Genomic DNA, 72,089 nt, shown 5'->3' with positions numbered 1-72,089 from the left:
CACTGTGTGTGTCATCTGCCAGGGTTACATGGTGCAGCTGACTGCATTTCCTGCCCACACATGTTTCCTGTGGAAGCTATGATCAGTCAGGGATGCAGGGAGACATGAGTGGCATAGGGAGCAAGAGGATTGGGTGCTGGGATGGCAGCTCCAAAATAACTCCTCTGATAGTCAGTGGAGAGAAATCAACGTATCCAGAACATGGTTTCTCTTGTCCTTGTGCACATGTAAAAAGAAGATAAGGCAAAACATCTTTTAAGTACCTGTTTCTCTCTTAACTACAAAGGGAGCCCCATTGCTTAACTGAGAGAAGAGATGTGAAAAGCCCTGAAATCAGGTGGTATCAATCCCACCACAGCTTTAGAAACCAGGGCAATTTCACACAAGCGCTTGATATATGGCACTTATATGTAGACACAATTGTGTGGAGACATGAACATGTGTAACATTATACCAGTGTGCATGAGGAACTGTCATCCTCAAGACGGTATAAACATACCCTTAATAGCTTTACCATCATATAGCCATATAGCCACTTAGTACTTAAAACTGTGTAAAACACCAGAATGACCTTAAAGAGTCATCAGGAAAATGCCTAGAAGTAATTTGGGACCAGAGTGACCCCAGAGCTGCCAAGCCCCAAATTGGAAGAGTGTGGGACACGAGGCCTCATCTAGAAGTCATGCATGTGCCACAATTTTTTTTCTTTTTTAGTACAAACTGCCCTTGATTAGTCATCGACCTGGTTTAGAAGTCGCACCACTACCACTCAAGCTGTGAGTGGAGTACATATTTAAATATAATAGAGTCTGTGATCATTTTAAAACTGGCCTAGATCTAGGCCCACAGGGACCTATAACTAATTTGATCGAAGCTGTAGCTTCTAAATAGATCCACCTGAGACCTCTCCAGAGTTCAGCTATGGTGTTCACTGTTCCAGCACAAACTCTCAGCTCAGCTCCCCTGACTTCTTCACAGCCCTTCTCAGCAAACTGAGGCCAACTTGGGGGGCAGCAGAACTCAGTTTCCTGATGGGTATCCTTCCCACTGGAAATTATGAAGCAGAGGGAGGAGGGGAATTATGGTTTCAACTCCCCAAACCACTGGAGGGATGCATTTTTGCACAGTTTTGAGTCAAAACCATATGCAGCTCCACAGTTTTGGCTGTGGTTTGCCTTGGGTTTTTTTGAGCTAACTGCAATAGTGACTGATCCAAAAGGTAGGAGTAAGTAAAGTCACCGCATGTTTTAAACCTTCCGTACTGGAATGGTTTTGCAGTATGCAAGTCCCGCTTTTAATGTCAGAAGCACTTCCCACCTTAGATTTTCACTTCTTCAGCATTGACTAAGCACCTCTGCAAACTCAGGACTAAATATCTGCCTTTAATCCACAACCACAACACTGTAAAGCAAGTAGGTTTGTGTGTCTGTAGTGATTTTGGTTGCATTATTTGCAATAGCTGGTACTCCTGTACCTTCCAGACCAGAACATCACAGGGTCTGGCTCTACTGAGTGAACAAAACTTCGGCTGATTGTGGGTGGCACTTCAATGCTACTGAAGCAAAAGCATCAGCCTTCAGACGGCACCATAGCTGAGATTGCCTTGCCCATCTCTGATGTCTGCTGAAGTGGAAGTCAGCCATTGCCCCAGGCTCTTTATTCAAATTTAATTTTTTTCAAATTTCATCTGTTCCCTCTCCAAAAAAAAGGTTTAATGGGAGCTTTGCGTGAGAGTGCTGCTGTGTTTGCCTCCAAAATCTCTTTCCCACTCCTGTACCATAGTACAAATACCACAAATCCATGAACAAAAGAGACAGTAAAGCAAGTGTTAGTGGTACTGAGTTCTAGGATCATTTTATTCACAAAATCACAGAATGGTTGGAAGGGACCTCTGGAGATCACTTAGTCCAGCACCCCTGCTAAAGCAGGTTCACCTAGAATAGGTTGGCATGGGATCATGTCCAGGCAGGTTTGAATATCTCCAGAGGAGACTCCACAATGTCTCTGGGCAGCCTGTTACCCAGGTTTTCTGTCACCCTTGCAGTAAAGAAGTTTTTCCTCATATTCAGATGGAACTTCCTGTGTTTCAGGTTGTGCCTGTTGCCCTTATCCTGCCACTGGGCAGAACTAGAGAGAATCTTGCCCCATTCTCTTGACACCTGCTCTTAAGATATTTGTATGCATTATAAGATGCCCTCCCAGCCATGTCTTCTCCAGGCTAAACAGGCCCAGCTCCCTCAGCCATTCCTTGTAAGAGAGATGCTCCAGCTCTCTCGTCTTCTTCACAGCCCTCCACTGGACCTGGTCCAGTAGTTCCTTGTATTTCTTGAATTGGAGAGTTCAGAACTCGACACAGCACTCCAGATGTGGCCTCACCAGGGCTGAGTAGAGGGATCACCTCCCTTGACCTGCTGGCCACACTCTTCCTATCACCCCAGGATATCACCCCAGTGGCCACAAGGGCACACACACTTCTGGCTCACGGACACTTCATTGTCCACCAGGACCCACAGGTCCTTCCCTGCAGAGCTGCTTCCAGCAGGTCAGCCCCCATTCCGTGCTGGTGCATGGAGTTATTCCTTCCCATTTATTCCTCCTCGGGTGCAGGACTCTGCACTTGCCTTTACTGAACTTCTCTCCAGCCTGTCCAGGTGTCACTGAACAGCAGCACAACACTCTGGGGCATCAGCCACTCCTCCCACTATTGAACCACCAGCAAACTCGCTGAGGGTACACTCTGTCCCTTCGTCCTTCACTGTGAGTCAGGTGAACAGACTGGGCCCAGTGCTGAGCCCTGGGAACACCGTGAGCTGCAGCCTCCAACCGGGCTCTGCATCTGCTCACAACGCGCTGAGCTCTGCTGTGCAGCCAGCGCCCAATCACCTCCCTCTGCTCATCCAACACACGCTTCCTGAGCTCGCCTGTGAGGACGTTATGGCAGACAGTGCCAAAAGCCTTGGTGAAGTCGAGGCAGACAACATCCACTGCTCTCCCCTCATCTACCCAGCCAGTTGGGCCATCACAGCAATCTGGCTGGTCAAGCATAATTTACCCTTGGTGAGTCCATGCTGGCTACTCCTGATCACCTTCTTTTCTTCCACATTCTTAGAGATGACATCCAGAATGAACTGTTCCATCACCTTTCATGGGATTGAGGTGAGGCTGACTGGCCTGTAGTTCCCTGGCTCCTCCTTCTAGCCCATTTTGAAGACTGAAGTGACATTGGCTTTCCTTCAGTCCTCAGGCACCTCTCCTGTTTTCCATGACCTCTCAAAGATGATGGAGAGCAGTAACATTTGCCAGCTCCCACAGCACTTGTGGGCACATCCCATTGGACTCCATGGATGTGTGTGTGATAAGTTTGCCTAAATTAACTCTAACCCGATCCTCCTCAACCAGTGGGAAGTTCTTATTTCTCCAGACTTTGTCTCTTGCTGCCAGGGTCTGGGATTCCTGACAGCCACCCCTGCAGTAAGGACTGAGGCAAAGAAGGCATTCAGTAACTCCACCTTCTCTGTATCTTCTGCCATCAGGGTGCCCACCTCATGCAGAAGCAGGCCTGCATTTTCCTGTTTTCTTTTTGCTACTTATTCATTGCAGATGATGCTACAATGCACATTCTGAATTCAGTGCTATGCAACTGACCAAATATTCCAGTGTAGGTAAAGTTCACCTATAAAAACATAAATATCAAGTGCAACTTATTTGCTAACTAACTTTTTTTTGCATCAAATGAAAGCGGACATTCCTAAAATGTTGATTCTGTTATGCCCTCTCCACACCAGCACAATCAGTGTTGCAAAGTCTGCTGTATTCATAACAAACTCCACATCCCTTAGACCCTCGTCATCAGAACGGTATCATGCCCTTTCTTGCCTGGGGCACAGGAACGATGCAAAAGGGAGACGTTTCCCCTGGATTTGAATAGAGGAGGGATGTGGCTCACTTTACATGCAGACAGGGTTAATTTTTTCTTCTTCCTGCATTCTTTCGAACAGCCATCCCGGGGAGAAGTGTCATATTACCTTACCTCTCATTCCTAGGCTTCTAAGTTGGACCTGGATTTGAATTTCCCTGGCATTAGAGAGGAGTCTCAGTATTCTGGTTTGGGTCCATTGCACAATGGTGGGTGGGAACTTCACATGAAGGGAGTTTTGATTTGCTTATTCCCATTCCAGACTCTCGTTTTACACAAATCCTGTGTCTAGTCTCCCCCCTTTTGTGCAGCTGTGGAAGATACAGGGACGAATCACTTCTTTAAAGAGGAAATGAAGCATTGCCTTCCCACGGGAGAATTCCTGAAGACAGAGACAGGGTGGTTAGCACTGCAGCCTTGTCCTGGCTTGCCTACACATGAAAGTTATTTCAGAATAAGCCAGGGGTTGAATGTAAAGCAGCATAGGCATTCCACAACTGCTGCGTGTGTTGCTGAAATCTCAGCAGAAGCAATGGGCCGAAGTAGCTGCATGCTGATTCATTGGGACTTCCCTGTGTCTTCCTTAGCTGTGTCCAACAGAAAGAAACAGGCGAAGATTTTTGGAAGTCTGTGTTTGGTGCAAACAAAAGCAGAACTAAACTACTGCAGAATAGTCAGAATTAAATAAAGAATTCTTATTTTCCTAACTTTATAATACTGAAGCAATGAGACATCTCCAGGCCTTCTTTTCAGAGTAGAATGAGAAATCAAGGTGAAGATACATGGAAAGGTGACTTCAAACCATTTTGTTCCTTCTGGGTCCCATACAAAAGCCATTTCAATCCTGCCTGTGTCCCTTCAGCTGCACCATGCCTGGCTCTAGCACAGCCAGTGGAAGCTCACAGGTGCTCTTCACCACTTGAAAGGCACGCTGTGGTGCATGACTGCTCAAAGGAGCCAGACCACAGTCCAGAAACATCTACTCCATTTCCCACATTGGCACAGATGCAATCCAAAGACAAACACTGCCTGGCATCAGTTTAGCCAGATTCCTACCAAGTATTCTATGCTAACCTGAAGCACCAGGTTTACAGAGCTGGCCTTTAACAGAAACTTCATGTCTACCATTTCCTGAACAGGCTGGCAGTACACCTTTGGCTCCACCTCCATCCTGCCCTGCTGCTCACTGCAGGACAGAAGAGCAGTCAAACCAATATAAACCCCACCTTGAGGGTGGTGAGACACTGGAACAGATTGCCCAGAGAAGCTGTGGCTGCCCCATCCCTGGAAGCGTTCAAGGCCAGGCTGGATGGGGCCCTGGGCAACCTGGTCTAGTGAAAGGTGTCCCTGCCCGTGACGAGGGATTGCAACTAGTTGATCTTTAAGATCCCTTCCAAACCAAACCAGTCTGTGATTCTATGGTAATATGTTGGAACAAAATGTTTTCAGAAGGGTGACTGCTGAAATGAACATCATTCAGCGTGTTCAGCATAAAATTAAATATTTTTTTAACATCCTTTCCTCCCCTGAATGGGGTAGACTCCAAACTTCCCAGCTGGCAGAAGCAGAAGCACTTTATGCCCCCCGAATTTAGGAAATATTTCCCCTGGATTTTTAAGTATGCATATTTTTGTCTTCTCTAGAATGTGATCAGAGACTAATGAACAAAATTTACTGTAACAATGGCTTAAAGACTTGTTTGGGTTTTTTTTCCCAAGAAGTCCTAGGCTATGTCTTTACCTTGAATAAAAAAAAATGTATTTTAATGTACCTATAAAGTCCAAACTGAAATAGGTTTTCCTACTGTTCTGCCACAAACTGACTGCTAGAACGGGGGTTAGGTTAAATTTTTAGAGGGTCTATCCAAAAAAATAAGAACACTTAAGCATTTTTTTATACTTCCGTGGAGAAATCTGGGGAAACTCCATTATATTACCTGGGCCTCGTTGTGTGAAACATCTCCAACTGTGAGCAATAAAGTAAAAATTGCATTTGAACAGACATAACATCTTTGGAGGGGGATGAAAGAAAAGCTCAGTAAATCACATCAATTTGGTAAATCTGAACAACACTCTCTAACACCTTTCACTTGGCACATTGGCAATAGTCACAGATATTTTCTCCTCTAGCTGGAACTGCTCTGCAGTGAGCAGCTCCTGCCCTCTCCCCTCCCTGCTCTCCATAGTACTTTTTCTCCAGCTCAGAGAAATGCAGTCAGGGAACACGCTGATGTCTTGCTCCTGTTTTCTGCAGCAAAGATATAATTCTTTAGTCAAACACATCAATTCTATAGAGGTAAAGCTTCAAAAACAGACATACGCACAGTGCTCCAGAGAAGAGTTACCATCTGCCTTCCCCTCTCCTCCTCCTCCTCAAAGGAAGGAAGAAATGTAGCAGAGGCTTAGCTCTTCATTACCTGCTTGCACTGACATTCATGAGATTCCCTGCAGGATTTTTCTTGCTAACCAGGCAGGATGAACACCCACAAAAATTGGCAAGGAGATGACTTTTAACTCATTTTCACAAACTGGCTCTATTTCAAGTAGACAGTGTCTCTCTGGTATCAAACCAGGAAAAAAATTGGTTTTGCTTTCCTCTGAAAAATAGAAAAGGCAAGTAGCCATCCTACTGGTTGCCTTGAATACTAACAGTGAAACATGATGTTTCAAGGATTAAAAGGAATTCAATTTCACCTCTCAAAGCCTGAGGATGAAGTTCCATGTTGGCCTGATACTATATTTTAGCTGAGCATTTTAAAAACCCAAAGTGGAGTTTGCTTTCTGCATTGTCTGCTCCCCTGCCACTACTCTAGAGGTGCAGGCACTACTGCCTGCAGCAGGGAACACACAGGTGTTGAATTCAGAGCTTAGACATTGTGTCAGGAGAGAGCTGTCACTGCTATACCAGTTGTTAGAGTGCAATATTATGCATCCACATGGTATTTGTGTCCTGGGAAAAGCAGACTCTTTGTACAGAAGCAAAAAAGTAACTTTGTTGGGATAGGTTTTTTGGATTGAGGAAAGTTAAACCATCTCCCTCAGGAAAAAAAAAAAGAAACCCAGCAAAGAAAACAAAAGTAAACCAATCAAACTTCTTTTATCCAATGTACCCTGAGTAAGGAAATTTACTCTCTTGGCAGAACTATACAAGGCTTGACAAGTCTTGAGATAGACATGACAGATGACTCAGATCAGGAACACAAAGAAGCAGTGGGTAAGAAAGTACTGTTGTAGAAGTGTGGCTGCAGAGTTACTCGGTATAGGAAAGCGTGTGCAGCCTCAGATAATATTAATCTTAATTAGCTTCAATTTAAGTCAGTTTGTTGTCTGGGCACTACCATGAAGTGTTATGCCGAACAAGTTATCCAAGATAGTTCCCTATCTTGGAATGGTTGCTTCTGGACTTTGAGCTATAACTCAGCTGATTTGAGTCTCTTGGGGCAGTGAGGTTCTGTGACTGCACGTAAGAAGTGGCATGTTGGAAAGAAAACAACCAAGCTCTGCTTGGAAATGGCCAAATTTGCTGTACACTGTCTCTTTTGTATGGCCCCTATTGCAAGATCAGAAAGCAAGGCACTGGGAGGAAGCAGCACCCAACAGAATTACATGATTGAGGCTTTTATGAGTTACTGGAAGTCTTCCACAGCCTGAAGAAACAGTTGCAGTTTATTGCATCAATAAGAGTACACTTTACATTAGAAAGTAAAAGTACTTTGTTTGTTCCAGGAAATTATTGCCGTAGCTTGACACCACTTACTACCTTGAAGGTGAAGAGCAATATCACTACCTTGTAATCATTAGCAATAATTCTGAACAGCGCATCAACCTTAGTACCTCCTGTGGCAGACAGGGAAGCTTTGACTGCAATTGCTACCATTTATAAGTATAGAAGGCAAGTAAACTCCTGAATATCAGCAACAGTGGGATGGATGACACTTTGTGTTGCTACAAATATATGCAGCACCAGAATCAGTTACTTTCCACCACTTTGTCTTGATCAAGCATGAGATTTTTTACTTACCATAGGAATTTATATGGTTTCCTTTCACCTATACTTGTCAAAAAATATTATAAGAAATATTGATGTTTCCTGGCTTATTTAATGTTTCTCCAATGCCATGTTAGGTATAGAGTCTTGGTCCAGGTAAACACCAGTTGAATCAGCTTGTCTTGAGTGTGCTTAGTTAGCTCTAGATGGTCCTGCCACTGCATCTGGCTGCTCTTTGCTTTAGATTCAAGATGGATTCAAGATAAATGCATTGTTCAGATTTACCACCACTTCTGGCCTGGACATGATCTAGCAACAAGAAGAGACTCCTCCTATTTCATTCATCTATGATGAAGGTTTGAACCCAAACTCCAAATCCACATATTCCAGTCACTGCAGATATTTGCATTTTGATCCGACACTACAAAAGCTTTGCTAATACTTATACACACAACTTCCCAGTAGGATGGAGAAACATTTTACATTAGCAATGGAGACCTGTTGCTGCTGACAGAGTTAAACCATCTCCCTGAAAAATTCCAGCTCTCTAGCTTTTTTCACCTTTATGTGTTGTGTCTGCTTTGGCTTCAGGTTTCCAGGAGAACTGGCAAATCTTTGTTAGTGAGAATATTGTTTTTTCTACTCCTGAGCCAGTGGGGCTGTGCTGGGAAAACTTGGTAACCAGGACCTGCCTAGCATGACTCCTGTCCACTTTCACCTCTCTCTGGGCAGACTTTACCACAAATGATGTGCAATATCTCACTTCAGGCAACTCACCAAGTCTCCTTCCCCAGATCATGTAGCTGCTAGGAAAACCAGTATCCCTCAAATTAGACACCTACTTTAAAGAAGAACAGTGTGCTTCACGGCAACAGACTTGATAAATGCTGTGAGTAATGACAGATCCATGTGTTAACCACACTATCAGCCACCTACTGGCTCCTTTCTTCTTTTGATAAAGGCTTTTCTCCCCGGGTTTTGCATGAAGCATGCTTCTTGTGTCAAGGTGGATCTCTCTGCAGAAGCACTGGGAGCAGAAGGCAGAAGTTCTGAAGTCCTGACTGCAACAGTGACACAGGCTCAGTGGTGATCAAACAACAGGGGCTCTTTGCCTCAGTTTCCCCACTTGTAACAGGAATAATGTCTGCATTGCAATCATGCTGCAAGGTGCAGTTAATATTTGCACAGTGGTGCTTGGGAGATACCAAGCATCAGATATTCCCAGGATGCACCAGTAAATCAATTGTATCTACGCAGTGAACAAAAGCAGGCACAGATGCTAGCATAATGTTATGTATTTTGGTACAAAGCAAAATAAAAATCTTGCCTTCTGTCCTTAGATTTCTTGTCAAATATCCATTGCTTCACATGCTGAAGCCGTTAGTAATACAAAGCATATTTCTATCCTACTTTATTTTACACTAAAAAGCGAAGAACCATGATTGAATCTTAATACAGAAAAAGGGCTTAAGTTACATCCTCCTGGGATCATCTGTAGCAAAGCATAATAAGTTTCTCAATATCTGACCTAATTATATCTGTCCTTCTAAGTTTTGTTTCCCATAAGAGCTAAATGTCTGGTTAAAAATAACATTTGAAATTCCTCCAAGTTCCAACAGAACTTTTTCAGCCTCTCTCAAATTTAATATCTATTTTTGTTTTAATTTTCACCCAACTTTAAAAGTTATGGTTTGAAGGCTGGCATTCTGCTCTGTTATCCAGTTCCTAAATATGTTTGTATCAGATAAACTCAGGAAATAGGGAGGAAAATCCTATTATGTGTGCTTATTTCATGTTAGAAAAATACGGCAGCTATCGAAACAAGTGACAGATACACATGGGGAAGGAAGGATGTCTTTGTGGTTGGAAAGGAACTGGCTGTATTAGAAATGTACCTTCTGATTCTCATCAAGGTCTCTTGATAGAAAACACCAGGCAATTCTACAGTGGTTGTTTGTATCATCTGTCCTACCTAAGGACCCAGTGTAAGTCACTGCCCCGGAGCAATAGTGATGGAAGGTGATACAGGCCCCAGGCCCTGTGACCTGTTTAGAGCTCCCCATGTCCAGGCAAAAGCTGGCAAACTGTACTACTGTTGGGATGGCAGAATTCATCATACTCATCTCTTCCTGCTGGCCGTTACGAGAGGGCTGTCACAGACCTGAAGCTGGAATGATTTGCATCTAAATCCACTTCACACAGCAGTCAGAGATGCCAGTGGCCATTTAAGACCTTTGTGCCTCAGTTTTCCACCTGTGACCCGTGGATAACAGCACTGACCTTCCTGAAGAGACGTTGCAATGCTGAAGTGCTAACATTTGCCAAGGGTTAGGAAATCAGAGCTAAAGTGTTAAAGAAATACAAGGGATTATTGTAAACAGTCCCACTCCATTCCCAGGGAGGTTGATAATAAATAATCTTTATACAGCACCCTCCACTGTAAATAGGCCAAGAAACAAGTGAGTCTGCAAACAGAGATACAAACAGGATTTTTGTATGGGAAATTCAGATTAGCCCTTTTCTATTGAGAAGCTTTTCAAGCCTTGTGAAAGGAAGAATCTGGAGACCAGACTGACTATTTGAACATCAAGCTTTGTGCACCTGCAGGAGTTGTGCATCCATCACTGTGGATGGGCCATAAAGCCCCATCCTGGAGGTTTATAAATGGTGCTGCCTGCTCACAAGAGCAGAGCCGGCGTGAGCTCTGTTTTCACGGTTCAGCTCACGGGAGGGGGGCACAAGCTGAACAACAAATGCAGGTTATAATTGCCCAGTCGTTCTGCTTCAAGGGTCTGGGACACTTAAATGTCACAGTATATAAATGGTAATTGTTGGAAGAAATAGAGCAAAGTGATTTCAAAGGCATCCGAGTCCAGTGCTTTTGCTAGTTCATAGTACAGGTTCAAGGCTGGAGCAGATTGCCTAAATTCCCTCAGAAAGAGGCAGCAAAGGGCTGGAGGATGAGGCAGCAGCTCCTCTGTGAGTCCTGCGGTGAAAAGGTCTGCTTTGGTTGGATGGGCAGCAGCACAGTTTGGTGGTTATGATATTCCCGATGGATATGTGCATTCAGATCCCTGCAGGCTGAGACGGGCTGAGCTCTCCAGTTTCACTGACCTTGCCTTAGCTGGGAGGTTATTCTGCTGGGGCAAAACCTGATTGCAAGCTCTGAATCCTAATATAACTTAAGCATTTGATTTTTCCTTAAGAACTCCTGTGACGGACATATTCATACCTTTCCTGTGGGCTGCCTTAGGACCAGGGGATGCTGTGAGTCCCCAGCTTTAACTGCAGCACTCTGCTATGGGGAATTCAATGCAGAATCAATCAAAGGCTCCTCAGAAGAGCTGGTGGCACTGAGAATTGCTATCCTGAGAACAAGGGGCCAGGGCTGAGTTGCTCCTGCCACAGGAAAGGGGAAGGAAGGGCAACACTGTGACGGAAAACCAGGCTTGCTACTGCCACCCCTACTGCAGAGATAGGAAGGGTGAAGACAGAAATGCTGTTGCAGGATGGGGCCCTCCCTTTACCCCCAACAGCGAACACTGTCCTGGCTCCCTGCGCTCCTCTGCTGGCCACTGCAGCCACCAAGCACCAAGCCTGGCAGAGTTCAGGCAGTGTTTGAACAATGCTTTCAGCCCTTGGTGTGACTCTTGGGGATGGTCCTGTGCAGGGCCCAGATATGGACTCGATGGTCCTTGCAGGCCCTTCCAACTCAGCTTATTCTGTGATTCTGTGATTCTGTGAGCCTTGTTTCCCGGGTCTGATTCCTAGTGTTGCTGTGACAGCCTGAAGTCCTGTGCCTGTGCTGTTTGTGCCCAGCACACACCCTGTGTGGGGAGCATGTGGCAGTGGATATTTCCCTGGGGAGCTGGGGGTCTGCATCTGCAATCTGCACTTGGTGACAAAACACTGTGCAGCCCCTGTAGAAGGCTTTGCTAATATCTAATATCTGCTTGGACTAGATGATCTCTGTATGCCCCTCCCAACTATTCTGTTCTATTCTATTCTATTCTATTCTACATTTCAGACCCATCTTACTCTTCGCAGTGATACGGCCCCATACAGCAGGCACTTTGTAAAATGTCTGGAATCAAGGCCTCTCTTCCCGAGACAGAAACCATTGTGGGGTGGCTGGGGCTGGCAGGGAGCAGAGCATCCCATGTTCATCCCCAGAACAACAAAACCACCAGGCAAAGGAAGGAGGAAGACCAGACAGCAGAGCTGGGCTTTTACTTACATGGTATTCCAGCTAGTTGAGGAATGGAATACAACAGTGGTATCCTGGCTCACTTTTAATGCAAAGGGGATGTTACCTGTGAATTAAATACAATGTGCTTCTATTTTCTAGCTATTCTCCCCTGTATAAGGTTTAGATCTTATATTTCTTTTATCCACCTTTTTTTTTTTTTTAAGAGTAAAGCATAGTATAAATTATGGATCTTAGACACTTCTGAAGGTTTAAGTAGCCCAAATTTTGGAAACTGGGAGGCTTTTTTCACTAAGATGTTTTCTAATTAAAAATGGTTTGCATGCACTGAGCCCATGATGTTCTCTGATGATCTGTCACAGCTCTACCACTACCACTTTGGGAAGCAGTACATAGGAAAATGGCTATTATAGAAAAGCCAGTGAGATAAATATTGAAATAATTTTACCAACATTAGGCATCTTATTTTGGGAAGAAACTGAAGAGAGGAATATTTTTTTTCCCCAGAAAATATTGACATTTCCAAAAGCAAGGTATTCATAGGTGATGAGACTGATTTACAGCAATATGTGCACACAAACATTCACTTGGTCCTAGATTGTGAGCAGGAATGTCAGACTCATTTCTAAATTGGGCACTTGCACCTGTGTGTGTAATATTCCAAACATAGTAGGTGCTTCTTACTGTTTCCCTATGTCTGATTTTGAAAAATCTGTTCCTTGCTAGATTGAACTCATTGCTTCTCAAGTATCTTCTCTAAATACGAGTTTGCATGTGACATTCACCTGGGAGTTCTCTGCCGATTCAGTTCTGATGCTGTACTTTCAGATGTCACTTGTTTTCATTCTTCCATAACATTGTTCAGTCCTCCCTTTCATTTCTATCTAGCTCTCAGTAAACCTTTATAATCCTGATATGCTGTTTTCATAGTTTCTCCAATAATCTCTTTGAAGAGGCTGGACAAGCTAGACCGTCTCTCAAATGATGCAAAACATTTCCCTAATGTGGATATTATGTGTGCCAAGAAATTCCTGAATTAGTTTGAGTACTCCCATACTGCATTCATGAATGTCAGCAGCAGCCACAGGAGCTGTCTGTCCTTGCTGGAGACTGCTTATTCCCAGGAAGGATATTTTGCACCTCTAGGTTACCACATCTGCCACTGCCAGTTCTAATAAAGAGTTTCCCATCCCTCAACAGGAAATATTCGATCACCTGCCCAAAGCCCATCAGGACCAATTCTATTCAGTATCTAAGCAACAATTCAGATAGCAAAGGTGGGGGGTGGGGGGGGAGGAATTTGTGGCTAAATACTGTCCCAATGTCTCTTTTTAAACAATGACCTTTTTTTTCTGCAGCTTGTCTAGACCAAGTTCTGATCACCCAGGAAAGGCCAAAGCAAAGACACTTTAAGCAGAGAGACATAAAGTCAGGATCCTCTACCACGGAAATTTTGGATTTCCAGCAGAGCTGCTCTTCAGCTCTTGCAAGAGCCTTTACACAATCCCTGTTCCTTTGCTCCTTTCCCTGCCCTGTAGGGAGGTTTCAGCGCCCTGCCTCCCTCAGCACCCTGGCCGTCACGGGCTGACAGGCTGGGGCCACATGTGGCAGAGGTGCAAAGCAATCCTGGGCCTGGGAGCTCTGCTGTGCCCTGGCTGGGAGTCAGAGCCTGCCCACTGCACCCCTCTGCAGCCTGCGGGACCCTGCGCTGGGCAGCAGGGCCCCTGCTGCTCCTGCCTGCTGCAGGCCTGCTGAAGGGAACGAGGGCTTCTTCTGCTATCTCTATTTGTGACAACGTTCAAATACCAAAGTTAAATCCAGGCTTATCCTCTCTTTTCTTTACATAAAAGCTTCCACTCAAAGCAGATGTTCTCAAATCTATTATCCTCTATATTGTTCATATTGGTTCTAATTTTTCCCATGTTGCTCAAAGCTCTATCCTCAGGTGACTGTTCTCTGAGCTTTCCCAGCTCAGCTTTACCTTTCAAATAAGATTTATCCATTAAAAAACAATTCTACTGCTTTTTGCAGCTATCATTTTGTCACATATGGATTTATTCAATAAATGCTTTTATTAGCAACATTTCTAGGCTTTGTTTGTCAAGAGCTGCCAGGCTTTTACAAGCCAGGGTTGGCACAGACGCTGAATTGCCTCTCTGTACCCAGGGGAGAGTTTCCTGCTGGTCATGACAGAGGTCCTGCACACACAAATAAATGAAAGGAAATTAAAAATATGGGTAGCTACATAATTCACAGCCAGTAAGTGGTGAAGAGTATCAGGCTTCCAGCAACTTCTGGACTTCAGCAAAGCTTCTAATAAAAGCTGGGATATGTGATATTAATTTGCAGTTCCAAAATCTACTGAAAAACCTAAAAGCCCAAAAGTTTCAACACAAGTACCAGGACGAGGAACTATATAAAGGCCATCAGCAAGAGCAAATTCAGCAAGCCCAAGGGCATTGGGAAGTAACAGCTGACAGGACAGAAGAGAGGTCAAAATCAGTATGCCAAAAATCTTTCATTCATGGGTCAGCCTGAAATTAAACAGCATTGCTGTTGCCTGCCTACTGCGTGCTGTGGGGCAATGGGTGTCCAGTGTTTGTGTCTTGGTGCACCCGGCATCCACCCACGCAGGACTTCATGGGTGTCTCCTGAACTACTGTGGAAGGTGGTGGTTATGAAAAAAAGAGGGAGTCTTTCCCTCTGTTCTGTTTCCCCAGTCCCTTCTGAGGTCTTCAGATGTCTATTGCTAAACTGTCCTCCTTGAAAGTGGCACAGCACTAAGTTTGTCTAAAGCAAAATCAAAAGAGAAAATACATTGCCTAATATTATTTTTTAGGTTTTTCAAGAACTCTAAACTTGTTTTGGTGCATCTTTTGCTTTCTTTCAATGAAATATTTAATACAGTCAGACATTAATAGGATTTCTTTTTGCTCATTTTCCTCCATTCTTTCCATACTTACCCATTCAGTCCCACAAGGACTTATTAATTAAATTCTCTCAGTACAGTGTTATCTCCCTTTGACTATCTCTATTTTCTGTACTGCAGCTTGTGTACATTGTAGAGAAGAACCAGAGAGAGCAAAGAACCAAATAAAAAGATCCCTCCAGGAATACAGTATTCAATTATACAAAGAAAACCAGCAGTTCCGATTGCTCGTCCTTATTTCCCACAGGAGGCCTCAGATGTCTTTGTTGTTTGGCTCTCTAAAAAGAATTTCCTTTTCTGGTAAAATCATTTTACCTGTGAAAGCAGGCCAGGCTTTTGGTCACATTCACCTGCTTTTCCATTAGCAACTGTTACAAATTGTTCTTTCCCATGCTCAGCCTCCAACAAACAGCTGTGGGGTATTTTGCAGCTCCCCATGGCTTTGTGCCTGGGCTCCAGGACCTTCCACCAGATCTGGGTTTCCAGGGGGGAACATGCCTCATGTGAACCACACAGTGGGCTCTTCTCACAAACGCCAGAGTGTCATAAATGCATTATTGTTGACAACAGTGCTGATGAGATCCTGCAGAGGCCCGGAAAGGAATGAGCATGGGGCCCCAAGCCCCCTCTCATCTCCTGAAGGGCTGTACCTGTTTATGGACAAAGAACAACTTCTGCTCCCAGAGCTGTCAGTCAAAGTCAGCTTCCCCAGTGCTAAAGTGACCACAAATAACAGAATAACTCTTACAAACTTCAATGGGAAGTACAGTAGTGTATATAACTAACCAAGCATTTCAAGCTGTGAACTCCCTGTGTCCTTGAAGTCCACAAATTGTATGACTCACAGCCATCACACCTAGGGTACATGTGTACACATATACATGCTTTGATATGTTCAGTATTTTGTTCTTGTCTAAAACTAAGGTTGCAAAATGGAATGGGAAAATCCATTTACTCCCTGGGAACCTGGTATTACCTCCAGTTTACCATCTTCCCAGCTGGCTAGATATTGTATCATTTATGTTGGGCCTCCGGCAAGATTAATGGCATCATCTGTGCAGTGTTAACAGCCTAATCTTGCTAAATCTCTTTGTTTTGAAATTTGATTGTGCCTGATCTTCATTATTTTAATTGTTTAACATATTATAATTAATTAGATCTAACAGATTCCAATTCAGCCCAACATACTCACATCTGTCTGAGAGCTGTGGGAAGCACAGGACAAACCAAGCTGATTCCATGCTGGCTTTTCAGTCCAGAGACCACGTACTATTTTTGCCACTGTCTTTTATGTTTGTCTGCAGGCAAGTCATCTATCTTTCTGTTTCTCCAAGGGATTCCAGCTTGCTGTGTTTATAGCCTAACTGGATCTCAGCACAGGTTGACATTTTTACACGCAAGTGTTACGGAAGTAGGAATAACAACCCACAGCCCATCCCATACACAGCTGCCTTCTAAGTGGGACTGGCTGCTGCTTAAACCCAGCACAGCAATAAAGACCGTGAACATGGAGGCTTGTGAATATGCATGTTGTTTCAGCCTAAAACATGGAAACCTCCCTTTCCTTCCCACCCACCTCATGTCAAGTTCTGGCAAGATTTTGGTACTTCCCAGAGGACAGACTTTCTGCCTACACAGAGGGATACCTTTTACTTGCTGTGCACGACAGAGCCCCATCGGAGTCTTGTCAGTTTTTTCCTGAAAATGCTGCTGCTGTTGCTGCTGCATGCACAGGCCTGGCATCCAGATCCTTTGCACCATCTCTCCAATGGTGCATCATCATTCTGCCCACATGCAGGTTGAAGAGAAGAATATCTTTTTGCTGGAAATTAAGAGCTGATTGTTTCTTCTTCTTCTTCTTGTGAGCAGAGCAAACTTTCCTTTCCAACAGTGAATGAAATTGCCTACCTTCTCTTCCCCATCACCTTAACACAGCACTTCAGTGGGAAGAGCACTCACCTAAGACATGGAGAACCCAAATTCAATTCACTCCTCCACCTGAGAGAACGCAGATCCATTTCTTCAGGGCACACTCTTGCTATCAATCTCCACAAGGGGATCTTTAGCTCCTGCTAAATGTTTGTCATATTTGTCCAAAATTAATAACAGAGCATTGATCCTAAGAGCAACAGCAACAGTCTGCTATCCAGAGCTCACAAACAAGGGTGAAAAGATTTGGTTCTGCTCTGTGCCCTAAGGACTACTTTTGCATCTTATCTGGTGATTGCTGTGTAAAACAAACTCAGGATATCTTTCCAAGGAGTATCAGGATTCCCTAGCGCCCTCCTTGCAGCAGTAAGCAGTACAGCAAAAGACCAAAACTCCCCCATATAAAACAAATCACACCTTGACTGAATTCATCATGAAAAAGAAGATGGGAAGAAACAAACATATGCAGAAACCTGCTGCTGTCATCTCCACAAGAAAACCACGTTAATGCCCCCCAGCCTGATTAAAGACATTCCCTTCGGCATTGTGGACAGCCAACTGCCCGGGGTCCCTTGACAGTAATGAACAGATGCTCCAAGGAGGACACAACAGGTGTGCCATGAAAAGAGCAGCATGCACTTGGTCCAGCAAAGATCTCCCCACAAGGTTACAGAACAAGCCCCCACCAATACCGTATCTCAGAAATACTGCCTTTGCAGTATGCATGGTTTTGTGGCAGCCAGCCTTCTCTAAAAATGTCTAATCAAGATTAATTAAGACTCTCCCCCAAAAAGCCCCAAGAAAAACATTATCTTATTTGGGAACTTTGGTACAAGAGAGCAGAGAAAAGGATCTCTAGCAAACGTGGAGATCGATTTCAAAACACTAGGAGGAAAAAAACTATGTGCCTCCTGTATTTTTGAATCCCTTTAATAATTGTCAGTTCTGTAAAAATATTCTGTTAGAACAACTGTAATCAAAATAATATACTGTGTGTTTTTGTCATCTTGTTTGGGGATTCTTTTCCACTCCCAAAACTCAGGCTTGGTTTTAGGTAGAGACACTTTTCTTTTTGCAATTTATTTTTTCTCTGAAGAAAATGCACTTTCAAATTACATGCAGGATGGATTAATGAATTTGAAGCAATTTGCAGGCTGGTAGGGGTGAAAAGGGAGTTTGTGGCGTTGGGGCCAGGTATGCTCACATCGAGCCCTTTTCATGGAGCCAGCCGGATGGCTGGGTACGGCTCAGCTGGGACTTTGTGCTGTCAGAGGAGCTGCCGAGCAGTTCTGACTCAGGTGGGCAAAACACTTCACACCCCAGTGGCCATGACCACAGGCTGGGAGGAACCCGGCAGGAGCTATTGTAGCCAAGGGAGAATTTGTCAGAGCAAGAAGCTTGCTGGGGAAGGGAGGAGCAAGGTAAAATCTCCAGCAAGGCTGGCCTGTGGGAGGAAGATCACGGCAGGAGGGAGAGCGGGAATTTTTGGTTGGTGGCAAAGCACCAAGGCACAGGAAAAAAGCACTTTAGTGCTGTATATATCCAAATAAATGTATTGAACAGTCCTTGACCACCCTTTGAGCTGCTATGCCATATTTACTTGGGGAAGTGATCTGCTGGGGATATAAATTGTATGAATGTCAGAGTGGTGCCAGGGAATGTGTAAGCCTTGGGCAGGACATGTCAAGCAAACTCTCAAATCCTCCTGGGAGTGGCACACTGTACAAGTGCCAGGAGAGGCTTCATTTACAGCCGACGTGCAGGTACATCAGCCTAGCTCATTACCCAAAAACCTGCAGGAAAAATCTTCCCTGAGTTTGTGTCCAGATGCTGAGGAGTAGGTTTGGTGTTGCAGATCAAGTGCCTATGCACTGAGAACTTAAAAGCTTCATCAGAAAGAAAACTCCTAACCATGCTTTCCCCATCACCACCTACCAGTAGGAGATGGAGAAAACAAAAAGTTCAGAGAGTTTCTTCATCAGTGCTGAGCAGCTGTACCATAGACTGCATCGATAGACGGATATAAGCCTGGAATTCAGGACATTTTGAGAACTTCCTGCTTGAACACCAACCGTAGCTATAGCTGGACACCTTCAAATCTCTACTTTGTCTTATATACTGCTTCTTAAGAAAACCCCTACCCCATGTGCTTTCTGATAGTTGCAGGATACAGTACAGATCTTTCTACATCCTGTAAGATCATCTATGGATCTCATCTGTAGTAGTGATTTTTACTACTTCTTTTTCTTCAGCCAAATTTTGACTAGATAGGCTTCATTCTTCTTTTATTACCCTCCTCCCTTTCTGTTTTCATAGTAAGTGGAACATTTTCTTCAGCAGGTTCTTTTCCCCAAATCCTGTCCCTCCACCTATTCTTCTTAGAAAGGCACCTAATCTCTGCTTTTGAATTCTGAGCTTTCCTTGTGCACACCTTCTTCTCTGAAAATTGGCTTAATCCATAGCCTAGCAAGTCTTCCTGTGCACTGTTGTCTCCACACAACTTTTTCCATTTGCAGGCGTGAGCTGTAACCAGCTCTGGTGACAGTTTTTCTGTAAAAGAAGAAAAATGACATTGTAAAATCTGGAGCTGATCAACAAATCTGTTGGTGAAGCTCAGAGCAACTCAGCATTCTGAAGTTAGTCTATTGCTATTATTGCTCTCACATGCTGCTTATCGTATCATAGAGATCATCTGGCTACAGCCTAGTTGCACTCTTAATTAGCCAAGCCAGAAGCCTGCAAGTTTGGAAAAAAAAATAGCTTAACTGAGAAGTGAGACATTAACTATTTGAGAGATAATATCATCTATAAACTTGGTAGTCTTGTTCAGCAGTTTAACCACTTTCTCATTGAAACATCCTTTTCAAGTTAGGTAATACAAGAAAGAGAATCCAAATGTTGGGAGAAAAAAAGAGTGCCTGCCCTGTGAGACCTTAGGCCTGGATTTTTTCTTCAAAAATCTTTCTTTGGGGCCTAGGTTTCAAAGTCTGCCCTAGATAAATGACAAGAAAGATTGTCTTGGTAACTCTGGCACTAGCCTGCAAATGTGATCTCAGCCCCTTTTTCAGCCTCAGGTTTTTCCATATGGCCACAGGGAAATCATATGGACATTTGCCTGGGAGCTCTGTCCCTACAGAGACTTTTCCTGCAGGACTGGGTGTAGATGTCAATTTGCTGCTGACCTTTAAACGACTGTAAAACAGTAACTTGGCCACACTGCAAGTACTCCCACTAATTTTCTACTTCCTGGGGCTTATCTATTATGCAAAACCAGTCAGGTTTCACAAGCTGGAAGTTGTGTAGAAGAGCAGCTTTTATCACAGCCCAGCACTATGCATGTGTGTAGTCTTTGTTTTGACATCAGCTCAATTGTGTCCTGTTTAGATAATTGACCAGAGAAGAACAACAAAAATTTCCAGGCTAGATAAGCTATCCATCTTGTGAAAGAATCTGACAGAAAACACAAAAAGGAGGCAAGTATTTTTCTTTGTTTCTCTAGCTAAGCTGATTTGTAAAATATACAACACTCACACATTTTTAGAGTAATACAGACCCTGTAGGACAGTTGTAAAACTCCATATAGGAATATTATAAAACCACTGCAATGTACTATTTGAAATGTGTGTATAGATTAAAAAAGTAATAATTCACTTCATTCTAGTTAGCTTCTCTTAAACTAGATTAATTAGTTCCCATGCACAACAGCTGGGTCTTCAAAATGTCAGGTAGGTGGCAAGGGGGCATGATAAGAATGCACAAGTGTTTCAGGAGTATAAATATCAAAGCAGGAGATTCTCCAGTCAGGATGGAAAGGGGTAAGTACCAATTAGTTTTGTTACAACTATTGTCAGGAGCACATCCTAACAGCCTGGTTGAACTTCTTGGAGGAAGAAACAGCCAGCCATTAACTGGCTCACACCAGGGTGTATCTGAGACCTCATTTCTAAATCAGACAGAATTCTTAGACCGGTTCAGTTACAGGAATTGATGCTAAGCCAGGAGAGCAAAGGGAATACAAAGATAGTAACAGACTCCAGAGATCCTGGGAGGATAAAAGGTGTTCAGGGCTAAAAGGAGGAAGAAGAGGCAGGGCAAGAGAATCAAGTTGTTCTGTAAGAAATTGAACAAACAAGGTGGGGTTTGATTGATTGTTTTCATAGACTTAAGTTCCTCGTCTCCTAAGATCTCCTCTGCCGTTACAACCTCAGGTCCTCTCCCAAAGCCCACTGTCTATAGGGCACATGCTATGCTCAATCAAAAATCTTTGAGCACAGTCCATCAGGCTGGCAGCTCTCAGCCACTGCATAAGGGCTGCATCCACCTGCCTTTCCTCGGCACAGGCATTTCATTACACGCTTTGTCCTCTGTACAGCTGCAGTTTTTCACAGACCTTATTTATCTTGAGATTTCAGCTCATCTTTCAAATTTGCTTGAAACCCAGTCCCAAAGTTTTTTGGGGGAATTGCTGAATGTACAGAGAGATAAACAACATAATCTCATAAACCTAACTTCAAAGGCAACCAGGCTAAAAAATGCCAGGTTTTAATTTCTTATCCTGTTCGTGCCAAATGTTGTCTAACATTTCGGCAGCATGTGAAATGCTGTGGCCCTGAGAGCTTCCTTCAATATCCTATCATGAATATAAAATAAACTCTGATAAATGTAGTCAGTATAAAATAAAATGAGTTGAAATCGGTTGCTGGGATGCAAAACTGAAGCTGACAGGCAGTTGTGAGGAAACTTGCAAGAAAATGCTTATTTTATGTATTTCTTTGGGGCTTAGCAGCCTGGAGCTGTCAAGATGGTTTTGCACATGCTCGGCAGCAAAAACAAGGGAATTGAGCAATTTTACCAGTAGAAAATATAAATTCGTACTGCATTAAGCAAAGCTTCAAGATTAGAAGTGCTATTAATGCCTGTAACTTGAATAAAGTTACTTTAGTATGTATTTAGGGGCCTAAGTTTTCCTTGTAAAACTACATTTTGAATTTTTTTAGTAGCCTGTTGTGATAATTTTGCCAAGGGCTTGTGAAAATTTAGGTAAAATATATTAGTAAATTCACCTTCATCCACAGCTCTATCAAATCATTCAGATACCAGTAAGTGATTAATGCGGTTTTTTTACTCTAGAAATTGTCTTTTATAGGACCACCTCATAAAATGACCTTTGAAGTGCTGTCTCATTTTACTTTTAACTTCAAATTATTATCTGATAAACAATTCACTGTATTAGTAATTCCTTGGATTACCTTACAGACATATAGGTTCAATATGTGACCCATTGATCCTTTTAATGGCAAATGTTTATAGTGAGAGTTTAGAACTTGGCATGTATCCTATAGGAGCTATGCTGTTTCATTTTTTAGGTCCTCCAGAAATCCTCAGAACATACCCTATAAGACTTGCACCTTAGCATTTTTTCCTGAGCCCTTCAACTCCAACAACTATGTTCTATTTCTAAAGAATGCAAAGAAAACAAATAATTTATCTTTAAAAAATAAGAGACAAACTCACATTAAATGCATGCAACATGAGAAGCTCTGAAACTAAGTGGCACAACTGATTTGAACCAAGACATTATGGAGCCTTTCTCCTGACAAACAACATTAAAATAACATTAGCTAGTAAGAACAAATAAATAAAAAATAAGTCCAAAAATAAATCAAAGTTGGTATAATAGAATAATGTTAGTCTCAAGTTTGCTTCAAGACATCCTGTCTCTTCTGGCAACACTTTTTAAGTGTTATCCTGCTCACTCAAGAGCAGTTACACATAGTGGAAATGAATACAAACTAAGAGTTCTGAGTTCCCAAATCCCAATGGCTATTGTTAGCAAAGAGTAAAGAACTGTATTCATCTATAAATGATAAGGATTACTCTGGATTCAGTAATTCAGTAATTCAGCCCTGTGTGAATGACTGGGATAAGACTGACGCACAGTGAATTTATCAATGCCATGCTAAGTTAACTCAAACTCGTACCTGCAGCCCCAGAGGACTCAGGTTCAGTCAGTGCTCCCAGTGGAGCTGGTGCCCAACCAGCTTCACACATCCCAGGGCACAGCGTGCCCCTTTCAGCACCATCCATCTTGCTTCCTGTAGGGAGAAATGGTGAAGAAAATAGATGTGATGGGCTCTTCCAGCGTGTCTTTGGAAGACATGCAAATACCTCAGCATTAGGCAATCAGATAGGAATGAGAATATAATAAAATTATAATATATAAACCATGTATATTCTACTTGCAGGCCTCTGTCTAGCCAAGTTTTTAAACATTCATGTTAAATCTCCTTGTTGCTGATGGTGGGGATATTTCATTTGGTTTCTTCAAAGTTCTAATGACTGCAGCAGCATCCCCAAAACACTTGCTCCCTAGCTGCATCTCAAAATAGTCTGAATTATCAACCTTACTCATGTGTGATGAACTTTATTCTTACATGCAGCTTTTGAGTTCATATCTAGTATTGTAAGATCAGTGCAGGTAGAGAAACAAACCGGATTTTCCCTAAGAAAGCAGATACACCCAAAGCAATGGCACGATGCCTTTTTTCAAAATCAGCTCTCAACAGCTCAAGAATTTGTGCACTTTTACAATGCCGCTAACGTACTTGAACACTACAATGAAAGGAAATAAATGAGATTCAGAACCTATACATACATACAAACATATATATATGTAAGTGACAGCCTCTCCACCCAGACCTCTCAAACCCTCCTTTCAGCTAATGGATTACTGGAAGTTATTGCAGCCCTGTAAGTGCAGCCAGTTCTTGACGTTTTCCCCCATCTCATACACTGAGGGTCAGAAATTAAGTTCTTTAGAGTAAATTCAGCTCTTAGTGACACCTCTGCAAACTTACCTTCATAAGTTTCAGCTTTTTCTAAACAAGGAAGGCCAGCATCTATCTTCCTTTCTCAGAAAGGTCAGTAGGAAGCAAAGAACAGTGCTGATTTATCTTCATCACTTGGTGACAGGTTCTGTGAAGGCAGTTGCCATTTTACATTACTTTTTTTTCAGAATCAGGGAATGTGGTAACTTGCAATTCATCATTTCTATGCCATTTATTTGTTGGGTATCCTGACATCCTTCTTGGATACTTGTCACTGTTGACAAGATGTTTGCAAACATCTTTAAATTATTTTGGTGGAAAGGATCTTTGCATTGTACTGACAGGTGAATTGGAGGAATGACCCTTAGGGACACTTCCAACCATGCACTAACTCTCTAATATAGATACTTAAATTCACCCATACACAAAATCATTTGAGGATTTGAATTCAAGGTAAAGGATTACTCACACAGGACTTACTGGTACACTGATTCTTTGGCTAGATTTGTAATTTTTATAAAAAAACTAGACTACGGATAGATGACGAGGTTACCTAAGGTTCGATGAGGCAGAGAGAAAGGCCATGTGAGATCCAGCAGCTCCAAATTCTTTCCACTCAGTGATGGAAAATAGTAGCCTTATCCACAATTCATGTTTTATCACTGGCACCAGACAGAGAGTCAGAATCTGACTCATTTTAGAACACTGGGGGTAGGGGAAGGGAACAAAAAAGAAAAGAATACTCTAAATGCATGCATCCTTCACTAAAGTCTTTCGATTGGGTCAACCTACAAGAGTGTCCTGAGGACAAAGGGTATCCGTTGATCCAAAAGCACAATCAGACTACAAAGTAGATGAAAAAAAGATCTCATTCCCTTGTGCAAAGCTTGAAGTTCGGCTTGCAAATCACAGGCAGCGGCCAAGGAAAGAAATAAAGATAGGTAAGACATATTCCTAAAAATGTCAATAAATGTTTTATTCCAGAAAGGTTGTAATAATCAAAGGATCTTACTTTTGCTAAGTGGAGGGAAAGAAGTTCAAAACCCTAGAGAAGCACACAAAGGCTGCATAAAAATACACCCATATGCATATGATCATGTAGCCTGAGACTCAGCACAGAAAGGTATGTAACAAAATCACAACAGTCAGGATTTTAAGCAAGCAGCTTTTGGAAATGTAGCTCTTAACAGTAGGAGAGCACACAACAGAGCTGCCAACTCTTCTTTTCTTCCCTCTGCAGGCCATAAATTTGCAGAATCATCTCCTGGTCTCTGGGGAAATGCCCTTTGCTAGGCTGCTTTTCCTCATTTTCCTGTTCCCAGAAAAAAAAAAAAAAAACACCACCACAAAGACCAACCAACAGTAACTCAGAACATCTCCATTTTCTAGCAGCAGCCTGGTTAGCACCAAGGGTCACCACCACTGAGCCTTCCAGTCCTGACAGCATTCACCAACTTCTAAAATCTATTCCTATGGATTTCCTGGGTTGTCATTCCTGGTGTATGTGAGGGTGACCCCCAAAAATCCTGCCATCCTCTTCTAGGATGGAGATAACCCTACCTTGTACTCATCTACTTTTAATTAATTACGTTTAAGCACAAGAAAGAATAACTACACACTTGTGGAGAAAGGATGGGAGGGAAGAAAAACAAAAAGCTGTTTTAGAGGGGAAATAAAAGATATCTGGAGTAATTTTCTCCCCTCCCCATCCCTCCATTTCTTCTTCTCATGTAAGAAAGTAAAGTAAGAATGAGTGTAAATAAACATGCATATATGTACTTTCATATGTAAATGTTTCTAACTCTACAAATGAGTTTTTGCTGCTGGCTGCCGCCTGAGAGTCTGAGATAGTGAAAGTGCAAGTCATCAAACAAAAAGCTGTGAGGCGAGCAACAGAGAAAATGCATCTAAAGAACAGGAAAGCTGCTTAAAGCCTAGGTTTTTAGGAGACCAAGTTCCCTGGTCAAAACTGCAATAAGCAAGACAAAACATTCCACAATAGGGGAAAAGTGCAGGAAATATAAGAATAGTAGACAGCAGGAGAGTATCTGTTCAAGGGACAGCATATGCAAAGGTGAGTAATGTCTAATTCCTTGGATCTGTTTCAAATGGCAGTGTTCATGAAATCCAGAGGAGTGGAAACGGTGTTCGGCAAAAATAGCGCACTTAAAGGGGAAGGAGTGCAGCATCTATTGACACACGGGGCTGTTAGCAAACAAAAACTATGGTTAGTGGCAATTAGGGTTGTTGCAGGAGATGTTCTGTTCACTCCAAAACCGAAAATAATGGAAAGGACAGCATGGAAAGGCTGATGTTTTCCTTCCACAAAACTATTAACACTGCCTACAGTATTGCAGCCTACTTCACAAGGGGTTCCACCACATATTTCCTGGAAATACCAAAAAGCAATACACACTTGTGCTTCATCTAATGCATGCTCCAGTCTGGGTTCTTTATGCACTTTTAAGGATTACAATTTTTCCTGTATCAGTTAATTTTTCATCATGTTACCACGAAGTGTTCAAGTACCTCTAAAAACGTATAGTCTATATTTGGGTGGTTGCCATTTCAATGAGACTTTTCTACAAAATAAAGCTTTTTAGCTTATGTTAAAAATGAACTCTGTAACATAACTTGAAACAAGTTGCAGCAAATGCTGTGCCATCATACCATCTGTGTTCAAGTACAGCTCTAAAGCTCTCCTCCTATTGCTTCCTAAAGTGGAAAATAATGGTAAAAAATAAAAACAGATAAGATGAAGAAGCACTATGTATTGGAATACATCATGAACCTAAGCCTTACAACGTTTGTTTCAAAAAACCCCTCTGTACCTGTATACTCCAACAAAGCATTGTTCGGAAACCAAAGAAGAAGGTTACATTCTTCACATTTAAATTAAGCAACAGTGATGTTCTCACCTGACACAGCGAGTAAATTCTGGTGAGCTTCACTCTACACAACATTGCCCATTTTGGTTTTTTTAGCTCTCTCTACATATCGTTGGAATATTTCCAACAATATTCCATAGGAACATGAGCGAAATTCATTAAACCTTGGAGTTAATGGAAGGAACTAGAACTGATGAGAAATAATTTTTTTAAATATCCCACTGTTATATTAATGTCTAAGAAAACAGAAGCTGATGGGGAAAACTTACATGGAATAAAATATACATTATGACAAACCCCAAGATACATCTTAGGCCCCAAGGAAAAGTAGTAAGAAATCCAGACACAAACTCTGAAGGTAAAATGCCACCATGGAAGAACTAACTGCTCTTTATATGATACAATGAAAAAAAGCCCAGTTCTTAAAAAGTCGACTTTATCATGAGGAGCTTAAAGTAGCACTTTTCTGATATTCAGTCAAAATACAGGATCACTGTTTTGAAGATTAAAGTGACTCCTTTCTTATAACTTTCTCACTCTCAGGTCTACAGTCACTTTGTCACTGCAGGGTGGAAGGAAAACAAGGACCATGCCGGGAAGCTATCCTGGAACTGCCTGGAAAAGACAGAGAGAGGCGTGCAGGCAAGAGCAGGAGGCAGCGCATCTGCGGGAGAATCTGTAGATGCTGTTTCCTCTGGTACCGAACCAACCTGCACCCTGCCACTCTAGAACGCAAATACATCCATAACTTATTCTTGCTTTCCCAGAAACAAGCACCTCACTCTTCCTACGCTACTCCCTCACACTACCCCACCAACAGATTTTTATGATTGTCGACATAAATACAGGCCCGTCCTGTGCCGGGGCTCTTCCTGCGTGAGTTGTTCCGAGCAGTCGAGCGAGCCTTTTGGTGCGGGCGGGAGTGGCTGGGGAGCTGCTGCCGCTGCGCTCGCAGCGCGGCTGCACCGCCGGAGGCAGCCCCGGCGCGGGACCCCAGCCGAGGTTTCCGCGGTTTGCGGAGAGCGCCCCGGGGTCTCCCGCGGGCACGGCCGCCTGCAGCAAGCCCCGCGAGGGAATCCCCCTCCCACTCTGGAGATGCTCCTGTCCCATGGCACTGCCAGATTCCACATGAGTCTAGAAGAGAACCTTTAGCCTAACTGGCTCTTTTCAAAAAATATATCGAGGGGCTTTCTCCACATTATTATTCTCCATTTTATTTCTAATCCTGTGAGACAGCGCTGATCCCAGAGCCCAGGAGAAAGCAGGAGAGGTCAGGACACTGCATACTTGAGACAGGGATTCAAGCTGGGGCGTGCTGTTCAGAAAAGGGACAAGTGAATACCGACTTCCAAGACCTTTAGGAACACTTTTTTTTTTTTTTTTTAGAAAATGAAAATGCGTTCCCAACAACAGCAATGTTTAATACTCTTCCTACTCTTGTCAGCACGATCTCATCAACGTTTCGGTGGTGCTGTCCGAAATGCCCACTTGCCTTTCCAAGGGAGAGGCTTCCAGAGGGACGGTCCTGCGCCTGCAGAGCCGCTGCGCTCCCATCTGCCAGCCCCGGGTCTCCCAGGGCCCTGCCGCCACCCCCGGGTTCCCATCCTCTTCTACACCTCCCGTTTTTAACCCACAGCATGTGTCGCGCTCCCGGTGCACGATGAGACTCCCGGGGCGCGGTTCGATGCGGAGCCGTCCCGCAACCGCGCGTGTGCCGGGACAGTCCCGGTCCCCCCCGTACCCTGGGGGCTCAGCCACCTAGCCACGCGCGGAGCTCGGCGGGGGTTACTGGGGACACTGGGCGCTCTGGGCAGCACAAAGCCTGGAGAGCCCGCCCGGGGTGCGCGGGGGGCGGTGGTGACATCCGCGCACACCCGGCGGCCACACGAGGAGGCGGTGCTGCCGCCCCCGCTCTGTGCCGCAGGCGCGGGCACAGCTCCACCGCGCACGGGCGGGTGCGGGGGTCTCCCCGCCGGGCCGGGGCCGGTGCTGCGGAAGAAGCGGGACGCGGCCCCGAACCCGCGGCGCCCCGGGCCGCCCCGCTCGGCTCGGTGGGTGGGGGCGGGGGGGTGCAGGCGCGCGCCCGCGGGCGGGGCCGCCGCCGGCTCTGGGCGTGTCCGCGGGGTGGGGGAGCGAGGAGGGGGGAGGTTCGCGCGCGCCCTCGCGCGCCGTTGCCATGGCGCCGCTTGACGTCACGGGCGGCGCGCGGCCCGCGCGGAGCGGCGCGGTGATTGGCGGAGACGCCCCGTGCGCGGCGCCGGGAGAGGGAGGGAGGGAGGGAGCGAGGCTGCAGCGCCGCGAGCGCCAGAACCGCACAGTCCGCGCCGGCCGCCCGCCCGCACCGACGCACCCGCGCCTGCCCGCCCGCCCGCCGCGCACAGGTAACGGGGCCGCCGCCCGGGACCGGCCCCCCCCCACCCCCGCACACGGCAGGTCGGGAGCACTGAGCGGGGCGGCCGGCGGGCAGCGCCCAGCCCGCCCTGCTCCCCCCGGGGCGGCTCCGCGGGGAGGGAGCGGGACGCGGGGGCCGCTCCGCAGGGCGGCGGGGGCTCTTCTCCTCCGGGGATAGGAGGGAAAAAGGGGGGAGCACCGGCGGAGGGGGCAGCAGGTGAGGGCGACCCCGCGGGCAGGGGAGCGTCGCCCCCGGCGGGCGGGGGCGGGGGCCGGGGCGCGGGCGGCGGGCGCTGCCGGGTGTGGTCTGCCGCCGGGCGCGGAAGAGTCGCGGCGGCGGCCGCCCCTCGGCCGCGCTCGCTTCCCTCCCTCCGCCCAGGGCCCCCCCCCACCCCCCCCTCTCGCCGCCCAGGCCCCCCTGCCTCCGCCCATCCTCCCCGCCCCGGCCGAGGGGTCCGGGCGGGAGCGGCGGCTCCCCCGGGACTGGAGGGGGCTCCTCCTCCGCCGCTCCCCCTCCCCCGCGCCGAGTCCCCTGGGGATGGGCCCGCGGGCTTTCCCTCGGCCGGGGCGGGGACGCGGCATCCTCCCCCGGGGGCGCTGGGCGGAGGGGAGCGGGATCGGGGCGGGCCGGGCTCCGGCGCCCACCCGCCGTGACAAAGGCGGCGGGCGCGGCGCTCGGTGTCCCCGCGGCGGGCGCGGCGCGGGGAGGGAGGGAGGAGCGGCCGCAGCGCCCCGGGGCCGCCCGCCCGCCCCGCCCTTCGCTCCGCCCGCCCCCGGGCCTCTCCATTTTCTGCTGTCACCGCGCTCGCCGTGCCGGAGCCGCGGCAGCGCCCAGCCCGCGGGGGCGGCGGGCGGCCCTGCCGCCTGAGGATGCTGCCTCCCCGGGATGCTGCCGCGGCAGCCTGCGGTGCCCCGAGGACTAGCGGCGGGGCCGGCGTTCTGACCACGTTTCCCCGGTCATGCCGAGTGGTAAATAACCACCGCCGAACGCTTGCTTTAAAATGGCTCCTCAACCCCGCCGCGCGCGGTGCGGGCAAGTTCTTCAACGCGCGTCTGCAAACAAACGCCGGGTTTGTGCCCCCCTGTTGGGGACCGGAGCTATTAAAAGTTGTAGTCACCTGGAATGTTAGAATGTGCTTAATTTATTCCCAAAGACGCAACATAGCCCTGCCATTGTTTCTCCTAACGTCACATGAAAGGACAAAAGTCAGAGTGGTTAAAAATTAAGGTGCTTGGTGGGCATGTGTGGAACATACATAAATATATAAAGCATTCATGACTAAAATTGGTTCATGCTTTAATAATCTTGTCAAACTTTAGAGGATAATGTATCCTAGTTCCTCCAAATGATCACGTTAGGATACACAGAAGGATGGGGGGTGAGGGGCAAGTATTTTTTTCCTCCTGTACCAAAATAAATTTCTCAATACCTCTGCTCAGCAGAGCTTGATTTTTTTATGTTCTTTAAGTGCTGATAAGACAGATTATGAAGCATCTCAGCCAGGTTGTGCTATCTGAAATACTGATGTTGAAGTAATGTTTTTAAGTAGTAAAATTTTCTTTTGTCTCTCAAAGCACAGCCTGTCGGGCAGAGCAGCAATACCTGACACACAACATCCCATAATGGGGATTTCCATTTTGGGAAAGGGAGTTAGCACTGTGGGAAGGTGTACAACTTGTGATTTAGATATTTGTTGCATTCTGACTTTTTAACATCCAGTGTGGGTTTTCATCTGCAGATCTGTATGTGAAGTACTTCTGCATGTAACTGTATGATTCTGTTAAGGCTCAGAATGCTGCTTGGTATTGTTTGTCCAACCTTTATTTGGTTGTCTCTTTTGAAAGCTTACTACTGGGTATTTTCTTTGTTAGTTTTTTTACACTGATAATATAGTCTTATGAAAGAGTGGTGGCAAAGAACTGGGATCATTTTTGTGCATAAGATAGAAATTATTTTGTTTCAGTTCACCTTTGGATGCTTTTTTTGTGTTTATTGAAATAATATACTTTTAAAAGTTAACAGTTTTTCAGGAGGAAGCAGTGGCTTGAACTCTTTACTCCATGTGTCCACGTGTTTGAGCATCAAGTGCTGTTAGTATGCCTTTGTTCTGGATTTCAGTTGTACCTCTTACAGTTCCAAACTACTTAGAGAATACAGGTTGCTCTGCTTATGAAGTTAAAACACCTTTGTCCTTGACCAATGTCTGAATAATGCCTCACTATTTTTCCTCTTTAGAAATATCAACATGGATAAAAATGAGCTGGTGCAGAAGGCCAAACTGGCTGAGCAGGCTGAAAGATATGATGACATGGCAAGTTGCATGAAATCTGTGACTGAGCAAGGAGCTGAGTTGTCCAACGAAGAGAGAAATCTTCTCTCTGTTGCCTATAAAAATGTTGTAGGAGCCCGTAGGTCATCTTGGAGAGTCGTCTCAAGTATTGAACAAAAGACGGAAGGAGCTGAGAAAAAACAGCAGATGGCTCGAGAATACAGAGAGAAAATTGAGACTGAGCTAAGAGACATCTGCAATGATGTGCTGGTGAGAAATAATGAAACTGTTGATCCATTTTTACTTACAGTTGCAGAGTAAATGGTACTGGGCCCTCTGGGACTATTTCTAGTCTGTCAGTAAAGCTGTGGCCGCCTTTGCTATTTCTGATGATAAGGTTTAAAAAATGTCTGAATTTTTCTTTCCCTGTAATGTGCTGATTATTTATATACAGATTATAGTTACGAATGCTAATAAATTTGGAGACATGTAGAAACATTATTGTACATAAAGTAATAGTTATGAAGGGTCAACGTATTTCCCTGAGACTGAACTGTATACAGGTTTAGTTTGAGGGTTTCTCCTCCCCCAGTGCCCTTCCCCCTTAATGCAATATTTGTATCCTAGATCTCTTTGATTTCTGCAACTTTAATATGCTGCTGTAAGAGGTAGTTCTTACTCTACGGAAATTGTGCCCCTCCCTGGGTAAGATGATGTAATGTTAGTTATGACTCAGCTGTGCAGAAAATTGCCTGCCGGAAGAGGCAGTAGAAATGCTGTGATACCCGCTTAAACTTAAAATTTTTAGTAGCAAACTAAAAGGGTGTTCAAGTTAGGCATTTTCTGAGACTTGTAGTTACATTAAAATGTGCATGTACACAGCAAGCAACGCTGTATTTTCACTGGGAGGCTGGTTTATGAAATCCAAGCCTCTTCCAAATGCTTATTCCAGATTGTCAGGTTTTTTCAACTGCACATGCCTGTGGTGCTTCAGTGAGTACACGAGGAGCAGCTGTTCAGTCCTGCGACCACTTGAGAGGTAGAGGTTAATGTCAGCAATAGAGTTGTCCACTGCACTGTGGACCCTGCTGGTGCGTCATCCCATATGTGACCAGGGATCAACTGCAGGTGACAGAATGACAAGCGACATGAGGGAGGTGTTAAATAGCTACATTTGTGCCTGAAGATCTGATACCAAATGAAAATATAAGATCAATGAGTAGCGTAAATTTTGCTTGATGTGTGAGACAATTAAATGATATGGGTGATGATAGCTTCTAGAAGACTGGTTTTCCAAGGGTTTGTAAGAGTCAGCATGAATAACTGAGTCTTGGCTTCCAGTTCAGGCTGGCCGCTATGGTTATTGTAACACACACATTTTTGTATGTTTTGTTATCTTGTGTAAGGATAGCTCTTTAACTTCCACTATGAAAATGGAAATGCAGAACTTACTCATAGGAAAGAACTGATTTACTGCTACTTGTGTTGTAAAGTGGTGGCTCATCTATTCAAGCCAAGGAAATGAGGATCCAAATCTGGCATTCTAATTGGTTGTTATTTCTTTCTTTGTTTTATTAATAGGAAAGTCAGGCTGGGGGTGGATGCTTTCAGTTGAGAGTGATCTGAAATTCTTTTGTAAGCTACGTTTTGATTTAAGAAATTATTTTAATTAAATCTGGATTTAGAAACCTTAGAAGAATTTAGTGTTTGCAATTAATTTTTTGCCTGATAATGGAAACAGGCTAAGGTAAAGCTAGCTTTTATTGTGCATGCTAAATACAAAAATTAAAACAAAACCCAGCTTTTGAGTTTGCTGCAGCAACTAGAGTGCCTGGGAGGGGAGGAATATGGGTGGAGAGTCTTGTTAAATCTTCTGAATCTTAAAATGGACTTGAATTTCTTTGTGTTAATGAGACATACATTATTCAAAGAAGTTATTGTTCTCTGACATGTTACTATTTTTAAGAAGCTAATGACTAATTTTTAACACTGCCAGTCCAGTTTTTCTTAATATGTTAAGGAAAAATTACTGTCCAGAAGAAACAATGCCTTAGGCAGTGATTAGCAGTAAAAAACCTACTTTTTTTGACTTAAAAAGAAAAAAATGAAAACTTTTGTATTCAAAGGATAGGATTTAAAAATACTTTCAAATGGCATGTGCTACCTTTGATGTTGCCAATTCCACTGAAGAATTAGATTTATATTTAAAAACATATTCTTCTTTTCTTTCTTGAAGGATCCTATTCATGTATGTTCTTACTCACCCAGAAACGTGGCTGACTGTATTGGTTTATCTGACATCCACTTCTCTTTAACAGAAAAAAAAAACAACTGTGGTAGCATGTAGTTGTTTATTATGAACAGAAGTCTGCACAGTGCTACATGCAAATATAGAACTAGGGTTTGGGTTTAGTTTTTGGGGTTTTTTTCAGAAGATCTCTGTAATTTTTATGCAGCATAATCTAGTCTATAACTGTTTGCGGATGTGAAAAAGCGAGGCTTACCAAACCTTAATTGGTGTGAGGTATGCCACTAATTAATAAGACCTAAAGTGTTAAACTTTGAAAGCTTTTAGTCATGAGCCTTATCAGTTAGAGTACAAAAGCAGCTCAGCAATGTTTGTATCTTTTATTGAGTCTGTGGCTCTGTTTGAGCTGTTGTTGTGTCTTCAGTTGTCTGCTAGTGTCTTAAGTAATATTTAATGCCCAGGGGTGTTACATCACAGCTGAGTATGCCTGCTGTCCTAACTTCAGTGTTGAAGAGAGGAAAGCAATTTAGAGAACGTGTTTGTGACTACAGAAGAGTGTGGCCAAAGCTGGCTCCTCTGCAGCTTCCCGCTCTCTTCCCTCATCTGTTGGAATGAAATCTAGTGTTCTGGAAGAAATAGCTCCTCTAATCCTGTAGAGACCGAGTATACTAAGTTCTTCCTGGACTTTGTTTCTATCTCTTCTACTAATTTCCAGAGAGAATAGGAGCAATTAATGATGAAGTTCTTTCTTGCTTCATCCCTATTAGACCCAATGATAAAAGTTTTGATAGTTATGTGGTCAAGTCCAAATGTTTCTTTCTCTCCTTTACACTGACCTTGCAATGGGGAAAGACAGTATCTGCATCCTTGCTACTTCCTGAATCCTTTTTTCTTGAACCTGCCATGGAGTACCTCTGCAACTCTACAAAGAGTTGAACTCATCCTCTTGTTTGCTGCAGCCTCAGAGTGCTGCTGTACAAAGAAGAGACACCTAAAATATCTTGTTCCAGCACCAGTTCTGTCATATATGCATTTAAGTATATTAAAGTGTAATGTAACCAGCTCTAGTTTGGAGTTGGTCTGGTAGTGCTGGTAAACATCAAGTAATTGTGACACATTGAGTGTAGTACAAGCTCCTTGCACTGTGGCAATGAAGACTGTATTTCCAAATTCTTCAATAGTAATACAGTCTGTGTGACACTGTGTATAAGGAAGTACATTGCTATACTTGAGCATCTGAAAAGTGCTTGAGTATTATAGAAAATTTCCAATTGATACAGGAAATTAAGCTTTTAGTTAAGTACTTTTCCTCATGTTAGCTAACTGTGTGCTTCACGTCCTGTTTCAGTTTTTATAGTAGAAAGGAGGGTCTGTCTAAAGTACCAGTATAATGATCTGTTATAATCTTTTGTCATTTCCACAATAAAAATTGTTATTAATGTAACAGGTGTGGATTTTCTTTAAACCGCTTTTTGCCTTTAGTAGACAAATGAGCTGTAACTGAAGTGGTTCAAATTAAATCTGCAGTAAGCTGAATTTTTTAGCTAACAAGGGTTCTGAAACACAGAAGAATGGAGAGGTCTTTGAATAGCTAACTCCCTGCACTGCTTGTATGTTAAAAGTTCTCGGGAGCTCTGGTAGCTTTCAGGTAGACTCTGACATGAGCTAAATGTGAACTAGTAACTGAAAACATGACTGGCTGTCTTCACATTAGTATGAATGTAATTCCAGACAGTTGCACTTTCTTCCCTAGGCTGGCACATACTGCGGCAGTCCCTGCATGCCCCCCAAGTGCACAGTATGGGGCAGTTCCCATGTTCTTGCCCGATGCCCAGTCTTCTGGGTGATGTTGCTTCCCCCTCCAAGTTCCACCACAGAAATATCCTAAGTAAAACTCTTCTCTGGCAGTGCCCAAGCACCCTTTCACTGTTTCTTTGCCTTTTTAGTTGTTAAGGTCTGGAGAACTTCTGCAAACCTTGGCTCCCCTTCAGCCTTCTGGAGTTACTGTTGCACATAGGTGCTACTCATCACTTTTTCCTCACTCCTTTCTTGCCAGAAAAGCAGCAGGTTAATGGTGTTGTTCAGGACCTTCCAATAAGATGAATTGTTTGCTTTCTTCACTACGTTATTTCTTCCTAATTTCACGCTCAGAAGCAGAAGATGGTACTCCTTGTGCGCTCATACTTGAGATTTCCTTGCACTTCTTATGGATGCTTCACTTTTTAGAAGTGGTAGTTGTGAGAACAGAAGGTTCAGTTACCTCTCAGATTAGTGAATTTTGGTTTACATTTCATTTTTATGTATATTGTTGAGAGGGGGAGTAGAATGTTTAGTAACCTGTCATGGGGCTGCAGTTCACTGGGGTAAGGGAGTGTAATTCCATTCCGAATGCATCTAAATGGCTTTTTAAAGAACATACCACAGAATTAATGCCTATTGCCATCGTTCTCAAATTACTGTGGAACTATTTTCTCATTGCCTGCAAACATCTAATAGGTTACTATGTTAACTTCTATAAAACCTGTCTAATAATGACAGCATTAGGAAATTTAGTCTTCTCTCCTACAAGAAGCCATATGCTTTTTGACTTGCACATGTGTGAATTGTCTTCTTAAAACTCAGCCACTGTATGCTCAGTGTGTCCTCCTGATGGATAAAGAGCACAGCTAACCTGTAGTCTGACAATACCATACAACCTTGCTATGATGATATCTGATACAGAAAATTCAGTCTTCCCACTGAAAATCACTACCTTAAGTTCTGTGACCCCTTCAGGCTTGCTTAATGGTTTGGTTTTTTTTTTTTTAACTGCACTTTGTCTTTGAGATGTCATTTTTTTCAGAAAAAAAGGGGAGGCATTTATTGAACCTTATATTTGCAAAAATGTCTGTTACGGAAGGGGATGGTTAATGTGTTGAAATCCAGGAGTTAGGTGCCCAAAATAATTGAGGTTGGAAGGGAGGTCATTGTGTTTAACTTGGCTCAGAACAGATCTGGTTTGATCACTTTGCTCAAGGCCTTGTCAGTCAAATTTTTATTCTCTTTAAGTGTAGAGATTCCACAGCTTCTCTGGGCAGCCTGTCTTAATATTTGTTCACTTTTATTGTTAAAGAATACTTGGATGTAATCAGAGCTTCTCATGTTCCAGCTTGTCTGCTGCCTCTTGTCATGTCATTGTAGACCTCATGAAAGAGTCTGGCTCCATCTTCTCTAGGCAGCTATATGCAGCAGTAAGATCTGCTGGTCTTCTCCAGCCTGAAGAAAGCCATCTCTCTCAGCCTTGCCTTGTACCTCATGTGCTCAGCCCCATAGCCCCTTCAGTGTATCTGTGTCTTTCTTGTGCTGCGGAGCTCAAATCTGGATGTAGAACTCAAGATGTCATCTCAAGTTGTTAGAATTTGCATTAAAAGATGTCAATTGATAACGTGTGTTAGTGGCATATGTGAAAATACTCTGTGAGTACTCTGGTTCACAAATGCTTCTCTGAATGAACTTTTATATATTGCAGAGCAAAATGTAGCCAGGGCTTGCTAAGGGTGGTTATAATTTAAGCTTTTGATTAACTCTCCAAGTCTGGCTTTTTCAGTAAGGGTTTGGTTGGTATAATTGCTCACATATATTGAAGGTAGGAAGCAGAGGCAATTTGTATCAACCGCATTATTTCACTTACGTGCCTGATTGTAGCTACACCCTTTCGGGTTTGGGGGGTTTTTTTGGCTGTTGTTTTTTTTTATTTTGGTTTGAATTGTTGGTTTGGTTTTTGTTAGGGGTTTTTTTTTTTTTGCTTTCCTGCAGTGAAAGCAGTACCTAAGCTGGAGTAATTTCCTTTACTTTTTTAAGTAATTAGACTGTTGTAAAACTGTTGAATCTTTGATAATTAAAACATCCTTCATGGATCAGTTTAAAGATGAGATTACTTGTGTTGTTTTTAATTTATGTTGACATGTATGTTTAATGCTCCCATTAGTAATAAAATCAGCTAAGGTGCTCTGCATAAATGCATCTACTTCTTATATTAACTGTGCATGCACATGTGTATACACGTATGTACATGTATCTACATCCTCTTGCATTTATTGGAAGTAGAAAAAACCTTTATTATAACCACTAGCGCACTGTACTAATTTCATTTGGCAATAATGTTTAATAATTGGCTTTGATTTACAGTAGAAAGGTACAGAGTGCTTATACTGTTCAAAAGTATCCAAGTGACAACTGGCTTTATTTGACAGCAACCTTGTTATGTACCTGCTGCTGACCTGCAGTTCTAAACAGCAAAATAAAGTAAGTTGATCAGTTTAGTCACCTGTGACAGATAACTCTTCATCATCTTTGTGCTGCTGAAGAAAGAACTTCATTGCATGTACTTGAAATTTTGTGAAGCTGCTAGGTGTATTTGTTTCACTGGCTGGTTGCTTAGAAGTCTAAGAGCAGAAACAGTGCATTGTTAATATATCAGCTTCTCCTTGTGCCTGTGGAAGCTGTAAGTGGTAGAAACAAAATTTAGAATGTGAACAGCGTTAGCGCATTATCTCTGCACATCTGTACGATCAAATACTGCACTATCTCTGGTTTTATGTAGAAACTTCTGTCTCATTGCCGTGCACATGACAGAAGTGCATTTCTGAAACAGGTTCTCAAATGCTTCACTTATTCTTTGCTGTGGGCAGACACCAGCTCCTCTGAAGCTGGTTGTCCATTCAGGCAGTAGTTGACTACCATTTTGAAATAGTTTGAGAAAGCTTGTGGTATTAAAGTTGATGGAAGAGAATTAAGTTTGTGATTATTTCTTAAACTTTTTTTTAACTGAATGTCAATCTTGTGCAGTGGATTATTTTTCTTGAAATCTGACAGAAGATTGGCAATGCCTCTTCAAAGGAGAAGTAATAATAAGTCATGTTCTGCTGAGACCAACAGTAAATTCTTAAATTTTTTTATCAGATAAAATATGTTGGACTTAATGATCTCAGAGGTCTTTTCCAGCCTACTTGATTCTTTGATTCAATGAGGCAGAGAAAAGTTGTCAGTTGGTTTTTGTTGGTGGTGCATTTTTTTCTGGATGTTACCCTTTGTGATTATTTTACAAAGGATTTAACAAAGGTAATCTGATCTTTTAACGGGTCATTGTCTCCTAGTGCAGAATAGGTTTACATTGCTAAAATGGCATTTTTCCTAATAAAATGTTTTTATTAACACTGTGCTATAGTGAACCCGTAGTCGATCCACATTCTGCTTCAGGAAGTTTCAAATCTGCTCAGAGTGCAAGTTGCTAAAGATAAATGGCTCCTGCTTCTATTTCTGATCAAGGATAAAATACATCATATTTATGGGGAGTTTTATTGTATTTTTTTAGACCCCGAAACTGTGGAGTCTTAAGACAGCTTAAGAGGTGTTCTGGTTTGGAGTACAGCTACAATAGCTGTAGTTGAGACCTACTGTCTGAGCAGAAATTCTCACCCAGCTCAGTTGGTTTCAGTTTTTTATTATCTCAAGTTTCTCAGAGGATGAAAAGAAAACTCTTTCTGAAAAGAGTAATGATCGATGTATCTGGTACCATTTAATTTTGATGCAAGTCCCCAGTTTTCAAGAAGCAGTTTAATGAGGTGATGATGAAAAAAAAAGGGCCCAGGTAAAAATTGCATATTGACTTTGATCCTCAGTGGAAACTGTTTATTAGTATCTATAGCTATGCCTCAAAAAATTCAAGACTTCAATCCTAATGTTTTTCTGTTAAGTGTCTTTATAGCTGCTGCCTTTCATATGAGTTTCCTCAGAGTGGGTTACTAAACTGGAGAGGTGTTTTTGCCTGTGCTTCAGAATTTGGTTCCTTTACCATCATGTCTGTTATGCATGCTTTGGTAAAAAACAGTAATGATTGGCATAAAACACATGAGCACTCTTTTGAATTCTCTCAAAAGAGCATATCCTGATACAAGGCACACTTGCCTCCCTTGCCATAAATACTAATTGGAAAGCAAAATAGTAGAAGAAACTAGCTAGTAAAGGATATGGTAGTCTTAATTTGAGGAAGGCAGCTCTGCAAAGGGAGCTACATATATGGCTGTAAAAGTGTGAACTGAGATGCTGTTCCTCGTTGCCTCAGGTGCTGTCCTTTTCTTTTTTTGCTGACCAGTGGTGTGTCCATGCCAAGTAGCCTGTATGCATTTTTGTGCATACACCTACTTCTTACTGACTGGTGTCTATCCCTCAGCATATGTCTCATCATGAAGATGATTTTTCAGGGTGTCCTACTTCTTCCATGTTTCCTTTGCCTGCCCATACGTGAGGCTGCTTTTGTTCTCTTTTCTAAGGAAACACATTTAGACTGGTTTAGTAGTATTTTTATGTATAAACTAAGATTTCTTGCCATTTTTTCTGTCATATGGGAATCTCTTCTGTCCATTAGTCCTTTTAGATCTTTTTTTCAGTTACCCTCTTACTACTCAGACTGCATTTCCTCTATTTTCTTTTATAGATCTTCACCAGATTGACTACAGCAAAACTGCTAATCAAGTGTACCCTTCTCCTGCTCTTAGCAATTATACGTGTCCCTATGCACTTCACATCTGCCACTGTTGCATAAATGCTGCAAATTACTCTGCAGTCAAATTCTTCCCTCCCCCTTGAAGGTTATTTGTCCTAAATTCTGAATTCCTCCCCTGCTGAGGGTCATGCTTCTCGCCTCATCTCTTCCAGCCATCCTTGTCACCTTTCTCAAACTTCTGCTGCTGTTTCTGTGGGCAGCCAATATGATGGGAAGAAAGAATAACTGGTACTGAGGACAAGCAGCAGGCTGGTTTCCTTCTTCAGCTGATGCTTTAGCAGAGATCTCCAGTGCCTCAGCAGCCACTAATAATGAAGCTTTTCTTGTATTCCTGTTCTGGTGGGCAAATGAGTAGAGAGTGTTCTGTAGCTAACTTTAAACTGTAGCTTCACTTTTGATTGGAGTAGAAGGCTGACAACAGTCCTTTTGGTTTTCCCACAAGAGGGTTGGAGGTCACCCATGAGGCAGCAGTTGCAGAGCCCTTAATCCCAAACTCTGGGCAGAACTGTAATCAGGAGCAGCATAGTAAGCCTAAACAGGGTCAAAACAGGGTTTGGGAAGGGATTGTGTAAAAATATTCCTCTTAAAAATGCAAATATTCATCACTTTTCTCCAACAATTCAGATGGATGCGTGTAAATAAAATGACTGGCCACGAATGGTTTAATTAAACCCTTTGTAGTGTGTGTGCCAATCTGTGCAGTGCAGCTAATTGCATGAGTTGTTTTATAGCTCATAACTTGCCTAATCCTTGTGTGGAAAACATTTATGCAAAATCACTTGCTAGCTTCTAATGGGAGTTGATAGGTGTCTTTTTTTTAATGAAACTGAGAAGTAAATTAAAGACAAAAGTAGCACTCTTATGTACAGGTAGGCAGGTATCTACAGCTTCTCCTCTGGTGCATTGTGGGTATTAAGGTTATTTTGATGTAATGGGAGTTTGAACAATGTGTGGAATGTGGACAAGAAGCCTGTTAAAAGGTTATTACCTTCATAGAAACGACACCTGGCTCAGGAAGTCGCTAGACATTGATGGAGGCTAAGAGAAGCATGACACTTTCTTGCTTTGTTCATGTGTTTTTCTAGTGGCATCCTCTTTTGGGCAGTGTTGCAGTGAGGTTAGTAGACAGAGGAGTCCCGTCAGCCAGTATGATCCCTCTTGTGTTCTTATAATGTCTTGGAGAAAGATAGTGGAATGCTGATTCCATCATGAAAATACCAGGCTCTTGTCATTAAGTATTAAACTAATTTTAGGCTGAGCTTAAAAAAAAATACCCTTTTTTTCATGAATTTAAAAAGCAAAGAGTTCTTCCATGTCATCTTCATCCCTATGTCACACACCATAGATGGGTGACAAGTGAGTTGAAGTTCATCTAGTAGTCTTGTGTAATTTATTCTCAAAATTAGAAGAAAATGTCATAACTATTGTCAGGTGTCTTTTGATACTGCATGAAAACAAAAAGCCTGTTTATTTATTAAGCAAAAAGCTAGGTTATCTCAGAGAAGAACAGATACTATTTAAATTACCTAAAGTTTATCAGTGTATTCTTTTGGAGTTTTGCCATTCTGCACCTTGGTTCTTTTGTGCAAGAATAGTATCTTTTTATTTCTCCAATAGTTCTAATGTTTTTACTCAACTAGATATCCTAATAATTAAGGTTTTTTTGTATTTAAAAATAAGGCTTCTTGTTCTCAGTACTTTACCCTATGTATTATCCACTAATTTCTACTTCATTTTTCTAGAATCTGACTCTTCTTATTTTCTTGCTTGTCAGGAGGGAAATATATAAATAGAAAATCGATTTGTTGTTGCAATTGTCTCTAGTGCTTTTATAATTATCTAAAGTTTCTAGGCAATAACATGTACTGAGACGAAGCCTTTAATAAAGGGAAATAAGCACTGAACTAGAAGCAACAAGGCAAAACTGAGCACTAAAATAAAATTAATTTAATGCTCTTAAGGTGGATTTGGGAATAGATTTCTGGCCGATGCAAGATGCAAAAGCTTTTAAAACAAGAGTAGTTTTAAGCTTCAAGTGTCAGGAAAGGACTCTTCAAGTCTTTGTGTTGGCTTCCTGTCTTCAACTGCAGTCCTCACCACAGTTTGACTACTGAAGCATGTCCACTTGCAGTAAGAAGTAGACAGGCTTTTTGGAGAGGGTTGGCTATTGGGAGTTTTTTTTTTACTACTTGTTAGGCTTCTTTCACATTCCTGAGTAAGTCTGGTAACTCTGAACCTTTCAGACTTTATCTTGCAAAACCACAGGAAAAGGTACATAGAGCCTTTCATCAAAATGGGCTTAAAATGTGTTGTGCTTCATGTTGCCACCTGTTGACTGTATCCTGTTCAGGCAGTAGAATGTGTGAAAGAATGAAGAAAGTCAATCTCTTTCCAGTTTAGTGTTTAAAATAAGCCAGGATTGAAGTTCACCATTAGAATAATTCAAGTTGTGTGCAGACAGTTTCTGGTGCGTCTGTGGAGACAAAGACTTTTCTCTAGTACGTACATGCTGGGGATGAGGGAATGTACCAAATCTTATCAATGGTATGTGTGAGCACAGCTGACATCTCCCAAGTCTGAACATGTTTGTTTGCCAGTCCAGAGAACCAGAAAGCTGTTGACTTAGTCATAACCAGAATTGCAGGTGTGAAGTGTTGAAGCCTGATCTTTGAACAGCCAGCATATTAGTAAGAGTTGATACTCAGATTTAGTACATCCTTTCAAAAAAAAAAAGTAATTCCCATTAAATCTTTCTGAAAAGACTTACAAAAAGTGCTAGAAGCACTTGGACAAGCTGTTACAGGTTTGGGCCAAAAAGTACTTTAAAATGCTGCTGCATCTGCCTGGTTGACTACAATGGTATGGTTTGTTTCACAGCAGTTAGATTCTTGCTGTCAAATTAAAAGCTCTTGACAATTACTGCTGTGTCCTTGGGGGGTTTCAAGGGTAGGGAGTGGTCGTTAAGTTTTGTTTGGAAAACTCTTCCTACCAGATGCTGATCAAGATGCTGTAATTAACTGCTCATGTATTAGCATATATGAAAACTGGATGAGAGTTTTGTGTGATAGCAGGAACATCATGAACAAGCATGAGACCTTAACTATATCTAATGTAGCTATAATATACATGGGCTGTATGGACTGCAGTTGTCAGGGCGTTGTATGCATTGCAGTGGTGCAGATCACACAAACTCAGTAAATACAGATCACTTACTGATCCAGTCTTGGTCTAGCTGCGACCACTTCAGTGGCCTGTATGGTGATCAGCTCTATACTGATAAACACTGCCCTATCAACTGGTAAAGGAGAGGGAAGGTGGGCATGTATTGCTGGTACTGCTGAAGCTCTGGACAAACCTATGAACAGGAGTTAAATATCAAGATATTCTTCCTTGTGGGAAAAATTGTATCCTCCAGAGACACTTTGCAGTTAAAGCTATTAAAAAAATCCACAAGATAAACAGTATTCCCCATAAGCTGATGTGTTGGCAAATAACAAATTGTTAGATTTGTTGTGCTTTTGATTCTGCTATCTTCTGTAACTGAACTTTAAAGGTTAGTAGTTCCATTGGTCTTACCTGTCTGGCTTTCTGTAGCCACACCACCTCCATGCAGGTTGTGCTTTCACAGCCACTCTCTAGGATAAAAGACTGTACTCTGAATCTTCAGCTAACTTTAAAGGAGTGGTCTCTGTCTACTTATGCCAGTAAAAGAAAATAGATCCTGAAATAAATGTACTAATACAAACAGAAAAAACCGAATTTATAAAACTAAACAAATAATAGGGTAGAGGTCTCCTTTCAGTCATTCCACATGCTAGCTTTTAAATGTTCATCTGCTTACAGGTTTTATTGTTGCTATTTATTAAGTATTTGGCATAAATAAAATTCTTCCACAGATAGTGGCACACCAGTCCTACGTGTTGTTTGTATAGAATAGACTCTTTCATCCAAATATGAGTAAGCGCCCAGTGCAGTTTGAGTCGGAGCCTCTTTGCATTGGCTATATTCTATGAATAGCTGTTCAAAGGGATTTTCTCAGTTCATCAGTCTTTGAAATTCGACATGGCTGTAGAACTTTTTCCAGTACAAGATTTACAGTGTTCAAGCTCCTGTTGTCCTGCTAGTATTGGTCTGTTTAAGAAGACAATGAGTAGTCTTTCCTACTATCTGTTTGCCAGTGCAATTCACCCATTTAGTTTGCAAACAACTTCACCTGGTTTGTGATCTAAGTGAAGTTTAAATCTTGGAGCTTGGTAGCTGCTGTGGGAGTGAGTAGAGCTGTATGTTTTAATCAGATGACCTACTATACAGATGAGGAATAATTTCTGTTTCTGGAATCACTGAAAATATTTTGGTCTTGCCAATTAATGGAGGAGGCAGAAGGAGGGCAGCTTGGTGCCAGAAGGGTAGGTGCAGACTGACACACCTGGCTTAATTGAAGTCTCACAGAGAAAAACTAATAAGGAGCCTCATTCTCAGTAGCTGGTAACCTTCAGTTGTAACTGGAGTTTCTTGGCACTCAAGAAAACGTCATAGCTACAGAGCTCGAAGCTCTCTAATGGTGAGGACAGAGCATGTGAGTAGTTACAGAGAGCTGAGGGGTGTGACCCATAAACCTGCCAGCCTCCTGCTGCATCCCAGCCTCACTGGGGCAGAGATGGCTCTGAACCCTTCTCCTGGTGTGGTGGGATGCCTTCAGATGGGTGCCTTTGGCATGAGGCAGCTCGGCAGCCCGTTTGACTGTCTCCAAAGAAAATACTATTGCTTCTGACTGGCTTGTGTTGAGTTCCTTCTGTTGCCAAAGAATTGTCTCTGCTGTCATTTGGATGGGAAGCAGGGACATGCAGTATTTTTCAGTGTCTCCCTGCGTGGTTATAAAATGAAGTTATATACCAAGCCCCATAGTACTGGAAAGGCCAAATATTATAGATGAACAGATAAATCCACTACATTAAAGCCACTAAAGAAAGTCCACTTACAGGTTTTTATCTCATTGTAGCATAGGCATAGCTGACCTTGTCTGACTTTGGTTTTCTGTCAGCCTGATGTCTTTATTGTCTGTCTGGTGAGATAGAAATGATGAGAGAGATGCTATATGGGTCACTCCATTTTGAGCAATTTCACACAACTTTGAGTCTACCAATAAATATTCATTGTTAGCATTAGTACCAAATTAGCAGTACTTTGATTAAAGAAGAAAGCAACCAAAACAAAAACCAACACCAGATTTGCTCTTGCTATGAATTACAGTTTTCTGTAGCTTAACAGTTGGCCTTTTAAGCAGAGCAGGTGTACCACAGGTGCCCATGTCACAGTGCAGTAGTTGCAGTGTACCATATCCAGGGTATGCCTATCCCAAGAGTATGTCCTGTGAGACATTCATTTAACCTTCTGGATGGCCTTGAGAGGAAAGTACTGTAAAGCAGCCATCATTCTGTAAGTTGGAACTAAATTAGTTTGTCCATTTCTGTGGTATCATTGGAAATACGAGCTAAAAAACTGAAGCAAAACTGCAATGTCAGTCATCTAATCTACAGGAGAAAAAAAAGATGGCCAAAAATTTGTACTAAAATTTCATTTAAAAATTATTTTCTGCATAGCCTTCACCAAGTATATGTAACAGCCTCTGATTAAATTCTGACTATTCAGGCATGCTGTACCTTTTTTGACTTTTAAATAACTGGCTTTTCTTACAAAGTCTGACTTCAAGCACTCAACATCACAAAGTTTGACAAGCTTGTACCTTAATTTGACTAAATGTGTTGGAGATAGTGATTTTTTTTTTTTTCATCACAATAGAACTCTTGCTAAATTATGTGACTGCCTCAGCTGGGAACTATGCTATAGTTAGAATAATCTAGAAAAACCTGGTCTTAACTGTCAGCCCATGGGGAGGATTTGGTGGAGTGACTCCAGAGAGCTACCTTTGCTTTGGAAGATAGAGGAAACACCTATTAGGGCAGCACATAAAGTCAGATAGAGGTGCTACAGAGCTGAATGTCAGATTGTTAGCTGTCTGGAAGATTGTGCAAGAATCCAGGTTCACCTTGTGGTTTCTTGCTGGTGATGCCAGTAGAGCATTCAATTAATGGGAACTGGGCTAAGGAGGCTTATTTATTGCCTGTGTTTGTAAAATAATTGAGTCTCTGATTTGGCAGCTGATGTATCAAATGCTTTTATTGTATTTTGTGGATGGAGACTTTCTTCCATGATATACCCTCTGCCCAGAATCTTTGGACTGTCTTATTTTTGCCATGGTTCTGTATAATGGCTTGTAGAATGCCATCCTTTGGTCATATTCATCTGCTAAATTGACACAGCCTCCTTCTCCCTATCAAGGCACACAATGCAGCATTCCTTTTATATCTAGAATCGGAATCCGGAACACGTTCTCTAGCTGACTGTGTTATGTAGGATGTGAAGAAAATAAGCAAAAAGTGAAGCTGTCTTGACTTTGAAATAAATTGAAATATAATTGAATTGTTGGTTCAGCATGCTGTAAAAGTATGTATGTTCAAAACACTGTGTTCTTTGTTTCCCTTTTAGTCTCTGTTGGAAAAGTTCTTGATCCCTAATGCTTCGCAAGCAGAAAGTAAAGTTTTCTATTTGAAAATGAAGGGAGACTACTACCGTTACTTGGCTGAGGTTGCTGCTGGAGATGACAAGAAAGGTATTGTATGTCAGCTTGTGGATGGACATTGTCCAATTAGATTGCCTTCGGTGGGGCAGTGACATAACTCTAATTTTAGAGTATTTCTGATTTGGATGTAAATTTCTTTAGTAATAGGCTTCCTGTTTTCTGAAGGAAAATTATGCATAAATTGTTGGCTTTCAGATGAGTTACAAAAATTTCCATGTACATGCCGATGGAACTGCGAAACAGGTGTTGAGTCACAAAAGGTTGAAATCGTCTCCAACTTCTGCATGCATGTACCTGGTTTATCACTGAAGTACAGGTTTATGCATTTCTTGTCTGTCTGAATGTTAGGGGTTTTACTTCCTTGTAGTCTTGTAGCTTTCTGAAGACTTACTCTTGCCATTTTTCCTGCATTTCTACAGAATATAAGAAGTCTGCATAGGTTCAGTGAGCAAACAGACTAGAAACGACCTGGGGGTTGTTTCTCCTGGAGGAGAAAAGGTTTAATAAAATTAATCTTACTGTTAGGAAAATTTCTTCTGTAACCATGGTTGTTCAATGTCCAAATGTCTTCTATCTCCTCAAGTTTCTTATATTTTCATGTAAGCAGCTTGTTACAATTGCAGGTAAGTTGCCTTCACTTAAATTTAGTTAGAAAAGTTAATATGAGGTACTTAACATTTTGGGTTCCTTACCTGCTGTAGTTGGAGACACCCTAACAGCATTGCTGCCTGCATGCAGAGTCACCTTCAGTTCAGAGCAATACATTAGCTGAGATCCAGCTTGCAGCAAACAGTGCCAGGCTGTTTCCTGGAGCCACTTCAGGGCTGCTGGCAGCGTGCCCTGGGGAGCAGCACACTTCAGCACAGAGCCAGCCTGGTATGTCAGACTCACTTGGGCTGCCCTGAGCCTGCAGGAATTTGGGATGCGTGGGAGCGTGCGGACAGTCTGAGCCCACGGAGGTGGCACCCTCGGGGGTGTGGGCGCTGAGCTGTGCAGCCGGCGCTCGGCACCGCTCTGCCCTTGGCAGCACCCGCTCGGCTCCTTGCAGAGCTCCTGGGCACCTGCAGCCCCTGTGGCTCGTGCTGCTCCCAAGCTAATAAACCCCCCAGTATGGCACAGAACGATTTTGGTGGGACTTCAGAGGCCAGATTGAGTTTGACATAGAGGTGAAACAGATGTGGAATAATTTCGAGGGGATAGATGTGTCTGCTTTGTGGCATGTGTGTTATATCCACATTAACACAGTTTCCCCAGCATGCTGGATAATAGAGAGTTACACAAAGATCCTAAGACTTAGTACATAAGGCTCAATTTGATTTCTGATGTTTACTGACCCAGTCTTCGTAACTGCAGAACTGTATGTGTTAGCAGTACTTTAGATCTGTTATAGAGAGTTACCGTGTTTTCCTTTGGTAATTTTAGTGATCTCTATTCACATGCATAGGAGGTAAAATATTTTGAATCCCGGAGTTTCTTATTCTGTTGAGGATTAAGTTACAGGCTCTAAAATTAGACTGTGAAAATCTTTGTTTAAAGTGCTTTTAAAGTTTATTTTTATTTTACCCAGTCTCCTGGTGGAGCAGCTTTTGGTAGGTTTCCATTTTTTCAATTTATCCCCCACCTCCAGTGTTTCATGTCACGGGCTTTTCCTGTATGTTGTCTGTGACCTTGAAGAAGAGCAGTCAATAATTATTATTTAGGAAAGAATGGCTGTTGAGTTGGACACTATTCTTCCAGCCTTTTGCAGTAAATACAGCAACAATATAAAGCTCCCAACTCTAGGAATTGGATTTTTGTCTTCCTAAACCACATTGTTTATTTTATCAAATGGGGCTTCCTTATGGCAGTCTAGCAGACAGGAATGTCAAGCAGGTACCTTACCCTTATTTTATCCTTGAACTTTGGAGCTGCACTTTCTAAAGATTTCAAGGTTAAAAACTTTTATACTCTGTGGCTGATTTAAAAATTAACAGAATACATCAAATTATGCATTAAGTGCTCCGAATCATTGCTCAAAAGGTAACTGTTTTCTCAAATAAGGAGAAAAAAATACGCTTTTTGTTTTGAAATTATGTTAAAGAAAAATTACTAAAAAATAAAACTCTCAGCTTCATTCCCTGAAGTTACTTGTTTTTCATTCTTGTTTTGACTTTTATAAACAGCACCATTTTCTAAGGCTTTTCCATTATGAGAAGACTTAAACATTTCTCAAAATTTCTAAATGTAACTTGCAGTAAACTTAGTTCTTCTAAACTGTAATGTACTAACATCAGGTAATTTTCAAGATACTGGGGCAGCTGTCTGATCTGAAGCATTCCATTATTAGTGATGAATGTAGAGAGGACAGTGCTGATGAACTGTGCACTGAGTGTCCTCACTCTTCCATGTGGAAGAGAACAATATGATGCTTTAATTTTTGTGTGTATCTAAGGGTGAACAAACTGATTGCATAGATGTCCTGAGTATTGATATTTAGTTGTTTCCACTCTTGGAGTCTGAAAACTCCTTACTTAAATACTGCTGTATTTTCGAGTCCTTAGCCTTAAAATTCCTTTCTTTGTTTTTAAATACATGTGACTGCACTCTTGCAGGCATCATGCTGGATGCCTTTCTGGTTTGATCCAGAAGTGGTAGGATTGAAGTCCTTTTGCATCTGAATTGAATGACTTTCTGCCCACCTTTTTCTCAGATGCTGGTGGGGAGCTGAGGAACAAGGGCCCCTTTGTGCTCAGCATCCAGAGCCTCCCTGGCCCCTGCAGCCTGTGGGCTGTGTTGGGCCTGATCTCTGACTTGTGCAGGCAGAACCTGCTCTAAGTTCAGGTGCCTTCAGTGAGGAAAGAAACTGCTGAGCTCTTCAATCTTCATATACACACTGTAGTTTCTGCTTTTTGCCAAGTGTTTATTACGACTGAAACAATTAAGGGTGATGAGATTCATCTCTAAAAGAAAGGAGCCAAATTATTAATTTTTCTCCCTTGGAAGTTTATAGGCTCTAGAACTTTTAAGTTAGGTAAAAATGCTTTTCATATCTGCATTGGAAATAGAACTATGTTGGAAGGTTTTAAAAATATGTATTTAATTTGAATTGAAGTATGCCACACTACCTTTGCCAAGCAGTTTGAATGGAGACTCACAGATGACTGTTACTGGAAGGGTTCAGCATGACAGGCAAAGGTCATCGGTGTTTCCTGTGACTAAAATGTGGATCTCTAATGCATTGCAGTGTTTAAAGACATTGAAACTGTGGTAGTGTGTCAAGTAGATGGTGGGTTTTATCTTCAGTGCTACAAAACTGCTGCAAACATTTGTAAAGAAAAGTAGCCACAGGAAGAGAAGAGACAGTCAGGAAAGACTCAAACCTGTGATTTGGTCAGTAACAATTTCCCTCTTTTTTAGTAAATTGAAAATGTAATTAATATAATCTCCATTAAATAGTGACTTGTTAGGTAAAGTGCTCATTCACAGGTGTTCACTCCTGACATGGTTTCTTCATGCAAGCATGAACACAGTCCTGACTGTGTGTCTGGATACAGTGTATGAATTACTTACTTGTTGTGGGTTTTGTTTGTGTTTGTTTTTTTCCCTAAGGGATAGTGGAGCAATCACAACAGGCATATCAAGAAGCTTTTGAAATCAGTAAAAAGGAGATGCAACCAACACATCCCATCAGATTAGGCCTGGCTCTGAACTTCTCCGTGTTTTATTATGAGATTCTCAATTCCCCGGAGAAAGCCTGTTCCCTTGCAAAAACGGTAAGTCAAAGAGGGGGAAATTCCGTTTAAATTATTTGCATAACCTTTTGTCACATGGCTAATGGAGTTGTTTGTTTTTATAACACTAGGCTTTTGATGAAGCAATTGCTGAACTTGATACATTAAGTGAAGAGTCATACAAAGACAGCACGCTAATAATGCAGTTACTGAGAGACAACTTGACAGTGAGTATCATCAAAGTTTGCATACAGGCGACAGGACTGGCCGTAGAGCTGTTCTGTCACTTAGAAACAGGTCTACAATACATCATTCTTCTGAGCTAAATCTTTCTCGTTTAAATGATGCAGTCTGGACTGTGACTAGCAAACCTACTACACAATGTTAAACAGCATTTGAGAATAGTTGCATTTCCCTCTTTAAACCTTATGTCAAATTTCATATAGCTTATTCTGTGTGAATACATCTGCGTGGAAGAGATTCTGCATGAAAACTGGAAACAAAGCTAGCAGCTAGCAAGCCCATTTAAGCACCTGTTGTTTGCAGGTTTTAATTTTGGTAAAACTGAAGTGGAAATCAGTGCTAGCCAGGCTATTTCCATGGCAGTTGTAAAACAACTGTCTTAATTCCTTTTTTTTTTTTCCCCCTTGATCTCACAGCTGTCTTTGGTGTAAGTTGTCAGAATAATCAAAATCTTCATCTTGCGTGCGGATTTTTTTAACCTACTTTGAACTTTAAAACTGGGAAAGATAAACATCTAAAGCAAATGAAATTAAATGTAAGCAAACATGCAATTGTGTAATTAATGGCTTAGTTCACTCCTTGGTCTGTGGGGAGAAGGGCTGCAAGCAAGAAATGAAAAATAAGAAGCACCTCTTGTTGTCACATGTAGCCCCTTGTTAACACTTTGTGCATCTAATATCAGAGACCTTTGCAAAATAAATGCACTGCTTTAAAAGTAACTGCAAGTAGAATTGTACAGTTGCATAAAATTGGAGTTGCCATACTTCTTGCTTTTCTGTCTAACATTTAATTTCTCTCTTTTGGAGCCCTTTCCACTGGAATGACATTGCTGCAAAAACTACTTGTAATTTTTCCATTTGTTGCTTACAAAACAAATTGAAGTGATTTCTCAACCTCTGTATTGGAGACAGATACAGGGTTGGTATCACTCTCAACGTCTGTGTGTACTGTCCTCTTGAGTGGGATTGCTCAAGAGCTGCCCTCTGAATAAGTGGTTTTGAAACAGAGAGTAGAAGCTGACTTCAATTGCTGGCTTCCCAGTAAAAATAATGTAAAGCTTGTCATAGCAGTTGGAAAGCAAATTGTTTCGCACAAGCAAAAGTTGGCCTGAGCTACCATAGTGTGTGAATTAGGGTAGTAGGCCTGATAATTGATGAGAACTTTCCATTATAAGGGAGAAAGCTGTAAACAGATGCAAGATTCCATATTCTTGAATGAATGATGTGTCTTGCCGTGAATGCTTAGCGTGATCTGTACGAGTGCATGGATTCCATGTTTATCCACAACTTCTTGAGGTAGAAAATAACTTTTGATATGTGTGTGTGACTGACAAAAGACTACAGTGAATTTCATAAATGTAAAAAAGGTCTGTTTTGCCAGTTATGCAAGTTGTGCAGGCTGGTGCACAGCTGAGGTAGGTGGGCTTTAGACAGTGATTCAGAATGTTGATCAGTTCTGTGCAGGAGCACTTTCCTCAGTTGTTGGTTCTGTTTTGCCTTGAATCTTGTATGGCTGAAGAAGTCTGTGTTCATTCTCACTGGGGACTGAAGGCAGAGGAGTGTTCAGAGGGCTGTCTAACATACCATCAACATCTGTTTTACTGGAATTGCTAGATTGTTTCTTTGCTCTGTTATGAAATTGTTTTGTTTTCTTTTATTAAATAAAAGGCATCCCTTCTTCTTAAGCAGTTCCCCCCCTCCCACCAGCAGATTTGTTAAACTGATCTCAGTATCTCAATTGGTAAAATTGGTAATGCCCCTTTCATAGCACTCAGGCCTTTTATCTTAATGAATGTGTATGTTTAGATTGGACATGAGGAAAATTTTCATCACTAAAAGGGTTGTCAAGCATTGTAACAGGCAGCCCAGGGAAGTGATTGAGTCACTGCACCTGGAGGTATTTAATTTGTGTAGATGCGGTATTTGGGGACATGGTGGACTTGGCAGTGTTAATGGTTGGACTTGATGTTGAAGGTCTTTACCATCTTAAATGACTCTGTGGCTGTATTCTGGGGGTGATGATTTAGGATAGAAACCTCTGATAGAATTCTGATAAAACTGTTCTTACTAACTCTTCCTTACAAGAATAGCCCTGAAATTGAGACTAATGTGGTAATATAATAATGTAGTAAAGATCACAATGCAGGTCTAGAAACAGACTACGGGTGTGCTGTTGTCTCCAGTAAAATAACTTGTTGCTTAATGCCTTCAGCAAGGAAGATTAAGTGCAGATACCGTGCATTATGTTCAGAGCAAGAACAAGGCTACTGGTCTTGTGCAGGTTTCACTATTGCCTTCTGCTCCTGAAAGGATGAAAAGTTCCTGATGATGGATTTTAAAAATAAAGGCATTCTGTGAGAGTTCAGTGGTATAGCACTGTACGTGGAGAGAATTAGTTAGTTTTATGTTTTACCACCTTATACTACGGAGTGTGAATGATTCATTTAATGCTTCTCTAACTCCATAAAGTGAGAGATGACAAATCATTCTGGACTGGTAATAGTTTGGAAGTAGCCAGCATGGAGATACTTGGTTCACAAAATAATTTCTTGGTCCTGGCTGTTGCTCTGGAACTGATGCTTAGTTTCCTTAGCTGGTACTTAATGTTGATATGTGGCTCCTTAGTATGATTTTATGGAGCTGAAAATAACATTGTGTGCATAGTGCACGCTTAGCCTGATGTTCTTCCCTCCTGGCCCTGCCTGCCAAGTTGGCAGCTCCGTGTTCTGAAAGTTGCTGAAGAGGAGCACAACTAACTGAACAGAGCCAAGGGATAGAGATTTTGGTGAAATATTTTGGGGTTTAAAAAACAGAAAAAACCTTCAGATGCCTGTTCTGAAGAAAAGGTAATGTTTGCTATAGCATTGGGTGTGGAGAGATACCTTTACTGGAGCTCTCCTTCAGAAAGGCATGTGAAACTTGCTTGAGGAGAAACAAATTGCTGTTAGTTCCTGATTCTCAATTATCTGTTCTGTAGATCTGATTCTTGCCTGCTTGTTAGTCGTATATTACTCAGCCTCGTGGGTAAGAGACGGGTATTTGTTGGAACCCTGAGTTGAGAAAATTTAGGTTTATGGGATATAGGAATATAGATGTAACAAGATGGAGGATTTTGGGTGTAGGTTAGTTCCTCTTCTTTCTTCTTCCTTCTTCCTCACAAGTTTGGGTGATCTGGTATTGGTTCAAAAAAACCCCAGTGCAGAACATGAATGATTAGTTATTAGATTATAAGTAAAAATAAATTAGTTGGTATTCCATAATTGCCTAGCTTGGGCTTTAAAAGGCCTTGGAAGGTAGAACTCGAGGGCCATTTCCACCTTGTCAACTTAGAGGCACATTCCATGCAGCTGTACCACAGATAAGAAATAATAAACATCTGAGTCAGAAGAAAAGCTCAACATCTCCTGTGTTTTCATCCGAACTCTGAGTAAAAGAACTCACAAAACAGAGGCAAAGAAGAAAGGAATGGAAACAGACAATTTAATAGGTATTGACTGTTCATAAACTTACTCATTAAATGCAGTGTAGGGTTGGGTCACCTAAAGCTGAATTTCCATTTTGTCATAGCCAAGAAATAGATTCATGTTACTGTGTGCTTTTTCTTCACAGTGCTTAGTAGGACCTCTTAGAAGTTATTATTAAGACATAGGCCTTCTTTCTAAAAATTACTTCCTAATTATCAGTAGTAAGTGTATAATAATGTACCTGTTACTCTGTTTCCTTTGCTAAACAGTTGTGGACATCGGATACCCAAGGCGATGAAGCCGAAGCAGGAGAAGGAGGGGAGAATTAACCAGCCTTCCAACTTCCGTCTGCCTCATTCTGAAATTTAAACAGTAGACCATTTGTCATCCATGCTGTCCCACAAATAGTTTTTGTTTACGATTTGACAGGTTTATGTTACTTCTATTTGGATTTCTATATTTCCCATGTGGTTTTGTTTAATATTAGGGGAATAGAGCCAGTTAACATTTGGGGAATTTATCTGTTTTCATCTGAGGTGGCCAATATAGGGTTGTGAAATTTTTATACAAGTTTTACATGTTTGGCATAGTACTTTTGGTACATTGTGGCTTCCCACAAGGCCAGTGTTAAAACAGCTTTCTATGTCAGGCAAAGATGACTGCTTGCATATTGGTCTGTCATGATGGAAAAAAGGGATAATCAATGTTGCAGCCACAGGTGTAGTTAGTATGAATATCCAAGCTGGAGCACACATGGCTGCAAATAAACTGATGTCCCATAGATATTGCATGTCATGTGAACATGTGACATCTGTGGAATATTCCAATCAAGTGTACATCTTTGATTGCAGCTGAAGTGTTCCTTAAGACAGTTTGATAACCCAGTCAGCTTTCTCTAGAGAAGGACAGAGAAACGGTTCACATTCCATTATTTGTAAAGTTACCTGCTGTTGCTTTCATTATTTTTGCTACACATTTTATTTGTATTTAAATGGTTTAAGCAACCTAAGAACAAATGTACAAGTAAAGATGCAGTAAAAAATGAATTGCTTGATATTCATAATGACACTGTATATCGAGCACAGCAGTAAAACAAAAACCCATGTATTTAACTTTTTTAGGTTTTTTGCTTTTGTGATTTTTTTTTTTTGATACTTGCCTAACATGCATGTGCTGTAAAAATAGTTAACAGGGAAATAACTTGAGATGATGGCTAGCTTTGTTTAATGTCTTACGAAATTTTCATGAACAATCCAAGCATAACTGTTCAGAACATGTGTATTAAGTTGATGTAAGTGGAATAAAAGTTTTATGAATGGACTTTTCAACTACCTTTGGTGTAGATTTCATGTCATCTGTCTTTCCACACCCTTTAGAGTAATGGCAATACCATACAGAAATTTAATATGAAAGTGTGTTTCTATTAAGGAAAATTTTAATACACATCTAGACATTTAGTTCATGTCAGGGAAGTTGAGATTGAATGCATCATACCTGATTTTAAGATTGCTCTAATTAATTACTTTACAACTTTTAGCTGCCTAAGCTTTTTGACTGTTCCTGATTGGAACTCTGGAGATACCTTAAAAATGTAGATGGTCCCCAGACTTACAGCAAGAGGCATAAAAACTTCCTTGAGAGCTGACCTTTTGGAATAGTTCTATTTATCCGGAAACCCCTGGCTTGCTACTTTTGGGTCTGTAAAGGAGAACTGGGCCAGGAGTCTTCATGTTGTCCAGAGGATTCAGACACTACAGCTCAGTTTGTGGAAAAGCCCAGAGTAATGAAGCCATGGTGCTCTTCCATTCCACTTCCCCAGGGAGGTGTGCACCCACGGTATTCAGAGTAACTGTGGCATTTGTGGATACTTGGTGTGAAACTGAAATAGTTACAGAGAGATTGAGACTGATTTTCAAGCAGTGTCACATCCCTGTCATGTACTTACCTTGGAAAGTAATTGAATTGTATTAAAATATTAATGTTATACTTATGTAGTCAACATGGGGGAAGCTTGAGCGGCTTTTTCTTGATTGAGCTGCACCTGTAAGTACAGTGTAAGTATTTTCTAGTTTTAGATACTGTTTATTGGGGTGAAAAGTTACCAGGTTAATCTTGATTCCTGGAGGATTGAGTTGAACCACCTCACTGAACATGAACTCAGTGGCCTTACCTGTTTGCACATGGAATTGACTTAAACTAAGTTACAGATCTTACTTTGACAAATTAAATATTCTTGTATAAAAAAAAAGTTTACATCATTGCATTTAGATCAGGATGTTCCATTTCCAGAACCACCTAAGCCCTTTTTTCCTGGTATTTAAGGGTCAAGATATTGGTAGTAAAGGTGGTTAGGATAATGTAACACCTTTATAAAAGCAGTTAGGGCCATAGTCACTATTCCTAGAATTGGAAGGTGTTACAGTACATAATAAAAATTGGAACCTGATTAAGAACAGGAAAAAGGGAAGAGCATGGAGGGCAGAGGTTAACAAGGTTTTCTAAGGAGAGCTTGGTACATCTCTCAGTCACCAGTGAAAAAGTAACAATGACTTCTTTAATACATGAAAGCACTTGTCAAAAGGAAAAAGCAGTAATCAAATACATTTACAAAACAAAGGGCTACATTCCAGTCTGGAATTGAAGCAAGTTGACAGGCCATGACTAAAAAAATTCCAGTGGGGGTATTTGATCCACTTTTAAAAAGGAAGGACCACAGCTCTGTGGCAAATGTGAGTTCTGTCTCTTAGGCTTTAATGAAGACGTTGGCTGCTTCCCTTGCTAAAAGGATGTGGCTTTCAGCTTGCATGGTAAATATTTAAACTAGATGAAACAACGTGCCTTGGAAAATGCCTTTTTTCTTTTTTTAACCTTTGTCCAACTGTTTAAGAAAGCTTTGAGTAACAGGGCTCTGTGAAGCTATTCCATGTACCTGGAGAAATCAAGGTATTCCTGAAAATTAAGAAGCACATATAATCAAGAGAGTATAATACTTCTTCTGCTGTATTCCACTCTTGTGCCTTTAAACACAAAATACAAAGGTATATTTATGTAGGTCACTGGATGATGTGGTGGGTTTTGTTTAAGAAAGCCTTCTCTGATCTCAGCAGTTAGGCTGATCTTTTAAATGCCACAGAAGGTTCACCTGGAGTCTTCATTTCCCCCATTCTTACACTCAAGTGATCTACAATTTGTGATGATGAAAAAATGTCCTGTATTGAGTGATCAGCCTTCTCTTACTACAAACGTTTTCACGTATTTTGCATCTTTGTTCTGACGCCGAAGCCCCTGAAGTGTGGCACTGCTGCCTCCTGCTTCGTTGAGCAGAAAATGCTTCTGGCGGCCTCACGTGCTCTGAGTGTTGAGTGCAAGACTGACACTGCACACTGCACACATTCCTCTGGGATCTGCACAGGGCTACAAACGATGGATGGGCAACAGCTTGAACAGGCGAAACCAGGAGGGGTTGGGGGTGTCTGCGTGGAACCCCACCATTGCACCTAGGGCAGCCTCGCCTCCCCAGCAGCCTTGTGCCCCTCTGAAGGGGAAGCATCCCAGGATGACGGCCTGGCCATGCATAAGCTTTAAAGGTGCAGTTCAAGGCACTGCAGAGGCAGCCCTGACAGCCTAGGTAGTCCCTGTTGCACTTCTGGGAAGGCAGCTCACTCAGCTGGCTGCTCTTTCTGCTGGCAGCTGTGCAGCAGGCAGCGTGTGATGGGGTGTGTTCCTTATTGCCACTAACAGCTCAGCAAGGTCCTGGCAGGCCTTGGTATCCCAGATTCTGGACAGAGGACAGAAGGAAAAAAGGACAGACAGCCCTTTGGATAAGAAAATCTATTCAAAGTCAAGATGTAGTCGCTTTTCCCAGCTCTCTTGGGATTTTTCTTTAATGGTAAGTAGCTTTATCTTCTTCCAAGGTACAGTTAAAATCTGTTGGAAGATAGGGAATTCCAGTCTTTCTGAAAATGGTTACTCAAAATTCCGTTTAAACAGGGGAATTTGTTTGCTACTGTTGTGGTTTTAAGGTGCCTCAAAACTCACATGAGAACTGTTCTAAGCAATCACTGTTACCTTTGAGCTGTTTTCAGAGACCTTGCATTAATCCTATGGATTTAACTGAGAATAATTTTTGCCTACCCCACCCTTTGAAAAACTGGCATTGCCTGTCAGCTGTAGTAGTAGGAGCTGCTAGTTATGATGAGTGAGACCTAAGCATGCTTTTCAACTCTTGGGGTTACAAATTCTACAGTAAAGGTTGCTTTATATGTTTATTCTTATGTAACAAAACCATTTGTCCTAAGGATTGTTCTCCCTTTTATTTCCTATCCTCTTGCAGCTGGATATGAAATAACAGAAAACATTTTTAAACCTACCAAGTACTAAGTGTCATAACATCTACTTGACCTTTGAAAAATTGAGAAATATTCATGAGACAACTTCAATATTAATCCAGATAACTAACCTCAATTCAATGTTCTTTACATTGTGCTCTGCTGTCTCCAAACTCTGCTTTTGAGAGATGAGTGACAGAAAAGTGCTCTGAAGACTTTGTGTCCTGTGTTAATTCAGTTTCCAGCTGAAAGCAGAAAAGCTGAGGCAGCTCTCTTGGTTTAAGTCTCAGGGTTGGTGTGATTTTCCTGGAGTCAGCACTTCACATTGTCACCAGCTCTTTGAGTTGAGAGTCAAATTACCTTCTCTCCTCCGCGAGGCTGAGGTGTAGCTTCAATAGATGCAAAGCACTTCCATCTTTAACCGTGTGCTTGAAACAGAAGGAACTACTGTAGAGGTGTAGATTTGCTTTACAGATGAGCAGGGACACGAGGGGCATGAGCCATCCTGTCAGCACTGGCTGGTGTGGGAGGACTCCTGGATCCTGGGGTGAGGCTGTAACTGGGCATCCCTTATCTCCACCATTTAGATGAGGGATGCCCCTGCTGGTTTTCCAGTGGGCTAACACTTACTAGCAGTGAAATACAGGGTAGAGCCAAGTCAATCATGCCACATGCCAAACTGCCTTTTCAGAACTAGGGAGAAAATGACAGCTTCAGATTCTGGTCCCAGGCAAAATACAGCAACAATTATGGCTTGGAAGTAGGAGTTCCTAAGGGCTTTGGAGGTTCACTCTGCAAGCCATGCAGTTTTGCTTGGCCTCTCAGGAGCCCACATTTCTGGAACATTCAAGGTTCCTGTAGCAAACAGGGCTGTTTGAGGTATCTTTGGAGAACTTTCTGGTAGAGCTGTTCTGCAGAAGTTTTTTATTTTTCAGAAATTTTTTTTTTCCAAAACTTTTTAAGGTCACTGCTCAGATGGTTGTTTTGCCCTCCTGGCAAAGCCTCCAGATATTACCAGACTGTAGTGGCTGAAAGTAGCCTTGAAAGAAGCTGAAAGGCAGGGTCCCCCTAACTCAACTACTTGATGCAGATCTGGAATGCTGTAATTCATTGCAGACCCATTATTTCATGTGATTCCTGACTGGGAGGAAGAGGGAAAAAAGGTTTCAAGGACAGAACTTCAAATATGTCACGCCCTGGATTACATGTCTGGAGCTTGTCTTGGATTGGAAAATAGTTGAAGAAAATAAGCTTTTTCAACCATAGGCTCCCTTCCTTTTGTTTTGTTCTTTCTTAGGCTGAGTGTGTTTTATGGTGGTTTCTTTCTTACTACAGATGTGCTTCTCTGAAGCAACTTAGCAAATTGTTTTTGTTGACCGGACATTTCTTGCCTGGCAGGAAACTGGTTTCGGTGGGAGAAATTACTCCTTTACTGTTTGTTTGCTTTGTGTTCTTTCTTCTCCTTGCTTTTAATCCTGGTCCCTTGTATAAACTCTACTAGAGTGCTTTAAAGTTGGAGCATTTCATCAGGAATCAACATCTTTTGGTGAGTAAAATGGAATCATTGGAAGCATCCACTGGCAGTGCCATTAGCTGTAGATGAGGGTGCCAGCCACGTAAAATGTAAATGTCACACACCTGAGCTACGATCCCAGGCAGGCTGGCGTGGACCCCAGGTGACCTGTAGGACAGACACAACAGCTTGTCGATGTGTAAATTTGTAAAGCCAAGTCCCTGCTGCTGAATTTTTTAGGTTCCTTAGAGAGGAAAGAGTTGCTTAAGTATAAATCTTTATCAAGGTAGAATATCCTTAGATTAATGTCAAATTTAATTCCATCAGGTTTTTTCTTTACATCTAAATTTGATAATTTTTATTTCTTTACGTTTGAAAAGTAATACTTGGAAATGTTTTCCTATGTATGAATGCTTTCTGCTGCTGTGTAGCCCCACAGGGAGGTGAGAGGAAGACTGATTCCCAACCTTGTGCCACAGAGCCAAGTGCTTGCCCATTGCACTGAGTGTTTTTTAAGAGGCTCATTGCAGTTTAACCTTCTGAGACAGGTTATTTAAGCTGTTTGGCTGCTAATGCTAAGCCATTTAGCATCAGCATGTCTAATTCCACTCCTACTGCCAAAAGAAACTGGAGAACCCTTCTAGGTCAGTGAGGTTGTCTCTGGGTTGCCAGCAAGTGGCATTTCATGAATGGGAATTTTTCTGATCAAAGGATGTTCCTGGGGTGGCCAAAGGGGATACCAGTAAGCTTTGTAAAGAAAACACTGAACTTCACCAAAGCATCTTTTTGTGTTTTGAGACCTGGCAGCTTTTGTTTATGTGGCTTCACAGTTCCATTCAAGGTAGAGGAAGGTTAACTCCTCAGTGCTTGCAGCTGAGCTCTCACCCAGGCTAAGTGATGGAAGGCATTGCAGTGTGAGTTCAGGCCATTCACCTCCACTTGCTCATCATGCCATGTGTTGAGGAGCAGTGACCATGAGGGGTGACAGGCTCTTGCACTACAGCAGAACATTACTGAAGCAAGGTGCCTACCCTGTAATGGGGAAACAGAAGTGTAGGTCTGTTACCTAAGGCAGTGAACTCCAGCAATGAGCAATTTCCTCCTCCACGATGAAGCAGATTAATGGTCATTCTGCAATTCCAGCATAGCTTGACATGCCAAGGCATAAGGTTTCTGGCCAGCAGGTCACGCAGGTTTTACTTCCTGCTGCCCATCAGTAGTATTAAAGAAGTCTAACGTTTGCATAGCAAGTTTTGTAGACTATCCACCTTTTCCCAGTCTATTTTTGTCAGGCTTGAAATTCATTGTGTGCTAAAGCCCCAGCAAAACAGCAGGTTGCACAGCTGGGCTATAGAAACAGTTTATGTTTAAGTGTTAGGGAAGATAAGTCTGTGGCATTAAGTATTCTGGAAGATAAATAGCTGTTTTCCAAAGAATGCAAACAGACACTTTGTTGAGGTGAGCAAAGAAAATGCTGATGGCAAGACTAAAACAAAAGGAAGTAAGAAGGCGTGCTGAGAGAGATAGGGAAGTGAGGCAGCAAAAATTCAACCTCAAAGCACATAGGAGATTACACAACCCGACTTCCAAGCCAGCCCTCTGAGCTGGGACCATTCGAGTGACACATGCAGTGGGACCTTCCATGTTGTAGGACTGGGAGGTGTTTCACAAGCTGTCCACACGTGGACTTGACACATGAGAATTTTTAGACAGAATGCGACCTAGAGGAATGGTCTGGACTTAATGTGAAATGGGATCAGGTTCATTAAATGTGACCTTCAAAAGCACAGTTATATTTGTATCTTTTTTCCCCACCTTTTTCTAAATTAAGACTGTATCTGTTAAGCATATATCAGGCTTGTGTTACTGACAAAACTGATGAGATGTTGATGAAAATCTGGTTTTTCTTGTACTGCTATCCACAATAGAAATTTAGGTCACAAGTAAGGTCCTAGGGGAACCAGTAAAATGATGTCATCATTGGAGTGAAGATACCAAATGCTGCGCAGATTAAGACTTTTAAAGGGAGTGCCTAATTTATTTGGAGTTTTCTTAGCTAAAAAATCTGCCACTGCCTGGTGAGTGCTGGAGCATATCATCACAGGCTCAACAGTTTCTCCTTTTCCATTACTGCAGGAGCTCAAAATTATTATCCTGAGGGGTTGGTCAGCTAGGGGAGTTCTGCTTCAGTAACTGTTTCAGTGATACAATATGTACCAGGAACAATTCTTCCCTGCTCTGGAATCGGTCGTATATACAAGGCCCAAGGTTTTGAATAGGCTTGCAAAGTAAAATGAAAATCAGACTTGACATTCCCAGTTGCAGCCTGCTCAAGCCAAGGACAATCTCCACCCATCATGTGGGAGCTACCTGCCTGCTGCCCACCCAGTTGCCTTCCCTGGCTCCTGCTGCCAGGAGCAACTGCCAGGATAGACAAACTGCCTAAGGAAGCCCTGGGGCTTCTCAGCAGTGTTCAGCAGATTGGGAGAGAGGTGTGGGGTTAGGAAAGCAGAAGGCGATGGTTTTTCAAGAGGAGGAAGGAAATAGCTCTAATGGTTGGGGTGCAGTGGACAGTCTTCCTATGGTGGGGTAAACATAATAAAAGCAGGGGGAAAAAAATCTCCAAAGAAGTCCCTTGTTAAACATTTTTGCAGTACCTCATGTTCCAAACCCATGGAAATGTAAAGGATGGATCCAGGATGGTTTCTAGTCAAACTGCACTTAATTAGGGAAACCCCTGGAAGTCAGATGAAAGGCTAAAATGGATGCCCAGATGGCCACTTGGTGGTGACAGAAAATGTATGTCTGGAGGGGGAGGGTGGCTTCCAATGATCACAGGGATGAAGTTTGTGATGAGTTTGCAGCCTCCCAAGACTGTGCCTCATACCTCTAAAGAGCCACTGATTCATGAGTCACCTTCTCCTTTATCCTACTAATACCTGGGGACCGATAGCAAAGGGAAGAGAAAAAAAGAAGTTGCAGGGCTGGTTTCAGCCAAATAGGTGACTTAAAAAGAAACTTTACGCTAAAAACTTCAAACTAAAAAAGATCTGGATTTTCTATCTCTGAATCTCAATATTTTTCTTTTTTTCTCTTTTCTTTATAAAATGGATGAAACAAGGTGGCCAATTACTGAATTGCCTGTTCACTGGTAATTCTGTATATACGGTATTTTGTTACAAAAGGATAAGGAATCTTCTTCCCCAGAGAAGCTCAAGAGCTCATTCCCCTGGTTCTTTTCCTTAAGTCGTGCTGCTTCCCTGTCTCCATGAGCACCTGGAGTGGGTGATGTGTGTGTTGAGCACCTGCTGCTGACCACAGGAGAGCTCCAAGGGCTGCACCCCCAGCTGTGTCTCTCTTCTCTGAAACACTGAGCAAATTCCAGCAAAGCCATGAAGTTCCCCTCCCAGCAGGTAGGTACAGTGGATGCCTGAGGCATTTTTGCAGGTTAGTCAGTTAATGCATTATGGTCATTAAAGTTTGGGATGTGAACATCCTGTCTGAGGCTGACGCTGTGAATGACAAGTCAGCCAGGGAATGGAGAGCCAGTCCTGAGCCGTCATTGTCATCACTGATGCAGTATTCCAGACTGGTCCCCCAGGAATTCAGTTCGTTTGAACCTGGAGTGACAATGTGACTGATCTCCTTCCCCTGTTTGTCAGCTCCTCCTCCACCAGGGAAGGCACTGTGAGGGATAAACCCACAAGGAGCTGGATGGATTTCCTGCAGGCCTCCAGTGCAGACTGCAAGTGACACAGCTCACCCATGGAAGGCCAGCCAGAGAGAGGGGCAGCTCTCTGTGCTGCAGTCACACCAACCCTCTGCAGTGCTCTCTATGTTTTGTGGGATGATAATAGGGAATTACATTTTCTTGGAATGATAATGAGAAAGCCTAAGTTCTTCTCTGCTCCTACATGCTATCCCTACATGCTGTCCTTAAAGGTCACACCTGAGACATTGGCAGAGAAATTCAAGGTGGCTGTGATGCCATGATGAATTTTTGCCTTTTCTTTTATGCTTCTTTTATACCTTATAACTTCTGTATTCTTAGTGGTTTTTAGCCTACATTCTTAGACTTATTTATCAAGCTAGGAGACTAAACATCTTAGAAGCCTCACAGTTAGGGATCAGAATGCCCCAGACACCAAGGTCCTCTCCAGAACACGTTTTGTAAACTAAGATAGAACCATCCAGGGGAAGATTCCTTGGGGAGGGGGGGGCTCACTTGAACCTCTCATTGGGGAATCTTTGATGGATATGCTAATTAGTAAAACCTATAATGTTATACTTGATCTATTGTGTGAGTGCATTGCGGTGTGCATTGGAGTGCATTCCACCTGGACGTGGTGCACCTAAGGATCTTTAAAATAAATACAAAGGTAAAATCCCTTTTTCCCTTCTAACCCTGTTTGATTCTTGATTTTAAGACCAGGAAAAGGCATCAGCTGACTGCCTTGCTCCTGCTCCTATTCCCTGGCTAAAGAATGGAATTCAGTCTGCAGGGCTGCCAGGTTTGGCTTAAGTTCATATAAGAGATCTTTTAATTGAAATGTTTGATTAAAGCATTTATTATTCAAACAAGGAACTTCAAGATGTACTTAAAACCTTATACAAAATCACAGATATTTTTGAGGGAGTGTAAGCTGAATTTGGAACAGACTCCATATCACATACGGAGCAAAAGCTATATCACACTCTCCCTAACAAGGTTCCTGGAACAAATTAAAAAATCAATTAAGAATCCTTCATGATGAAATAAAATGTCCATGAGAGATGAGCCAAATGACCTTCTCTTGATTCAAGAAACGTCTGTTACACTCTGATCATAATTTTTCTTTTACTTGCAAGTCCTGCAGAACTGACTCTGATACTATTTCTTGTGACAAGATCCTCTTTATTTATGTCTTTTCTATCATGTGGCATGTGCTAAGGCTTCCAGTTGTGTTATAGACCGAAATGCCTTCCTATAAGACCATATGCATCTGACAATAAAACACAAAACCTGTCGCTGTTGCGTGCAGGGACAGCGAAGAACAACATGCACTCAGGTCAGAGAAGATGATCAAAGCTGACCTTTTAATGCCAAAAACCATCTTTTTATAGCATGGATTGCAAAAGAAAAATTACATGATTGGCCCATCAGTCCAAGGTGATAGGCTAAGAGGTATAACCACCCATTTCAAAATATTATTCCCAGTAAACTAAAAACAATTCCACTTCGTTCTCACAACAGCCCTGCACCTGCAAATGTTTACCAACTAGCAAACGGTCAGAGAGATAGCTTGCGTGAGAACAGAGACTTTCACATGAGACAGTAAAAAGTGGAGAATTTTTCTCTGCTAGCCTCCTCAGCATCTACAAAAATCCACCAAAATAACAAGAACCTATCAGACATTTTAATGCAACTTCAGTGGTGTGTTACAGCAAGAAATAAAATCTACCTTTCAAAAAATGAAAATGTTGCTCATGTTGTTGATGAAAAACAAGTATTCTTGTAGTTACTTAAGAGCTACTGTTGAAACTATTTGACACCCACCTTCAGCTGCCTCTCTGAGGAGAGCCTGAGGATGCTATACAGAAGTCCGACTATTCTGTAGCTGAGGAAGGAGTACTGAGAGAAGGGTGTGTTGTTTCTCAGAATTCTCAGAAGATACAGAATTATTTGAGAGAAGAGGAAAACTTCTCAAGAGATGTTTCTCCTGTTGATAATGGTAGCAAATGATGTGCTGGGCTCCACAGGGCATAGCAAACACATGCCCTCGGGGCTTATGCTCTCAGCTGTTGTTCAGTGCACCTGCAGAATTCTTCCAGAGGCTGAACACCACGCTGAAGTTCATTTCTCTGTCCATAACTGCCTGGCAGCTCCATCTGCTATGTGTAACCGCAGTGGAGAAATGTCCAGAGACCGAAGTACTAAAGCTTTGGTGCTTGCAAATGAGCACTGTTGGCCATTCAAACTGGAACTTTATTTTCTGCATTAAATAATGAATTCTAGCTCTTGTGGTAGAGCAGCAACATGTTTTCTGTCCAGAATGCCCAAAATCTTTCTTTTTGCCTTGATTATAGGACAGCATCATTATCTATCTCCTGACAGCAAGTGTCTGGTGTGGTAGGTCACGGACTAGAAAGATGTCAGGCTCCACATTTCAACACCACATCCAGCCCAATGGAGCAGTTTTGAGCCCAAAGACCCCTGGACAGTATTCCTCAGCATCAGACCATAGAAGAGGCCATGGTGCCAAACTGTAAAGCATCTAACTTTCGGACTTGGTGCTGTAGATGGGGAAGGCAGAGTGGGAGTGTTCCCTCCACTTGTCTCCAGGAGCAGGCTTCAACGTGGCCCCCTCTAAAGCCAACAGAAAAGAATGGGTCCCTCTACATGGGTGACTAATGCTGTGTGTAACAGACACTGGGATCTCCTGGAGATGCCCTTCCCTCCTGTGATGGGCAAGTGAACCTGTGTTTCTGACAGCTGAAGTCAGAGGAGCTGCCCCTCTGCATCTTACTCATGCCTGCTCTGTTTTGTGTGTGCAGCCTTGTCCATCATTGCCAGGCTCTGTGTGTTTAAAGGTCCCTGTCCCGGGAGCAGGCAGCTGTGGCACTGTTCTGGAGCTGGTGTGCATGAGGAGCTCCAGAAGGGCACCTTCTGCATGGCTGGAGACAACAATACAAGGAGCAGGGGGATTCTTAACCCTCTTGTTTTTATAACGAATTCCCTCACTGCCAAGCAGTGGGGAAAGTGACTCCTGCAAAACCCTCCAGGTTTCTCTCAATTCTGTGCTTACATGGCTGAAGCAGGAGGGCAGCGGAGCCACCCCTTGACCGGGTTGGTGCCTGCACTGACCCCTGTGCCTACAGACACCCCAGGGCCTCGAGAAGCTGTTTCTTGCCAAAATCATAATCACTGAAGAAACAGAGGAGCTGTGCAGACAATAAACCTTTGATTCAACCCGTCATACATGCAAATCCAAATGCTGCTGAGAGTAAGTGTTCAAGCAGAAAAAGCACTTGGGAAACCTGCAAATGGGACCTGGACATGTTTTTCTTATTAATTCAACGCTGTCTGCAGCATGTTGGTGCTACCTGCATGGAGTGGTGCTCACCAGGACACTGACCTCCTCTCCCCTGCAAAATGAAGGAAAGGAGCCCTGTTTCCCCACACAGCCCCCACACAGCCGGGGGGAGTGGGTACAGGCCAGGTTCGGAGGCTGGTCTTTGTGCTGTGCTGCGAGAAATCCCGGGCAGTGAATCGGCTGTTTCTGAAATCAGCACGGGCCTTGCTGTTACCTTTCAGAGAAACTATATTGGAAGCTCAACAAGGCAGAAAGCACGTGCTGCAAATGGAGAGCAAAAGCATCATGGCAAAAGCTGTAGTTTACACTGCAGGGAAAGACTTACAATCCTGCTGTTTCTTTCCCAGGAGGACTGGACTATCCAATGCATCTCTTCATCTGGTTTCACAATCAGAAAACTGATGCAGCTGAAAACCAAGCTGCATCTTCTACTGGGTGAGGTCCCTGATCTCAAGGGCATGAGGCACAGCGTCAGCACCGGGACTAGGGGATGACCCTTTGTGATCACAGCCCATTAGGAAACAGCCTGCGTGAGGAGCTTGATTCTGCAAACTTGCAACAGCCACGTGCAGTACTCAGCTTCTCCATCCAGTGGAGCAAAGCCATATTTTGTGTGAGCATTTATGATCTAAACCAGACTGATTTGTCCATGTGCCACTCCTGTGTGAAGCAGAGGTCGCTTGCTGCTGGATACTGTCCTGCACACACTCTACTCCTGTGTAAGATATAAATTGAGGCTAAAAATGTTTACAGTTTTTTCTATTCCTGAAAAGAAACTAGGTTAGGCAATAAAAAAGCACTTTGCTTCATTATTTTTTCCCAAAAGGAAAGAGGAAGGTGAACTTTCTGTTTATAGACCATACACATGAAGGCTTTTCTTAAGTGAGTTTATCTCATCCTCGTGTTGTTACTTAATGAAAACAACATGCTGGTGAGATCTCCTAACATTTGCTGCAGGATTATGATTTTGGGGGCATGCTGCAGTAACCAGGATGAGCTGGAGACAGAAGCCATGAAAGATTCGTAAGGAACCAACCTGTACATTGTATCAGACCAAGTTTAGATTGTAAATGTTGGGCACAGCATCTCTTGGTGCATTTTCACTTGATAATCTCTCCATGACACATAGGTAGGATTCTGGGTAATAAACTGAATTTTACAGTGTTTGCCATCTCCTATGAGCTCAGTTGGAGGAAAGGGGATGGAAAGGGAGAGTGGGGGGTTAATTTGGTTTCCATTGCCCTGTGACAATTTTTCTTAAAACACTTCACCCACCATGTGCCCAGACTCCAGCACCTCTTCCAGAAACAACACAGGATTGTTTCCACCTGCCCTCATCAAAAACCAAAACTCTGGCATTGCCTGCAAGTGAGGGGGTTGCTGCTTGTCAAGATGAACCATGGTAACTGAAAAGAAGGTAGTCTCTGGGGGTTCTTAATATTCCTAAATTCCTGAAGTACATGTGCAGTAAGATAAAAAAAGCCTAATGCATTTTGCATTTGAATAAGTCCTTTGGCAAAGAACTTTCATTTCACAATCAAGAAGACTGGTAACAGCTGCTGAATCGATGTCAGTATGGCAAAAATTTAGTGGCACCTCTCACCTGAGATCAAGACAGTCTGAGAAACTGCCTTTGAAAACACACTGCTGGAGGCAAAGGTACAATCCAGACATTGTTTTTCATGCTTTATAAGCATGATGATATAGCAGCTTTATAAACATGATGATCGACAGCTGATGTTAGGATTGCAGCTGTTTGGCCAATGCCGTGCTAAACCGCTGTAACCTTGGGCAAGAACCATTCCAAGTAGCGCCGTCATGAACGGCAGCTGTGGGAGGCACGAGGCAGGGCCACATCCCCTGCCCAGCTGTTGGCATGGCAGAAGTGAATGTCCCAGCTCCTGCAGCCCTTCCTCTCCCCTCACCAGAGCTCCTGTGAGACACCAGTGGGTGCTGAGGCTCTGGCAGAGGCCCTGGGAGGCTGCCACAGAGCGCTCCTTCACTGGCAAGAGCAGCAGTTGTCTTCCCACACTGAGATTTGCTGAAAGGGACATGCTCATGTTGGGATTAAATCCCAGCCTTTTGGGTGTTATCAATAATTTACACTGCTGAAAAGGAGACCATGAGATCATCTGAAGTTGTCTTTTGTATGAGCTTAAAACTACACTGTCTGGGATGTGATGAATACTGCTCACAAAGGCTCAGGCGACCACCCAGGAGTTAATATGATTAAGATCATTTATTCCTTTTGTAATTCTAAGAAAGCTTTCAGGTTCATCAAGTGAGTGGCTTCTGTTCCTTTTATCCTGAGATGGGTACACCTACTAGAGCTCGCTGTGTGTCATTTTGACAAAACACATTTTCTGAGCCTTATTTACATGAAAAAAATCCAGATTATGATAAACATTTCTATTCATATCAAAAGCATTTTTATTTTGCAAGCATTTCTTTGTTATTTCCTTTGCTACTGAATCACAGCTGCTGAGGGATGCTGGCATGTTGCTCAGCCTTCCCACCCACCACTGCTGAACCAGTGGGGTTTCCATTCCTGCACAGGGATGTCAGATCTGCCACCAGTGGCCCAGGGACATGTGCACACTCAGAATAACCCCTGGACTATCCATGCTGAAAGCTTCAGCCTCAGGAGAGTCAGGGAGAGTTGCAGGATCCAATGTCCCAGCATTGTTCTGCCCAGGTTTTCCCATGCATGTGTGGGGTGACCATCCCTCATGCCCCACCATGAGCATTGATGACCAGAGGTGAGAGACAGACACCGAAGTCTCAGCAGGGAGCCAGGAGGAGGAGGAGCAAGAGCTTCCAGCACCTAGCCCCTGCTGAACCGCAGCTCCTGCATCTGCTGGGCACCGATGCAGCTGGGCAGAGGCAGCAGGAGAGGCGTTGCTGGCGGGCGATGCCAGCCTGAGCGGGCCCTGGGAGACACAGCACCTCGGTGCTGAGTGCCATGCTGCTGGGACGGGGCCTGGCCTGACGTCTGGAGAAACAGAGGAGACCAGAAGCTCCTTTTCAAGGTGGGAACAGGCTCTGGTCAGCCCTGGGAAGAATGTGGTAACTTGGCTGCTGGGCCTCGCCTGCAGAGCTGAGCTGCAGCGAAACAGGACATGGCCATGGCACACAGGTACAGGTGCCACTGCACAGCAGCAGAGTGGCATCTGGCCTTGCAGTGTGATTCCACAGTTCACTGTGGGGTGTGTTCTGGGCCCCTTTTTCTTATTCTGCCGATAGCATACTTGTTCACAGTTGTCTCTCTGTGAAGACCCTGCAGCAGTCACACGAGATGTTACATAAATCAGTTACTAATTTCTTCATGGACTGAAATACCAGCCAGCCCCCGGAATGGCTCAGCTAAAGAAGCAAACCTGGCGGGGGTGAGAGGAGGGGACAAGAAACCCCCCGCAAGCTCAGCAGAGCGTGGGATGCAGGCAGCAATGGCAGCTAAGCTGAGAACAGTGTTTGCACCTGCCCAGCAGAAGGAAAAATTAACCCATCCAGCATGTTTTCAGCACAGCTGTGAGCCTGCATGCACCAGACAGCCAGGCCAATGCCAAGCTGCTCCCTGCACCAATGCACTGCTCTCCTCCCTCATGCCCAGTGAAGCCTCTTTGGCTCTCACTGCATTGACCCATAACATTCTCAGCCCTTCAGATCCAAGCAAGGTAAGCAGGCTGCAACCTGCCTGGGCAGAGGCGATGCCACCTCCTGCCCCTGAGCAGGAACAACCCCAGGCACCAGCACGAGCTGGGGTCAGATGGCTGAGAAGCACAGGACTGCTCACAGCAGCCTTCTGCACCCTTTCATTTTTTCTTTCTTAAGTAATTTGTTTTATAAACGCATACGTTTCTCAGCCCATGCCCTCGACGGTTTGGATATTGCTGTGCACTGCAGTGCTAAGCAGTGCCCTCTGGCAGGAGGCTGCTCCCAGTGAGTGCGGGGTGTCAGCGTGGTGGGGCCTTGGAGCTTTCACCTGTGCCTGAGCAGGTGAAAGAAACCAGACTGGGGGCACTGAGGATGCAGGATGGTCAGGCCTCAGCAGCCCAGAGAAGCTGAGCTAAAGTCTCCCTCACTGCCAGAGGTCATCCCCTCATGCTTGGAGCCTCGTGCTGTCATTGTCCCTGCCAGGTCTGTGCATGGTCTCAGTAGTAGGATGGGGAAGTTTTGCCAGGGGTCCCATCCAACCTACATAGCCCTGTGACAGCCTGCCAAGGGTTCTCCTGGGTGTCTGCAGCATCAGAGACTGGCTAATAACTGAGTAATCATACAAGCTAATTACAGGGTTACTTTTGCCCTCTACAATAAAGTGCTACCTCATAATTAAAAATAAAGAGAATGGCAATCCTAATTATTAGGCTTTCATTAGGCTGACAGGGGCACATACGGCACTGCAAGGACTGTTCTTGTGACCTGCTCTCAGTCTCCACTCACTCCTGCCCATGATACTCCTGGGGAAGCTGAGAGCAATGTCTCCCACTGAAAGCAGAGGGTGAAACATCCCTCTCCATGTAGGCTTCACCAAATGCCACATAGATTGGAGGATCAAGAAGAACCTGCCCTTGAGCTTTCCTCAAACTTGGATGCCTGCTGCCATCCGACCTGCAGCCTGCTGCTGACGCTCAATCCTCGGCCACCTTAGCAGCTCATACATTGCAGTTTTAACATAAATTACACCATGTTTCATGTGTTAACATCCACATGGAAAATAATCATAGTGTGATGTGTCTTTGTGCTTAAAATACTGCAGCAAATAGACTGTGTTGTTCTTCCCAGCCTTCCCGAGCAGCCTTACCCCTGGCATGCTGGGGAAGGATGACCTGTGTGGGGCTGTGCCAGGCTGCCTCTGCCAAAGTGCCAGGTACAGGCAACTTCTCTGGAAGTAGGAGGGTTTACAAGCCTAGAAGCTGTAAGTCTTGTTTCCACTGATAATGAAGTGACAAAATATTGTGTTAAGAAAAAGTAAGCACTTTGGCA

The 72,089-nt window shown here is 43.0% G+C and overlaps 1 protein-coding gene across 2 annotated transcripts; it reads left to right on the top strand.

The window, feature by feature from the left end:
- The first annotated feature begins 28,968 nt into the window (after positions 1-28,968).
- On the top strand, positions 28,969-55,512 carry YWHAZ (tyrosine 3-monooxygenase/tryptophan 5-monooxygenase activation protein zeta). Of its 2 annotated transcripts, none has more exons than XM_082287455.1 (6): positions 28,969-29,064; positions 31,311-31,614; positions 46,683-46,806; positions 50,365-50,528; positions 50,618-50,713; positions 54,462-55,512. In XM_082287455.1, exons 2-6 carry the CDS (start codon positions 31,321-31,323, stop codon positions 54,519-54,521), a joined length of 738 nt encoding a protein of 245 aa, XP_082143581.1. In that variant the 5' UTR covers positions 28,969-29,064; positions 31,311-31,320; the 3' UTR covers positions 54,522-55,512. The 2 variants fall into 2 exon arrangements, with proteins under 2 accessions (XP_082143581.1, XP_082143582.1); XM_082287456.1 differs by having other exon boundaries at positions 29,021-29,116.
- Positions 55,513-72,089: the final 16,577 nt, after the last annotated feature.

Source organism: Coloeus monedula, assembly GCF_965178545.1.
Source record: "Coloeus monedula genome assembly, chromosome: 1".
NCBI lineage: Eukaryota > Metazoa > Chordata > Aves > Passeriformes > Corvidae > Coloeus > Coloeus monedula.
Note: the sequence above shows the minus strand (reverse complement) of the source record. Positions and strands in the feature narration are given on the sequence as shown.

Excerpts from the sequence above, each read along its gene's own strand:
- YWHAZ (XM_082287455.1), top strand. The coding sequence starts at position 31,321 with ATGGATAAAAATGAGCTGGTGCAGAAGGCCAAACTGGCTGAGCAGGCT. Across the intron at positions 46,807-50,364 it reads TGCTGGAGATGACAAGAAAG|GGATAGTGGAGCAATCACAA; the intron begins GTATTGTATGTC and ends TTTTTCCCTAAG. Across the intron at positions 50,529-50,617 it reads CCTGTTCCCTTGCAAAAACG|GCTTTTGATGAAGCAATTGC; the intron begins GTAAGTCAAAGA and ends TTATAACACTAG.